This window comes from Mya arenaria, chromosome 9 (genome assembly GCF_026914265.1).
Source record: "Mya arenaria isolate MELC-2E11 chromosome 9, ASM2691426v1".
Lineage (NCBI taxonomy): Eukaryota > Metazoa > Mollusca > Bivalvia > Myida > Myidae > Mya > Mya arenaria.
The window spans coordinates 40,289,851-40,361,939 of record NC_069130.1 but is presented as its reverse complement, the minus strand read 5'-3'; the positions used below and the strand labels follow the sequence as shown (position 1 = coordinate 40,361,939).

Sequence of the window (72,089 nt, the reverse complement as noted above, 5' to 3'; positions counted from 1 at the left end):
CTGTCAACGTATCATATTGGTATATTTCCCTAATATAGAATATAAAAACAGCTGAGCAAGAATGACATTGTAAATAAAGAACTAGCTATATCTTCCTCATTAATCAATAATACCTTCGTTCGATACGGAAGCGAAGAAAGTACTTAACATTTATCAATGGCATCACATTTAAATAGGAAATGAGTAGATTAATTAAGCGATTCTTTTTAAAGTCGATCAAGTTTAATATTGACTATTTGCACGCTGATAACGGACTGTTGTGTTATTATAAATAAAGTTTCCATCCAAAGTATATTTAATAACACCTGCCACAACGACATTGCTGTGTAAAGTTAAATCTATTTTAGGATGTATATTATTTCACAACGTATTAAATTAATTGTATACACATAGAAAGTGGTTGTTGATATTTAGTTCGTGTACAAGTAAAATATAACATATATCTCTAAATAGACTGACAATTTCATAAACTGTTTTACTGTTTTTCATCAAACATGAATTCCCAATATCCATGCTAACATTCAACTTATTGTTGACATTTTGGTGAATTCGAGATCAAGCTTTTCACTCGTATATTCAAATTTGAGAACCTTGAATGACGCCGAACTGTTCATGTGTTCTCAGATGTCTTTCATCTCACTGGCAGGATACACAGTGCAGTCGATCATGTCGCATCTAATGGTGTGTGGTATGTTCTTCATCGCCTCTATCAGACTCCGCACCGCCTCCACTGTCATTGTCACATCATCAAGTGTAATATCGGTGATGGAGACTGGAGGTAGGAGGTGGAGCTCACCTAGATTTGTATCATATATGAAAAGGCTTTGTAACTGAGGGAGACTTGGTAGTGTATCCACACGTAACTGGATATTCTTAGCGCTAGTTAACACAACACATTGTAGTTGACTCCACCTTTGATCATGTTTGAATAATCTAAATATGTACATTCGATGATACATTATCTAAGACACATGTTGTAATATTTGTTGGATCAACCTGCACACGTGTTGTATTGTTTCCGTATATATGCAGAGATTCCAGCCTGTGACACTGGGACAGATCATACTGCCCATCACGGTTCCGCAGTATCACTGCTTTGAGGGAGTCGGAGGAGGATGTGATAACCTTCTGCAGCTCTTCCCCATTAATTTGATCATTGCATCCCCAGATGAGTAGTGATTGAATACGTTCCTTGTTTATCCTCATCAGCTTTTTTAACACTACGACATCCTCGTTACTTACAACCTCGAACTGTGAGAAATAGAGCGGTATGTTACCATAGTTGTTCGCCTGGGCTTCAAGGTACCCGGAGAAAATCAGGGCCTGAAGTAGTTCAGCCTCTCTATTGTCGATTGGTGGTTTTAATATAGAACTATTGATCCATGAAGACATTTGTACACCGAGCTCGGGCTTCATTCCACATATGAAAATAAATGTCTGAGAAACATCTCCTAAGATATTTTGATTATTATCTTGTTTGTATTTGTTTGATAACTGACTGTAGTCGTTTTCATTGAAACATAAATGAAGAGCCGCTAAAAACTATTGAAGTGTTTTATGAAAGCATGAAAAGAGAGATGATCTCTTGATTAATGAGTTGGATTTCTTCTCCGTGAGTAAGCCTGACTTCAATGCAAATTCAACCTGCTCCCTGCTTAACGAAGCGTTGACTGTTTTGTTGCTGAAAACAACAGACGAATCTCTGCACTCTGAAAACAAAGTTGTGTATGCTAATTTTGCCAGTGCAAAGTAAACCATGAGATTTTGCATAAAGCATTCATGTTCTACAAATACTGGTGGCATTTAAATTTTCGGAATTTTATCATTCCTGTGCATATAACTAAGTCTACATGATAGCATGTTTATCACGCCTTGTAGAAGATAGGCAGCAGCATTATCACAAGACGCTTGGCACAGGAGATAGGCAGCAGCATTATCACAAGACGCTTGGTAAGAAGATAGGCAGCAGCATTATCAATAGACGCTTGGTAAGCAGATAGGCAGCGGCATTACCAATAGACGCTTGGTAAGAAGATATGTATCATTATCACTAGACGCTTGGCATAGACGATAGATCACACTAGGCGCTTGGTAAGAAGATAGGCAGCAGCACTGTCACTAGACGCTTGGAAAGAAGATTGGCAGCAGTATTATCACTAGACGCTTGGCATAGAAGACAGGCAGCAGCATTATCACTAGACGCTTGGTAAAAAGATAGGCAGCAACATTATCACTAGAGGCTTGGAATAGAAGATATACAGCAGCATCATCACTAAACGCTTGGTAAGAAGATAGGCAGCAGCATTATCACTAGACGTTTGGCATAGAAGATAGGCAGCAGCATTATCACTAGACGCTTGGCATAGAAAATAGGCAGCAGCATTATCACTAGACGCTTGGTAAGAAGACAGGCAGCAGCATTATCACTAGACGCTTGGACAGAAGATAGGCAGCAACATTATCACTAGAGGCTTGGAATAGAAGATATACAGCAGCATCATCACTAGACGCTTGGTAAGAAGATAGGCAGCAGCATTATCACTAGACGTTTGGCATAGAAGATAGGCAGCAGCATTATCACTAGACGCTTGGCATAGAAAATAGGCAGCAGCATTATCACTAGACGCTTGGTAAGAAGATAGGCAGCAGCATTATCACAAGGCGGTTGGTAAGAAGATAGGCAGCAGCATTATCACTAGACGCTTGGCATAGAAGATAGGCAGCAGCATTATCACTAGACGCTTGGCATAGAAAATAGGCACCAGCATTATCACTAGACGCTTGGTAAGAAGATAGGCAGCAGCATTATCACAAGGCGGTTGGTAAGAAGATAGGCAGCAGCATTGTAACGGTTTATTGGGTTAGAAAAAAGCAGCATCATTTCTCCTTACTTTTATGAAAAAGAGACATTACTGAAAACTACTATAGTTAAGTATCTTATGAGTTAAGTTTCGCTAAACAAATCATACCAAGTTTCATGAGAATATACACTTTTTGCATATGACAATGGTAAAACCTTTTGCAAACTAATAGTACTAAATACCAATTAAACATGTAAATTTACGAACCAGATAGTTTGATATGATTATAAACATATATAATGTATTCATCGTTACAGTTATGCACATTATCAGCAGATATCTGGGCCGAACGTTTCCAATCAAACATTGAAACTCACCACTCAAGTGTAGCCATCTTTAGTAACGGATACCTTGATCTTGATTCCACCCCACCCCCACCACCTTGACTTTGACCTTGACTCCAATCCCCCTCTTAAGCAATCCCAAGCTTGCACTTTACATCAGCTTCCTTCACACCAAGAGTCATTACTATCCACCAATGGTAGCCTAATTTATGCGAAAAAAGCCCAATGTTTGACGCCCGCCCACCAAACGACGTCCTCATTCTGATAACCCGGTTTTCTCTGAAATCCTGTTTAGAAAGCCCGTTTTTGACGTTCATAAATTGAAGCATGGCGTTTCAGCGCTCGATACGTCATTGATGAAAAGCGTCTCTTACCTTCCTTCAATATCTCTAGTTCGTTCTCAGCACTGATCTTTAAATCGTCTGTTTGTAACTGTAAACAAAACAGATCAAGAAATTAAGCATCACATAATTCAAAGGATATTTTACAAAAATAATATAAAGACACAATTGTAACGAAAACCTATTTAACTATATTAGTGTTTTTGTGTACAATGTCATAGAGGTGACAAATATTTTTTATCACGTGATCATGAATTACTTACTTGTTCCAACGACTTGTATGTTGTGGCCACGACGTAATAAACTCGAAACCACCACTTCGTAATCACTTCGTACACAATAGACGCGGGAGGGCTTAGACCGGTTTAGTTTGTGTCATGGGTGGAGTCCCAATGGTACGCAACCTTGGTTTGACCTCGCATCTAATAAGGTTACCACACAGAAATAAGCACACCAAAATCCCAGCATATACACATAAAGAGACCCCCATCTAAACTAAAACCGGTGATCTAATATAATGCGAGGTTAAACCAAGGTTGCGTTCCATGTTGTACCTTTGTGTCGGTTAGCTATTTGAGGTGTACCGGCTATCATGTGAAGTCATACCTGTTTAATGTGTTCCACGGCGTGTTGTGTCTCGGTTCGGTATGTTTGTTCAGTTGTGTCTTCTATCATGGAAAGCCATACCTGTTTTATCTGTTCCACGGCGAGTCGTGCCTAGGGCCGGTATGCTAGTTCAGTTGTGTCCGCTATCATGTGAAGTCGTACCTGCTAAATGTGTTCCACGGCTTGTTGTGCCTCGGGTCGGAATGCTAGCTCAATTGTGTCCGCTTTCATGTAAGGTCATACCTGTTTTTTCAGTTCCACGGCGTGCCGTGGCTTCGGGCGATATGCTACTTTAGTTGTGTCCGCTATCATGTAAAGTAATTCCTGTTTAATATGTTATACGGCGTGTTGTGCCTTGAGTCGGTATGCTAGTACAGTTGTATCTGCTATAATGCAAAGTCATACCAGTTGTATCTGTTCCACGGCGTGTTATGCCTCGGGTCTAGATGCATGTTCATCTGTTTCATCTATCATGTAAAGTCATATATGTGTAATCTGTGCCACGGCGTGCTGTGCCTTTAGTCATTATGCTAGTTCAGCTGTGTCCGTTATCATATAAAGTCATACTCTGCATGTAAATTCGTACCTTTTTAAGCTGTTCCACGGCGTGTTGTGCCTCGGGTCGGTTTGCTAGTTCATTCTTGTCCTCCAGCAGCGTCCGGAGCTTGTCTAGGAAGTCCACCAGTTCCGTGTCCTTGACCTTATTGTCATGGGAGTGGCGTAAACGTCGACCAATGTCCCGAACCTTAAATGTAATTTTTGAAATAAGTATTGACTAACATAGCTTGTAGTTTTGGTGAATATGGCCCAAATTTAAATACACGCAATATGTAGAAACGTATGCATGCACGTTAAGACTCATTGGTTAATGTTATAAGAGTCTTGCGAATGTACAGTTATCAATTTGCAATGGTCGCCATGGTTTTAAAGGAGTATCTAGAGGAACCTCAAATGAATACTGAAAAATTCTGCATTATCTATAAACATTCTTTAAAGCGGCACTCTCCCAAATTGACCGTTTAGGCCACGTTTTTATGTTTTGTCTGGGAAGAGCCAATGTTTGCGTTTATGTCTGGAAATCAGTGATATAAGACTGCTGTCAAATGATCAGATCGCAGTTTCTTCATATTAACGTTCGAAAAAGATGTTTTAAGACTAACGCTTTTCGAAAAATGAGTTTTCGGCAGTTCTTTAGTTATCTTATTTGACTATATGAATTGAATATATTGACGTCCAAATCAGCTGATTCTGAGATAAAAATATAATAAAAGTCAAAACTGTTAATCTGTGAGAGTGCAGCGTTAAAAAATCATCGAATTCGTATAATATGATTATAGTGTGATTAATGTGTTTACTCCTGTTAATAAATTTGGCTTAGTCGCAACGTTAAACGACAGCTTGTTCTGGAAATCCTTGCAATTTATCATGACGCTGATCACGCCGTTGAAGTCATTGTCTGTGATGGAGGACACGGTCTTGTAGCCATCAGGCGGCAGGAAACACTTGGCTATCTCCCAGGGAAGGGTACACCATTTGTCGGCATTCGTATTCTTCCATGATGGTCCAGAAAACCTGTGATGTTTGACTATTTCATCACGGACGCCTTCACAAATCCCAACTGGACAAGGAACATACTGTTTGGAAGGGCCGTTCTGAAATTTGCAATTTTTAGTACTGGTGCATATCCCACGAGTGGTGCACTTCAACACGTTCTCGGTGAAACATTGTGCACATGCTGCCCCGCCTTGAAGACCCTTGGATGTTCTAACGGTGCTATAGATGTCCTGGTGTACGCAATTCACCACGTCCTCTACAAGACCCTGTAGACCCTCCTTGGTGATGTTGAGGGCGAGGGCGGCCTTGATCCAGTTCTGGGCTTCTTTCTCCCCTAGTAATTTGCGATAAGAGGTAATAGTGTAGCCATGAGATCTTAGTCAACACCTGGTAAAAGAAACAAGTCACTGAGTATTGCTAGCTAACTAACTGTATACAATAGTCATTTTTCGGTTTTAATACAAGTTAAGGACAATCTGAAATTATTCGCATAAATAAAACAAGAGCTGTCACAGAGACAGCGCGCTCGACTATTACGCCGCTTTTCAGTGCAAGGATTGAAATGTTTTGGCGAAACATGGATCACTGTAAAATTAGATTAGATTTCAATGCAATACATGATGTATTTGCTGAGATATTAACATAAATATGGTTACATGCAAAATTTTAACCAGAATTTCTAAGTCCAATAATAAAGGGCAATCATTTGCAAAATACAGTTATCTAACTTGGTTATTCAAGTAGGTTGGGTGGTTGAGTACCATTGTCTAAAGTCTCAATGCAATACATCAATTAGTTGCTTACCCATAATTTCTAAGTCAAATAATAAAGGCCCATTATTTAAATTCAAATAAGTGTTATCTACCTTCATTAATTTAGTAGGTTAGATAGTTGGGAATACATATCTAAAGTTTCAATGCAATACATGATGCATTTGCTGAGATATTGACTTAAATGTGATTACATACAAAACCTTAACCAGAATTTTCAAGTCGAATAATAAAGGGTAATTATTTGCATTAAATGCAAACTAGAGTTATCTAACTTTGTTAATTAGGAAGGTTAGATGGTTGTGTACCATTGTATAAAGTCTTAATGCAATACATCAAGTAGTTGCTGAGGTATTGACCTATGTGTGCTTACATGCAAACCCTTAACCAGAATTTCTTAGTCAAATAATAAAGGCCCATTATTTGCATTAAATTCAAATAAGTGTTATCTAACTTCATTAATTTAGTAGGTTAGATAGTTGGGAATACATATCTAAAGTTTCAATGCAATACATGATGTTTTTGATGAGATAATGACTTAAAGGTGCTTACATGCAAAACCTTAACCAAGGTGTGACGCCGACGCCGACGCTTGGGTGAGTAGTATAGCTCTCCATATTCTTCGAATAGTCGAGCTTAAAACAGTGTTGAAATAGCAGCCAATTGTGTGTACGGTGTAAAAATGGAATTGACGTGCATAGTCTCCCTATGACCCTTTAGCCGCATACAAAATGGCATGATCCAAGTTTTGATTCTTCATTAATTATTGGGCAAAACTTAAGAGTGGTATATTCAATGCTATAGCAGCCACATGCATCCCAGGTGCTATATAAAGAGCTTTTATAATCTTCGGATAACATTCCTGTTGTCAACAGGATCCAAGTGTAATAAAATAACCTTTTTTCAGGTAAACGCAAAAATATGAGAGACGTCTCAAAATTGACGTCAGTGGCATATTTTGAGGAGTCATAGTTTCAGAACTGTTCCGAATATTGAAAATGTAATAACAGTCCCTAATTGGGCATATGCTCTTCTATTCGTATACCAATTTTCAGACAGTAACTCGAAAAAAAATTCATAGTCGCGTTCATAAAATTGCAACGTTAATGTTAATTTAAAAGCAAGCCTAAAAATCTTTAAAAAACCCATTTTAGTGAGGAACAGAGTAGAATAGATAATTACAAATAATAACGCAGAAAATTGAAATGTGTTGACTAAAAGATCCTGAAATACAATTAGTCAAAGCGTTACAAAGGGTCATAATTCTAAAGTTTTAAGTTGGAATTCTATAACTTGTCACAAGAGAGCACATTGATACTGTGAAAAAGTTTGAAGTTGATAACTTAAATGATTGTTAAAATAATCAAATAAATGTTGATAGAATAATATGAAGAGAAGATTTTCAAAGATTTCCGTAGAGATCTGGGAGTAGGATTATTTGTTATTTGTCACAGATTCAGACTCAATATTAAAGTGAAGATTATCCCCGCCCAGATTGCCATGCATTTTATGGATATTAAGCATAGGATGAAGGGTTTTTATATCGAACATGTGATAGATAAGAAAGATTTATGTGATTTTTTTTTAAAAATCGGGCTAGAGGATTTTAAAGTTTTCAGTATATTATTATACATATTGTGAAAAGTAGCCCCGTCCCCTGGTGGCCATTTTTTAACAAATCAACATGGTGGGAATACGTTTGATACAGGGTCACCTAAGAAACATATTTGTGAAATTATATTGAAATCGGGCAAGCGGTTTCTTAGAAGAATATTTTCAAACAATTCATTTCGGTTGGCATGGCAACAAGAGTTGTGCATGAAACCACTTTCATTGAAGGAATCTGGAAGAGGTCGGAAAACGGACCGAAGACGGACAATCACCTATACCAATAGCTAACGCTTGACATATATGATATTTGTCAATATGTAATGAGTCCAGTATGCGATATCATCAAAGAGTATTTTGCTACTTCTATGCAGTATACCCTAATTATTAAACTATTATTTTCCCCTCTTTAATCAGTATGTTTATTTATATGCTACTGTTTATTTAGAGGTCATTATGGAAAAAAGACATTCAAGCCTTGAGCAATAATGTATACACGTCAAGCGAAAGCAGTAAACAGTTAACGGGGTCATAAAAATTACGTAAAATGAAACATGATTTTCAACAAAAGAAATAAATATATATTGTAGTTTTGCATTTCCTTATGTCCCTGCTAACAACTATCATGTGATGCTAATTTAGAAAGAGTGGAATTATATTAAAAAGCTTCATAACTCACATTTACGGCCGCTATCCAGTAAACAATTAAGTGACACATGGATGTCAATCGTAACATTTCGGCAATCTCCGGCAAGCTTCGGGATAGACCTTTTGGAACTGGCCGAGATGTTCCGAATGAATTGAGCTTATCTAGCCGTAGGCACTGTAGGTTAGAGACCTCTAAATAAAATCACATATATTCTAAAGTCAATTGACCAATTTGCATGCAAAATAACACGATTTTTTAGTGTTTCCCCAAACAGCATACAGGTCATAAGTGTTTCTTGGTATGAGCCAAATGAGTGTACTATCGGTGTTAAAACATTTTGTTTTCATACTTATTTATTTTTGAAATACAGTTAAAAGTACACCTAAGCGCATCCTGTTATATATCTTGTCAGGTTAAATTGATGTTCCATAATACTGTCAAGCTATATTAATGTCAGATGTTTCCCAACGAAAATAAAAACATGAATGTGTGATAATTGGGAGACGATGACCTTTACAACACATTACTTGGGGATATGCATCATGCAAGTCTACGCTAATGTAGAATACGTTCTATTGACTTTTCTGTACAATATGATAATCCTTAAGTTCATGACAATGGTGTTTCTTTCCGATCATAGCATAGAAAAACAGTATAAAAATGGAGGGTGCTGAGTTAGAATCGATGTTGTGTTAATTTTCATATATTTTGAGTCAAACTCTGTTTATAAAAGAAATAATAAGGACTCTAATTCAAACGTCTCGAAAATAGATTTATGTAGAAAGGAATTCGTCATGTGTCATTACTGACAGTATGAAGATTGATTAATGTGTTGAAAATGTCTGTGAACAATGACGTAAGTTTTTTTATTAAGTGCAAACATGACGTCATTTACGGCTACATTCAGGAATATACCTGTTATGAAAAGAACAGACTTGAAAGGGTTACACCTACTTTTCTATTTGTGTTGCCATGACACTAGTAGCTAGATAATGGGGGGGGGGGCAAAAGCCAGGAGCCAAAAGCCAGGAGCCAAAAGCCAGGAGCAAAAGCCAGGAGCCAAAAGCCAGGAGCCGTAAACCTGGAGCCATAAACCAGGATTTTTTTAAAGCAAATTTCCATCATGATACATGTATGACGTAGTCGAGCTAACCCTTACTCGAGTCCTTAGCCTCGACCTTAACCCTAGAGGTGGGGATGTTTATTGCATACTTGACGAGCGTAATACCAGGAGAGGTAACTGCGTACTCCGATTTCGCTTTACGCGCGATAGAGTCGCTTATCTTAGATCATATAGCTTATGAACTCGGTTAAATGTATTAACGCAGTATAAACTTAAAATGTTTATAACTAAGTGTACTTAACCCATGAGTGTATGTTCACTGTTATTTCTAAAACACGTTCTCACAGACAACTATTTTTCCAATTCGTTTAGATAAACAAAAGTTAAGGTTTATAATTATATTTTATTTAGAAAAAAAACAATATCAAAGGCATTCCTTGATTTTACAATGTCATCGTGTCACAAAGGGCATACAAAGATGCGTCATTTTTAAAACTGTTACCATGTATACAATGGCAGTGAATATATGAGTCGAAATAATATGATCTATGACCGCGTTCTAGTTTACACCCACATAAATGAACTAGTTTAAAAAGTATTTGAAATGAAAACGCTTTTCTATATCCTGTCCTTTGTGACTTGGAATGTAGGACCATCCATCGGTGAGCAGTTAGATATAGATATTTTGTCGGTGTTTAACCTAGCCGAGCAGAATGATGACGTTCGATATCTGCTGTGTGCAATTGACATACTATCGAGAAGGCTTTGGGTGTAACCGCTAAAAAGGAAGACTGCAAAAGAGGTTTTAAGCGCTATGAAGAAACTATTTTAAGGGGCAACGAGGGCGATGATGCGATACTTTTTTCGTACGAAGTCATACAATAGCAAAGGGTTTAAGAATATCGGGTTTATGTATAATAAAGGAACATAATTATACGGCTGTTTAAAACGTATCTTAGACTAAAGTTAATACTAATAATACATTAATCAGACGTCTCATTTTAAATCGAGTATTTGATATTTCAGAATGATATTCGCGTGATAAGCTTTCATGAGTCAACGATACTTATGATTTCGTTTTCGCGCGTATACTCATTTGTTTTCAATTATTCTTATTTAATAATTTAGTAATGATATTCTCGGTTTCCTTTTTTGAATGTTATAACACGATGGAATGACCCAACTTGCGTATGCCACTGAAGTGAATATCAGAGTACAATCATGCTGAGGCTTGAAGAAGAGGCGATAATTTCATTTTTATTCTAATGTAAACTTTAAAACTGCGACTCTTTTAAAGTTATGATTACTCATAAATTTCAAGAGACATTCCTTGATTTCGCGATATTAATCGTGTCACAAAGGGCATACAAAGATGAATTAGTTTTAAAACAGTAACGATATCTGATGTTATGTTGCCTCCTCATCCCTCCTCATTGCCTCCTCATCCCTCCACATTGCCTTCTCATACCTCCTCAGTGCCTCCTCATTGCCGCCTCATTGTTTCATCACTACCCCATCATACCTCCTCATTGCCTCCTCATCCCTCCTCATTGCCTCCTCATACCTCCTCATTTCCTCCTCATACCTACTAATTTCCTCCTCATTGCCTCCTCATACCTCCTCATTGCCTCCTCATTGTTTCATCACTACCTCATCATACCTCCTCATACCTCCTCATTTCCTCCTCATTGCCTCCTCATTCCTCCTCATTTCCTCCTCATACCTCCTCATTGCCTCATCATCCCTCCTCATTGTCTCCTCATTGTTTCATCATAACAATAAGATGGACTTTTGAGGGATAGAAAACGTCCGCAAAAATGGAACGAAATGCGGAAGAAAATAGCATATTTCAATGTCTCAAATGCGCCTACGTGTTCTTCCTTTGGAGAAATCTTTTTCATCATTTAAGAATATGGCATACTAGCGCGTATTATTCTAATTAATGCGTATGCTGCGATAAAACGTTTAAAGATAGGAGAACATTTTTTGATCATTTGAAACTTAGACTGGAAACTAAAATCTCGTGACACAGTACTGGCTGATGTCGAGAGGTAAAGACGTGTATTTAAAAATGGATTTGTTCGATAAAAATAACAAGACGGCGAACAGGAAGTTTAAAGGGTGTTCGCAAAACAAATCAGGTGCCTTATTCCAAAATGGTAATAAGAATGGTTTTACCAGCTGAGCAGACGACGGCTATCGCCAAGAGTATGCTAGAACGTCAGTCAAAGCCTACCCGGACATTGGTAGATCTGGAGTTACAGCGAATGGCGGAAGCCAGTAAAAGACGAAATCGCAAAAGTCCCGGGGCCAAGTCGGAAAGCCTTCGTAAGAAGAACAACAAACGATCTAGAAAAGAGGCGTCCTCTAAGGAAGGAAAGCCCAGGCAAACTTCCGGCAAGCTCGAGTCCATCACGACCATTGGAGAAATATTAAGCTGAATGCTGTCCCGACTCCTCCTCAGTATCGTTCGAGACGTTGAGGACAATGCACCAGTGCGATATTTGTTTAAAGTATTTTGGAAGGCAAGATAATATGTTACGACACAAAAAGTCTGCTCATTCCGACGTGGACTCTGAAGAAGACGCGATGTCGGATATTAGTGTTCAAGAGGATATTTTTGGACCTGTCCCCGAAACCGTTTCCGATAGCAGCGACGACGAAGACGATGACGTATCTGTTGCCTCTGAGGACTCTGTCGATATTGATCCGTGGCAAGACATTGTTGAGGAAGCGTTTGATAAGTGTCAGTCACAATACGAGGCTGATGTAAATGGACTAATGGAGGAGGATGCAAATATGAGTGAGCGTGAAGCTAAGGAACATGTCTTTGTAGACATGAAAAACACTTTTCGAAAAGCTATGATGAACGTTTTTGGTAGCAAACTAGGCTGGTTCACCGTTATAAAAAAGATCCGGTGTATAAAGCTGTGAAAAATACAGCGAATAAGCTCATAGCGGAAGAAAACTATGAACCGGAGGAAGCTTTAAAGTACGCCATTCTGAAGCGGAGATTCCTCTTTGACAAAGTCTTGGATAATTACGATATTCCTCAGTTAGAAAACGACGAAGACACGGAACAAGAATAAAAGTCCAGAGTGACTTTGATACGACTCATGTTATGCTGCCCTCTGAACATTTGCGAGTACTTACTCTCGCAAAAGCGCCAAGAGGACTATAATTATATATTTATACTCGATTAAAGTTGTGACTTTAATCTGAGACGACTATGTGTTCTATTACAAAATGTGGATGCTGCGTAAACGTTTTGATCATGTTGCATATATTTGGTTTACGTTGCATATATCGCATTATAACAAATACACATGAAATAGCATGTACATTTTGCTGCCAATGATATAACATGTTATGTCAGCAGCTATTATTATAATACTTATACTTGCGCGGTATCATTGGACTTATAATATCGAGAACAGAGCTATATTTTCTAAGTCTCACCTGTGCAGAATTGCTTTCATGCTAACAAACTGACGTTTATAGACAAATGCATTTGATATAAACGGTTAAAAGAAAAGAATAAATAGTGAACAAAATACGGTGTTTGCCTTTGTTTTTTTTTTATTCAGCATATACAATTAGGATGGATTGCCAAAAAAACGACGCTAGCAAACGCATAACCGAACACAGTATGAATCGAATTGAACCGAAATAATTTTAAAAAGTCAACTGAGAAATTGTTTAAAATTTCGTAACATATTATTGATTCAAACCAAGTACTAACGAGTTGAATGAATCCCTTATCAAATAAAGTCTATACCTGAAAGTCGAGTCAGGAAACCTTTTCACATGAGTGACATTCTGAAATACGACACTCGATTCGAAATGAGATGTCTGATTTGGTAAATACGTTATTAGTATTAGCTTTACCCTTAGATACGTTTTAAACAGTTGTATATATTCCATAATTATACATAAACTCGCAACAAATACATGGTCTACCCTTACATTAGTTTAAAGCGGTGATTTATATTCCACATTTATATATAAGCTAGCCAGACTGTACAATAACTCATTTCAATGTCCTTTTGTTAATCGGGAAAGTAATCGCTCGTATTTTAAACGGGCTGTCTCACGTATTGGCACCAAGAATAAATAATTTCCTTAACGAATCTCAGGACAATTATCTAATAGAATGTGAACGCTTTGATATCATAATTATAAAAAAAGAGTCCCAAAATGTAAAAATAAAAATTGTGTCGGAGACCGGGTTCGAACCCGTGTCGCCAAAATGCAGTCCAGCGCCGTACTTACAAAGCTACGGAGGCTTGTTCTAATCGGGTGCCAGGTCTTTCCGGAAAATACAGTGTGGATGGGGCTTAACCTAATGTCCCTTGGGTGCGGGGCATTTGGTGGGGACTTTACCATCAGATTATCTCCGCAGGTCGGGGACTTTAGCTGGGTTTGGCTGGACCGAAAGTAAAGGTCCCTGCTATACCGGGAGCGGGGGCGGGGGCATGGTTACAATTGACTGATGCATTAGCTTGTGTATTCAGATAAAGTTATTAATAATTATTTATTTATATAACTTATACTTTGTAATCTAATTCAAAGATTTGAAAAAGGTATCCTTTATCAATAAATGCAAATATACATAAATGACTGTGCAAATCTTTTTGTATCATCCAAATATGAGTACCTTGCAGGGTGAATGTTATTTGTAAAAAATTATACTAGGTGAGCTTTCAAGATTACCTTTCCAATCGCATACACAATGCAGTTTGAAACCTGAATAATTAAAACAAATCTTGGTTGTAGACCATTACTATTAAATATTTGATAAGTCACAGACATTATAAGGTACAGTTTAAAGGGGCTGTACTAAGTTAATAATGAAAAAGCAAAAATTTAAAGAAAATTGTAGAAAATTGACATAACCTTGGTATCAATGTGTACAATTAATGCATTGAAACTTACTACTGATGATCCCCATAGTTTACAAATGATTTATTAATAGCAGTTATTTCGTGTTTTTCCATTAAAAAAGATTACTAGGTATTGTCGTTCCAAGACAAAAATTTAAAAAGTTGTCAAAATCAGAGAGCAGCTTTAAACTCATAATAAAATGTCAATGCACTTCAGTTGACATACTTTTAAACAGATGAAAAAATGTTATTTTTAAAAAGCACAATTTATCTTTTATGTGACCTTACATTATAATGAATTTATTCAGATCAGTGACTTTTCTTGCACTTAAATGTAAACAAGAAAGCTTGGGATTGAACACTAAATGAAACAGGAATGAAATTAAATGAATCACAAAATATCATCAAATTTATACACACAAATGTTCTTTGATATACCAAAAAATGAAACTTTTTAGACATACAAAAATTTAACATTTACTAAATACGGTTATAAAAAATGATGAATACATTTGTAGGATTTGATATCCTACTAGATGTAACTCGGCTTCGTTCATTTTTCTAAACTTTGTCTCAGTGATGAGGAATAAATTTTATTCACTGCAGTTGTGTTTTCTAAGTTTATGAAAATAAGAACAATAGAAACAATTCATTAACTACTGTTGATCAGTGCAGATTGTGGGAGGTCATGGTTGATTTCAATGAACCACCAATAAGCCCTGCCAAAATTGGATACTGATTGGTCAGTCAGGTGCTTTTGGTAGGAATGATTAGCATGAATGTTATTTGACCATCATTTATGAATGTTTACACAATCATTGAATATTGAAATAACATGCGAAATGTTAGTTTGAATGATGAAAGCCATGAAATATGTGAAGTATTCAAAAAGAGACCATTTTTTCAGCTTTTGTAAAAAATGAGAAAATTTTTAAATTAAATTATTTATTATTTATCAGGAAAATGTTGAAATCTCATGTTTAGGCCTATAGTGATCATACTTGATTGCTATGTTATTGGCACTTATTGCAATATGTTTTATTCATTGCAATATTTATGTAAAACATCAATTATTATGTTGACTTAAGTTTGTAGATAAGAACTAATGGTATAGGTGATGTGAGAATGATCTCATAAGTCTTTTAAACCCCTTTTGGTATTTATTTATTGAGTTTTTTGCTCAAGTCTTGTTCAGTTTAGCTTTTGAAGATTTTCAAAGTAACTGCAAAACAAGTCCAGCTGTCTAGAAAGACTATGTCAAACCCTGACCAGATATAATTTCTTGTCTTTTCAAATTACCAACTTGGCAATGGTTTTATCATAACATAGGATATTGGTTTGAACATGTTAGTGTTTTTGTATGTGGAATGAAATATCATAAGTGACACTAAATTGAACATAATTTATAGTTCTCATTGATATTACACATAGCACCAAGTACATGTTGATCTAAGATTTAAGGCTTGGATGGAGTCAGGGCAAGAAAAATGCATGTTAATACATTGTTCTTTCCAACACAAGAACTGTTTGTTTATTCAAGTAAATAAAGCAATCCCAACACCAAGGAACTGCAGTATTGCATAACCAGCTTAATTGACATTATGAGTTAGAGTTCAAATTGCTTCAATTAAAGGCACATCTAGTTTTCAGAATTATTCATACTCTGATTTAGCAACCTTAATTTAGTTATATGAACTTCTTTTGCGAAATGAAAGCTTTTTTAGATTTACAAGGACGGCTGAAAAGAATTTTCCAAATGTACTGCAACACCTGATACCTGTTGCCTAGGAATCCAACAAATTCTTGGCACTCCAAATGTTACAGTACTATTCAATTTGGAGTGCCTGAAAAGAAAGCTTCTTGATTCTACATTCAACTTCTTCTTTCTGTATGACATATTGGACCAGGGAATCATGAACCTACAACCTTTTGAATCTATTGAGATAGGGAGCTATCAGGACAGTGACAGAGGACAATATAAGAATGGCCAACAGCTGCATCTATTGAGTTATCTAATGCATACAAATTAAGACGGAGAAAATAATTCTAAATTTTTCCAAACTACTTCCTTAAGCATCTTGTACATGTATGTAGTTGTCTTTTACAATGATTGTTCAAAGTTACAATGGCCTTGTGGGTTAAAGATGCTCTGTCTACGGGGTAACAGGTTTTGTACATAATAGGGTTATAAGTACTGCGTTTTGATCCAGTAGGTTGTATTCGACTCAAGTAGATTTTTGCAGATTCGGACACAACAAGGCACAAGCCGAGTAAAATCAAATTCTACAAAAAACTACCAGAATCAAATATGACATTCCGCCATATCCGGATCAAAACGCAGTTACCACATTTTAGCCTAAAATGTTATAATTATGGGAACTACTTTTATGCGCAGTCACCCATAGTCGCTTAGGTGTTAATCCGATCTGGTCATTGTTTAGTTTAATATCGCCCCGTCCAGACATCCAGTATTTGACTTAAAAAAATGGCGGCATCAGAAAATGGTGCTCGACCGAAGACAAAGGCTTCGCGAAAAGTTCAAGAGGCCATTGAGTCTCTAGTGGAGGAGAACAAGGAAATACAAGAGGAGCTTGTGAATTTGACTCCGAAGAAGAAGACCTCTTACGACTCTCTGGATGCTTTACGTCGTGAACGCTCGGTTCTACAACAGCAGATAGAAGAGCGGCGTACCGACGTCACAAGAGTGGTATATGGCCGTATTGCACTGGAGCGGAATATGGGTTAAAGTATTTTGTGATATGTATTGCATGTGGATTGATGATGGGTATAAAATAAAGAATACAATTATGTTTGGTATTCCATTCTCACTAGCAGTGTGATGAACTGCTGATACCATGTTATGAAATTTGATGGTCAAAGTATTTAAAAGACATTTCAATATTTCATACTTTAAAAACGATATTCATCTCATCTTAGTCTACTCAACTTGCTTTGCTATGTACAAAAGTCTGCAGCAGTTATATGAATAGCATTAGACAGAAGGCAGTGCCTAATATTTATCAACAGCACAAAGTTATCATGGTAACATGTTAATATATGAATTGAATACCAAGCACAAATTAAGAGGGAGAAAATAATTATTCACTTTTTAAATAAAAACTACTACCTAATAGCATTGTGTATGCAGTATGACATGAGGTGTACAATGTAGATGTATTTTACAAAGATTGTTTAAAGTATGGCTCTGTGGTTTAAAGTTCCCCTGAAAAAGAGGCGACAGGTTTTCTATATAATTACATCATTGAAAATCTTCTCTGAAACTGCAAATAACAGTCCTTTGATTAAAAGGAATTGATCAAATTAAAGAAGTATGTGTGCCAACCACGTAAATTAATTTGTACAAGTCTGATTTAACGACTTTGGGAAATTTAAAAGAACTATGACTTTATCTGATTTAAGTCTTTAGCCCCCCCCACCCCCCTCACTCTACACACACTTAACTAGATTTTTCAAATTTCCTTTGCAGCTTGCAAGCAGTTTTAGTCTAAAGTTTAAGCTAGCCCATTAAACAGTGACCCCTTGTGATATGAGCCGATTTTTTCAATGCTTAGAACATGGTTGTCAACATTCCCCTGAATGAGGCCCTAGTCCATCAGTGCTTTCAGCACTTTGATTGCATCTGTTGTAACTTCCTTTTACTGGGAAATACCGCAGATTATCATTTTATTGAAGAAATTATAGAAATCTGACATCTTACAACCGAAAAGGTGCACAGGGGACATTTTGGGGTAATGCATCTGAGTTCCAAAAAATAATGTATAAAATATAAAACTATGTTATTTATATAAAGCTGGCAGGTTAAAGTTATTAAAATAACATAGTAATTTAATATAAATAGTGCTTAAATGGAATGGTAGTGTTCATAATGTGAATTGAATATTCTATCTTCTTTTTTCAATGAGTGGGGGTCCGTCATATGACATTAACATTTGGTTAAAATAATACATAATTTTTTATTTGAAGTATGTTTTTTCAAAATTAGAAAGGGTTAAACTACATAAAAAACAATAACAAAATACTATATAATTCAGTTTCAAAAAAATAAAACACATTTGAATAAAGGTCTTCATGTAAAATGTCATGCTTTTTTTGGGTGCACAGGGGACAGATTTAGCAACACATTCTTACATGACTGTTTTTGAGCCATCCATTTGAAACTCAACAATTTTTTAACAAGATTGATTGGCTCGTAATGTGCCTGCAAAAACTTTCCAAAGTGAAAGGAATAAAAGTTAGGAGAGATAAAAGAAAAAGCCTCATTATTTGAAAAGCACCCATATCAGTAAAAAGACTTTAAAATTCATTAAGTCACCTGTCGACTGGCAAATGCGGGCAGTTTCTCTCTTCTGAACTTCTGCATGTCCTGGTAAGCACGAGTCTGTTGTTTCTTGGCAAAGTCCTCCGATATACTGGGGTTCTGCCACTGTTTCTGTCATATGCCTCGCTCACTATCTCTGCTACAAAATTTAAATAAAGGAAATTAAATGAGTGGTCATTTGATAAACATTTTCTATTTTAACAAGACATATGTTACTTCAACACTGGCTGACAGGTTGATAAAAAATAATAGGTAGCATTAAATAAGAATGGGATACCAGTCAACGCAAAATGTCAAAGCATAAGTACACTTAAACTTATATTTGTACATAATAATAATAGAAAACGAGACACCCAGGCTTTCCCTTGCTATATAGCACATGTCATGATGGCAGAACACATCTTCATTATATTGTTGTTTTAGTCATAAAAAGTGATGAAGCTCAACACTTATTAAAGCAAGAGTTATGGGCCGTGCTGTATATGTGCATATTGTCTCTTGAAACATATGTACCATTTATCAGTTGAATATTTTAAATGTTCCTTAAATAAAGACCCTGGTTTAAATTTTAAGCACAACAATGGTAACAATGACAACAAGGCTGTCACAATACCCAAAATTTCCTTTTTCGAAAAACATTTAAAATTAGAAAACACAAAGATTTTCCTCTTCCTGTAGAACAAGATCCTCCTCCTCGTTGTACTGCAGGACCTCGGTAACCATAGGAACAATGGCCCCATCTTCACCATCTTCACCATCACTGCTTATACCTGGAAAAATAAATAAATGTACATGTATTTAGGGTTATTTACACTCATTATTTGCAAACTTCTTTGGAATAACAAACTGCAATGCTGAACAACTTTCCAAGATAACTAAACATAGTAAATTTGCATGGTTAAACAACAGCATTGTCAATGACGTCACTTATTTCATCTAACAATCACATACCATACCGGGTATACTGTTTTATATAGGTCAGCGATTGTGTTCATAAGAATTTAAATGCAATTGAAGGAATATCTGTTTATAGTGCATAGGAATGTGAATATTAATGGATGTCCAAACATTACCTCTTGCTTCGTATGCTGTTGACGAAAATGCTTCCATATCTTCTGCAGAAGTTTCCCTGAAGAAAACAGAATCAAAATACAAACATCAAGTGCGTATTGGGATAAAAAAGATGTATAGAAAGCTGGAAATCATCTTCCACTGTATTCTCCCAAAATAAGCTTAAAATTTATATATAAAATAAGCTTTTAAAAAAGGACAGGGTGCTGCAAAACTGGGCCCAAATGTGAAGGGTGAAAAGGGCAAATTATATCTGGTTGTTGTCCTCCCCCAGTTAGGGTTAAGGGGGCAACTCCCCTTGTGGCATGAATTTAAGCCTTTTTTAATTTCTAGTGTTCTGGTGCATGTTTATTTTGTAACAGGGATTCTTAACATAAATGTACTTGAATATGAACAAGAGCTGTCACAGAGACAGCGCGCTCGACTATTCCGCCGCTTTTCAAAGTAAGGATTGAAAAGTTTTGGCGAAACATGCATGGATCACTGTTAGATAAGATTTCAATGCAATTTATGGTGTGCTGAGATATTAACATAAATGAGATTCCATGCAAAATTTTAACGAGAATTTCTAAGTCTAATAATAAATTGCAATTATTTTCAAAATACAGTTATCTAACTTGGTTATTCAATTAAGTTGGGTGGTTGAATACCAATGTATAACGTCTCAATGCAATACATCAAATAGTTGCTGAGATATTATCCTATGTGTGCTAACATGCAAGACCTTAAACAGAAAGTCGTATAATAAAGGGGCAACAATTATATATCATAAAAGATAGAGTTATCTTACTTGATTAAATAAGAAGGTTAAATAGATGGGAGCCTGTGTGTAAAGTTTCAATGCAGTACATGATGTATTCGCTGAGGTACTGAGTGGTTACATGCAAAACCTTAACCAGAATTTCTATGTCGAATAAAAAAGGGGCCATTATTTGAATTTAATGCAAACTGGAGTTATCTTACTTAGTTGTTTAAGTAGATTGGATGGTTGAGTACCATTGTATAAAGTCTCAATGCAATCCATCAAGTAATTGCTGAGATATCAACCTATGTGTGCTTACATGCAAAACCTTAACCAGAATTTCTCAGTCAAATAATAAAGGCCCATAATTTGCATTATATTCCAAAAAGTGTTATCTGGAAATACATATCTAATGTTTCAATGCAATACATGATATATTTGCTGAGATATTGACTTAAAAGTTGGTTACATGCAAAACCTTAACCAGAATTTCTAAGTCGAATAATAAAGGGCAATTATTTTGCATTAAATGCAAACTAGAGTTATCTAACTTTGTTAATTAGGTAGGTTGGATGGTTGACTACCATTGTATAAAGTCTCAATGCAATACCTCAAGTAGTTGCTGTGATATTACCTATGTGTGCTTACACGCAAAACCTTAACCAGAATTTCTAAGTCGAATAATAAAGGGCAATTATTTGCATTAAATGCAAACTAGCGTTATCTAACTTGGTTAATTTAGTAGGTTGGATGGATGAGTACCATTGTATCAAGTATCAATGCAATACCTCAAGTAGTTGCTGAGATATTAACCTATGTGTGCTTACATGCAAAACCTTAAGCAGAATTTCTCAGTCAAATAATAAAGGCCCATAATTTGCATTATATTCCAAAAAGTGTTATCTGGGAATACATATCTAATATTTCAATGCAATACATGATATATTTGCTGAGATATTGACTTAAAAGTTGGTAACATGCAAAACCTTAACCAGAATTTCTAAGTCGAATAATAAAGGGCAATTATTTTGCATTAAATGCAAACTAGAGTTATCTAACTTTGTTAATTAGGTAGGTTGGATGGTTGACTACCATTGTATAAAGTCTCAATGCAATACCTCAAGTAGTTGCTGTGATATTACCTATGTGTGCTTACACGCAAAACCTTAACCAGAATTTCTAAGTCGAATAATAAAGGGCAATTATTTGCATTAAATGCAAACTAGCGTTATCTAACTTGGTTAATTTAGTAGGTTGGATGGATGAGTACCATTGTATCAAGTATCAATGCAATACCTCAAGTAGTTGCTGAGATATTAACCTATGTGTGCTTACATGCAAAACCTTAAGCAGAATTTCTCAGTCAAATAATAAAGGCCCATAATTTGCATTATATTCCAAAAAGTGTTATCTGGGAATACATATCTAATATTTCAATGCAATACATGATATATTTGCTGAGATATTGACTTAAAAGTTGGTAACATGCAAAACCTTAACCAGAATTTCTAAGTCGAATAATAAAGGCCTATTATTTGCATTATATTCAAATAATTTTTATCTAACTTCATAAATTTAGTATATGTAAGATAGTCGGGAATACATATCCAAAGTTTCAATGCAATAACTGATGTATTTACTGAGATAATGACTTAAAGGTGCTTGCATGCAAAACCTTAACCAAGGTGTGACGCAAACGCCGACGCCGCCGCCGACGCCAGGGTGAGTAGTATAGCTCTCCTTATTCTTCGAATAGTCGAGCTAAAAATTATGATACTGAATCTGGGTACCCCCCTCCCCACCCTCCCCCCACCAGTGAGGGCTAACTAATAAACCAAATTACTGTCAAATTCAGATTCAGGATAATATTATAACATCCCAGACCACATGCCTTGCTATTTGCTACCAAATCCCCCCTAATGGTATATGTAATTTCTTCACTACCAATTATATACTTTCAGCCACTGAATCACTCTGATCATCTGAAAGTTAAACATCTGGCTTCATTTTCTGTGGTTCTAGATATTTCACCTGCAGCTAACTTATTCCGTTTTAACAACCAAAAGAAATATCTGTACACTTTGTGACATTTAAAGCGTACAAAATTTTACCAAAGGTACATGTAAAATTCATCAAAATAATGGATCATTTTTAGCAGTGACATCACCGCAAGCTTGTTTCATTTTCGCTCATGTTGCAAACTTCATACGCTTTTTGGTGTACAGTATGGACAACTTTTTTCACCCTCCATTGCTTCACAAATCAACTTCAATTTCAAAACATCCCCAGAGGGGGATGCGACTAATGAGGTCATGTATCGAGCTAGTGCTGTATCGTACTATGAATGCTCGGAAACCAAAATAAACAATACCAACAATCGGGGTTTTAAACGGATGTTAACATAAAAACATGACAAAAAAATAACATATTTTATTTTTGTTGATGGAAAATAGCCGGGTGAAGATGCTAAAGTAGCCAGGTTATTTTACCGGCTTCCGGCCCATTTTTACACCCCTGGTGTTCATGAGGGCTTGGGGGTGCTACCCAAAACAGACAGGGTGCAGCACCCTCCTACAACATTTTAGCTAAAACCCTACAATAAAAGTACACATTCTTATAACACAAAAAAATGTCTGAACAAGAACACTGCAAGCTGATGCCAAACATTATGCATGTCTGTTTTAGTTGTTGTTGTTTTTAATATAAAAAAAGGAATAACTCAACAATTCTTAAAGCCAGAGTTTTGGGTCCTACTACACATGTGCATATTGTCTCTAGCAACATATTTATTCCATTTCAATTTATTATCTTGAAGGGCTTGGCAAAGGTCAAAGCTTTCACAAGTTGGTGATGCCATCAATGTAAATGCCCTTATGAAATTAGTCTGTGCTATGGAATAAACTGATTACAGTGTGTGTGTGTGTGTGTGTTTTCTCGCTGTTCTGATTGGGGAAAAAATGATCTAAAATTTGAACTTGTTATTTTGCCACACAAGAATGTTTTAAAAAAAGACAGAAATGATAAGATAATGTAAAAAAAATTGTTCCTTTAAGAATACAACAAATCTATCATATAAAAATAGTTCAGAGGGTCCAACTTCTTTCTTAAAGCTGCACTCTCAAAGATTGATATTTTTGATTTTTTTGTCTTTGGGTAAGTCAATATTTGCGTAAATGTCTGGAAACCTGTTATTAAAGCTCAGATCATACTTTATCATATTGAAGTTCGAAAATTGAAATTTTATGGCTAAAAGTGTTACTTTAATAACTTACAGTTTAAGTAAAAGCAACTTTTTGGCATTTTTACCAAACATTTTAAATCTAATATGACTGAAATATGACCCAAATCAGCCGATTCCGAGAAATTTCTTTTTAAAAAGACTTCCAGTTTCAAATTCTTCATGGAAGCCCTTCTGAGCAAAGCTATCTTCAAGATACTTCTAACCAACATTTTTTTTCGTGTGAAATAGAGGCTATATAAGGTATTTGAGCTTACTTGTTTAAAGGGTTTAAATTGGTTATATTTCAGATTGTATTGAGAAAGTTTCACTACCTAGCATGTTCATTGTATCTGTCGGGCTGTGGGGGCAGTCACGACTTGAGTGTATATCGTCCAATAGTCTTGTGATGGAGCGTCTCTGGTCTCCTTCAAAGGTGACTTCGGCCCTCTGTTAGAACAGATATCACCTAAACATGGAATAAATGGATCATATATCACATAAGCATGGAAAACATGTATCAGACAACACATACACAAGGAAAAGATATCACATAAACATGGAATACATGGAACAGATTTCACATACACATCTAATGTATGGACAAGAAATCACATAAAATATAAGAAACATTTATCACAAACATGTAATATATTGAACAGCTATCATATTCACATGGAATAAATGAAACATATATCACATACAAATGAAATATATGGAGCAAATATCAAATATACATGGAATAAATTGAACGGATATCACATAAAAATGGAATAAATTGAACAGATATCACATAAACAAGGAATATATTGAACAGATATCACATAAACATGGAATATATTGAACAGATATCACGTATACATGTAATATATTGAACATATATCACATTCACATGGAATATATTGAACATATATCACATATACATGGAATATATTGAACAGATATCACATATACATATGTATGTTAGTTTTAGTAATCAGCAAGCAATACCCTATCAATTGATACCCAAATGATTCAGACTCATAAGACATCGAAAATGAAAAAGTGTGCAACGGATGCAATATCAGCTTAAAATGGCCAATTCATTCCCCTCTTTTTGTTGCATAAATGGTGCCATAAATTCCATTTTATAACGGCATACACAGATATGCACACATACTTTGTAAATATCCATGCCACTGTTTGATAATAATATTTTGATTTCCCGATACTGTTGATCACAAATTTAAAATACATGGATCCTATGAGATAAGCGCAGCAGTCAACCTTAGTACAAAAATTAGAAGTAAAAGCAAAACAGAACCGGAATTTCAGGCCTCGCTGGACATTTTTTTCTCTGGCAATATGTGCCTAGTCTTTGAAAATACTTTGGCATATTTTCATCTTTAGACGAATTAGTTAAAAACAGAAGAGTAACAAGAAAATAACCTCTAACCTAACAGCTTGTCACCAAAAACCTATATGTCGAGTTTGAGGGCCATGGATGCAGGCATTGTCAAGTTATCACACAGACAACCTTTTATCGTTCAAGGTCACTGTGACCTTGACCTTTGACCTGATGACCCCTAAAACCATCAGGGGTCATCTACAGGTAAGACCAAACCTCAAGTCAAGTTTGATGGCTATGGGTGCAGGCATTGTCGAGTTATCACTCGAACAACATTTTCAGATTCAAGGTCACTGTGACCTAGACCTTTGACCCGATGACTTCTAAAATCAATTAGGGTCATCTACTGGTCAGGACAAACCTCCATGTCAAGTTTGATGATCATAGGTTCAGGCATTTTTGAGATATCATCTTTTTGTGTTAAAGGTTACTGTGACCTTGACCTTTGGCCCAATGACCCCCAAAGTCAATAAGGGTCATGTACTGGTCAGAACCAACATCCAAGTCAAGTATGATGACCATATGTTCAGGTATTGTCGAGTTAGCTTTCAAGGCCACTGTGACCTTGACCTTTGACCCCTTAAATCAATAGGGGTCATCTACTGGTCAGGCCCAACCTCCAAGTCAAGTTTGAGGGACACGGGTGCAGGCATTGTGGAGTTATCACTTGGACAACCTTTTACCATTCATGGTCAATGTGACCTTGATGATTGGCCTGATGACCCCCAAACCAATGGAGGTCATGTACTTGTCAGGCCCAACTTCCATATCAAGTTTGATGACCATAGGTCTAGGCATTGTTGAGTTATCACTCGGACAAGTTTAAAATTCTTTTACCATTATAGGTCACTGTGACCTTGACCTTTGACCCAATGAGCCTTTAATTCAAGGGGTCATCTACTTGTCAGGTCCAACCTTCATGTCAAGTTTGATGACCATATGTCCAGGAATTGTTGAGATATCGCTCAGACAAGCTTTGGTCTACCGACCAACCGACATGTTCAAAGCAGTATGTTCTTCAAAGGGGGCATAAAAATGTACCTGTTCCTTTATCATTTGTTCTTTTTTCGCCCTAGATTTCTGGGCATAAAACATCCCGATGTCCTTTGCCCTCAGTCCAGGGGGTCTTCCGTCATGCCCTGAGGATCCCCTGCACCGTCCTCTACCACGGGACGGAGTGTCCCACTCCCCTTGGTATGATGCGCCATCAGATTCTGCAATATCTGCTCCTTCTCTGTAGTGTGAAAGATTCAGGACATTAAAAAGTTAAAAGACGTTAGCCTGCATTATTATTTATAGAATTGTCCCATTAGCCACTTGACTGAGGACTTAACATCTTAAAGTTGTAAACTTATTATACTTAATAAAAAAAAAGTAAACAAGAGCGCAGCAAAGCGAACGTCAATGCTCGTCTCTTGTTTTTCAGTCGAAAATGGGGCATGTACATTGAACTCAACAATAATTAAAGCTAGAGTTATGGACCTTATTGGACCCGTATATATTGTCTCTGGCAACATGTGTAAAAAGCTGAATTTCAATATCTTGAATGGCTTTGGCCGAAGTTTTTGCACTTATTCTTTTACACACTATTAGCACAAACTGAATGCCAAACACTGAAAATGACCACTGAGTGTGATCTTTGACCTACAGACATCTTTTGCACACGCCATGCTTATCCTTATGTCAGTAAACCCTATAATCCCTTGATGTTGGTGCCAAAATTGGATAGATAAACGCAAGCAGCTTGAAAAATCCCAGATAAATTAGAGATTGTCTACCTCTCCTGACCATCCCAATTTCCGCGTTTTCCCCTGTGGATGCCTCTGTTTCCATGGTAACCTTTCCTGCCCCGACGACCACTGTTGCCACGCCAACGATCCTCACCCCTTCTGTCTCTCCAGTCTGAGCCTGAACCCCAACCTCCGGCTGACATTCCTAAAACTATACATACATATGATAATTATAAATATACAAAACTGTTTGCATAAGGCCAAAAGAAAATGGTTTGTTTAGGGTTATATCCTTTTCAAATACAGGTAGGGTAGGTAGGTTTTTTATTATTTATTAGGCTTTATAAATTACATAAGAATGTTATTGTCAACATTGAAAATGGTGTTAAAGTTATCTTCCATATAAAGCTTTCCATATAAAGATTTTTAACTACTGTACATATATAAAAACACACAACAAAAAAAACAACATTATTTTTATTTTTTAATAAAAGCGGTATAAGATATTCTATTCTACATGCATATAATATGGTTTTGAGATTATGTAACACTAGATATTTGAGTTGTTTCCAGTGCGAATCTGGCAATTCATTATAAAATTATTGAATATAATGGAAATTGTTAAAAATGTCTGTAACTAAATCCCTGACTCCTGAACCACTGTATTGTACACATGTCCATTTTAAAATTTTAACAGTTATAAGTTTAAAAATAAAATTGTTCTATGTATTTATTTGATAATCATTTTTGCAACAAACTTTATTTTAAGTTTTCAAGGGTTTACCACTGCATAGTCTGATGTTCAGCTGCCATACACATACATAGAATGTGTGAAATGGATTAAACTTCATAAGAATACAACCTGCATTTACAGCCAATGAAAGTGCAGATATGCAATTCATAAGTTCTAGGCTAAATCATAAAGAATTTCTCTTTTCGCCGGTATTTAAAGGTCCGCCCACTGCCACTCATCCGATTCGCAATCACTGCATCCGATTTTGAGTTTATAATGTGTCAGCCAATAAGGTTGTATATAAGTCAGTTAGATTACCCGAATACAAGAATTAAAATCTAGTCTGAGTCAGTTAAATGGCCTGAATTAAATCTTAATGATTAGGAGGGCTCAAACGCTACGCTTACTCTGCATATAAAAACCTTAGTCTAAAATAATAGACGTGTTATACGGGAATCTTCCAATCCCTAACGCAGTGACGTCGGAGATATCCGCCATTTTGGATTTGCCTTCTGACCGTATGTAAACACAGCTGAAACGATGCTTAATTTTATGGCAAAAATACATGAAATAATACTAAATTAGTCATCAATTTGTAAAATAATGTATTGGTTATCAATTTGTAAAATAATATTTTTATTTTATGTTTAAAAGCTTAGAATGGTCACTTTGTCTCCGCATCGTCCACTGTGACTGTTTAAACTTCTTGACTTCCGGTTTTTTTTTTGGGTCATAGGCGCCGCCATCTTGAAAGTCACATGATAGTGGCATGACTTTAATGTGCACTACGTCAACATTTTTTGATGAAAATTGTAAACGCACGCATCAAATTAAAGCTAAACCCCCCTCTTCCGGAATCTGGTTTGAAATTATTTTATTTTTTGGCAGACTTTAAAATAGGCTAAAATTGGTTTGGCTATTTAAATGCAAAATACTGAACACGAAAGCTGGCGAAAGTTACTGCAATTACAGTATTCCATAAACTATGAAATAACGTTTTGATTGTGTTTTTTCTCCATGGGCACACCGGGGCAAGTTCTTGGAAGTGGTCCGGTCTAAACCGGAAGTTCCATTTTCTCATTTTGTCATACAATTTCCCGATGTAAACAATTTTTGGTCACTGTTTAAATGTACATTATTTGTTGTTTATTTTGCATTTAGGAAGGAAAAGTGATTAAAATGATTATGATAATTGGCATTTATATTAATTAATTATGACAGATACTGAGATAAGAGTACATAAATACTGAAATAGGCTTCTGAGACACATGTCGGACAGGAATAGCGTGTTTGATTGCAGCCAGGACTTATTTGCATCCTCAGCCATGTGAAAACAAAGAAAACAAAGTTAAATTAGACAGTAGTGTTAAAAAATCAAGTGAGTGTAATAAATATTAAAGAGAACAACTGCACGTGAACAGTACAATAATAAGTTTTCGAAAAGTATAATGATAATAAAATAAGAAAACTTGAAACATTGTTAAATGGTCAGTGTTGTGCAGATAGCCAACAGAATTGTTAAAAAAATCAATTGAAAGAAAAGGAAAGAGAAATAGCTGAATTACAAGATAGAGTGCAGTTTCTTGAAGACTCTATCAATGATAAATCATTGATGATACAATAAATGACGTGTGTGTGTGTTTGATGACAAAAGTAGGATATATTCAAATAAACTTAAACAATGTGTATATGAATTGCTGCAAAATCAAGCCAGTGCTTCCAAGGTACTTTCTGTCATAGAAGCTGTCTTGAATCTAGTTGATATGAAGGCAAATAAATTACCGAGTAGAACGTCAGTTTTAGATATGAATTTACAAAGGCTATATATAACTCATGAACAGATAAGATATTTTTTTCCATAATGAGCCTAACACTGTTTTAATGACTGATGAAACGTCGAAATTCGGATCAAAGTACATGGGTTATGAAGCCGCAGACTCACAGGAACTCTTTGGGTATTAGGTTTGAGAGAGATTGAAACTAAAACAGCTTCTGATACTTTCTAAAAGTTTTTTAACAAATACTACAAGATTTAGATGATACTAGTGCTGATAACAACAACGAAACATCAAAAAACATTATTAAACATATTGTGGCTACTATGTCTGACAGGGCAGCTACAAAGGTCAAGTTCAATACTCTCCTACACGATTTTCGGAAAGAAGTTTTACCTCTTGCAATTGAGAATTATGATGCGTTTAGTGCGCCGGAAAAAGAAGGCATAGAAAACCTGTGTATTTTTTTTGTGGACTTCACTCTTTAGTAAGTGTTACTGATATGGAGAACAAAATGACCAGATTCCATGTAATGATAAAGTTTATAAGGACAGAGATCCAGGAACGTGTCACCGTGTAAGGACTGCATCAAAAGCTTTTGGCATAGGTTCAGGTGACGATGAAAAATGCGGCTGTCAAGGACAATTTAAATTTTTGTGACATATTTTTTGAGGGAAAACAACATGAAAAGTGTACCTTTGCGCACTTTTAGGGGTTTACATTTTAACATTCCTTTTCATAACTCTGCATGTGTTTTCTTTCTTCATAAAAAGATGAGAGTTTTTAAAAACCACTGATAATGGAAATAGGCTGTTACAATCATTGTTGCATGACTTGAAAACGCCAGAATTCATTTCTGGATTTAAAGCTCTTGGCTTATTGTGTAAACTGGTAACTAGTCCACTTGGAGTTTACTTGAAGACAATACTATATCCATTCTTGATATGAATGACAAGTACCTTCAGTCAGTTACATTTTTGGCAGATGCATCAAAAAATGTTCAGTCATTTATGGCAGGTGAAATGCTTGCGTTTGGTGAGGACACCCACATTGACAGAGACGCGATATTTAATGCTTTGTTGACACCTGATGGATATGATAACTGTACAGAAGTTCTGCTAGCAACTTTGTGTGAATGTAGCAAAAAAACTGATTAAAGATCATTTACCAGGTTGAGTTTTAACTAAGTTGACACAAGATATGTCTGATAAAGTGAAAAGTGCTCCAAAATCATCTTCATATGCTGAGAGTGTATTTGGTCAGCTGGATTATTTATAGGTACCAAACCCAATATGACAACATTAGCCGCAGAAGCCTGTATGTCTTTGAATAATAAAACAACAACATGGCTCAACACAAAGTCAGATAGAGAGAAAAAGGAGATTAAGAAAATGGCATCAAAATCGGGTTCAGTTACTGGTTTTTTTCCAGCGGTATGATGGAAATTTGAGCTTTTAAACTGCATTGCTTTTCCATTACAAACTGTATTTGATTGATTTAAATGTATCCTATCTGTATTTTCTGTAGTTTTCATGTGACATAAACCTCAAACATTCTCAATAAAACTATGTTTAACTTCAACACAAGGGTTGTATCATTTACCAGAATATGTAGCAGAAAAAAATGAAAATTCCGAAACTTGAAAATTGAATTACTTTTTACTGGATAAAGATACAAGGTTGAAATAAACACTTCATTTTTCAAGACCTTTAATTTGATACCATATAACATATATTTACAGAAAATTTTCAAAAGTGTCCGACATCCCTACCTAACGTAGCAATAACAACGTAAAAAATAATTTAATGCGGTATATTAAAGTGATATATCATTTTAAAGGTTACGTCATTACAAACTCAAATATGCACATTTTTTCAAAATCCAAATTTTTTACAGAATTATGGCCCTTTTAATTTTACATTTTTATCAATTTTTCTGCCAAAATAGGTCAAATTCAAAACTTCGGAATTTAAATTAAATAAATATTGTCAAACAACACATTTTGTTTATTTTCTATAAATTTAATACACATTTCTAAATATCAGAACCTAAACAATGTTTTGAGCAAATTATTTCACTTTAAAAACAATGATGAAAAAACGTCCATTTTTAAGAAATTTTAAAAATGCTTTATATTTTGAAGAATGAGCTTGAAAAAGGTAGAAGACAAAGAACATTTACATTCTTCCATTCACTGCTTGACTGTTGCATTTTTACAATTAATAGTAATATAAATAGGAAGATTAATGGTAAACAAAAAAAATAGTTGCCATGGTAACCATTCAATAAAAATACAAAAAATGCTTTAAACATCGCTTTTTGTTAAAAAGGAGAATTATGTATATCTTGCCATGATTTGCCTGACAATTGTAATAAAGGTGAATTTCAACCCATCTAGCAATTCTGAATATTTCAATATAAGTATGAGATTGTCAGCAATTTTCAAAGTTAAATTATAAATATAATTGTATACAAAGTATGACCAAATGAATAACAAATAACAGAAATATTTCATTGACTGAAGCGGACATGCTAAAAAAGTATCACATTGAAAATACAAAGGTTTTTAGACAACAATTACAGTTTCTTAAAAAAACTAGACTCTATTGTTACCATGGCAACTGTTTAAAGTGACACTCTTATTCAGTATCAATGCATACACATGTATAACAAACATATACATTGACTGTTAACCCTTTAACAACTTACTTAATAATTCATTTTTGGAAATTATTAAGTATTGATAAAAATATTGTAACCGTGTATTTAAGCTGAAAACGCAAACATATTAAATGATTGGTGAATGCATAAAGATTTACTGTGATCTACTATGACCTCAAATGGTAGAAATACTGTCTTTTATGCACATTTCCTTCAAGTAGAAGTAGGCATCCTTCATTAGAACCATTGTTTTCAACATTTATTCATCCTTTTTGGAATAGTAAAACAAAAGTATTAATTGTGGTAAATCTTATGTGGGAGTAAGAGTGCATCTTTAAAAGAACTGACTTTTTTTAAATTGACACGGAAACTATAAACACGAATAATACCAGATAATGTTTAGAAACAAACATAAGGACAATATTTCTGTTTCAAACCAAATTTAAAATACTTTTGTGGTTAATTATTGGAATCAAAATGTGCATAGATTTGGAATCATAATGTCCATGCATGTATTTGTAACCATTCATAACAAGTTTTACACATAAAAAGAAAACATTTTGTGTGGAAACATTTTCACTTTATAATCACTCAAAAAATGAAGAAACTGTTCATGCTGTACAGGGGTATTTGGAAGTGCAGATACTTCTTATTGCAAGAAAATTAATCCTCTTTGCACTACACTGTAATATTGGATATTGCAGGAATTGAGAAAGAATCTGTGAGATACTTCATGGTATGACTGTTGCATGATAGAACCACTGTCAAATACTGAAAAATACTGTCAAAATTACACCAAACTGTTTTTTTCTCAGAAACCATCATGAGCCTGAAAATATAACAAAGGAAAGTGTTGTTTTCAATACACATGTTCACAAAAGAAACTACATGCATTCAGTTTATATGGCAACATACATATACAGATGTATACATACAGTGTAAAAAGGTTTTATCACAATTAATCAAGGGAATACATTATATTACCAGATATTGTCTTAATAAAGTTGACATACATACAGAGAGAAATAAGGATTTTCTAATTTAAAACTTAATACTGTTCAACATTTTTGTCCACTTTTTGTACATAACAAATTACCTTTACTCTATAATAATTTATTTTTCCTTTCAAAATTATTCCTCAAAAAGGTCAACATTATATTTTTAATAGAGCAAATAAATACAATTTGACAAAACAGTACATACAATTAGGTTACTGAATCTGCATCAGTCAGGTGAGAGTGAAACTGAAAGTAAACAGAATATAGATAACATAGATAATTATGTATTATTCAGAGAGGGACAACTATGTATATATATGTAATGAGGTTTGATGTCTATACACAGTTTGGTATTCACCAGAATCAATTTAAGAATTAATTCAACTTTACAACTCAAAAAATGTCAAAAGCATTTATTTTACAAATAATAAAATATGTCATCATACAAAATGTCACAGTTTATAAAGAGTTCTCAATAACTTCAGGTATAATTTCAAAGAAATTTAAGCAAATGGCATGTTCATGAGATATTCTCTGGTAAATATGCATCATAGTTCTAAGTTACCTCAGTTCTGCAATCCTTCCCATCATTCTGACTGGCTGAATTTGAGTGGTATGAATGTATTCTATGGCTTTATTTCTCACTGAAAGGAAGAAAAGATTAAATAAAAAAGGGAAAAAAGACTAATAAATGACAAAACTGACCATCCATGAATTGGCAGACTTACTAATGTGTAAAAATACTCACAATATTTAGTCAAAAAGGAAGAACAGCCATTTATGGAATGTGAAGTTTAAAATAATTTCAAATGAATAATCAAAACATTGAGTTGAAAATTAATGACAGCATTTGAAATCCTATCATAACAGGAATTCCAATTAATCTGAAGACTAATAATGTTTGAAAAATTGAATAATTTTTACAGAGAGTGATTCATATTAGCTAATATGAATTTGTCGGGCAATGCCCGTGGCAGAAACATGCGCATAAACAATAACAAACTTCAGCTTGACAGATTCTTAATTAATAATATAGAATGGCTTAATAAAAAAATAACTGCCAATTCTCCAATAGTTTATTTACATTTTTTAAAACCGAAAGTGACCAGATCCTTAAAGAACCCGGTCTGTTTATTTCATTAAAACCAATCACAATATCCAAAATAAAAACAATTGCAAATGTCTTATTTATTCAAATTATAAAACATTTGACCAATGTTCATGCAAAAGAATTGGCAACCCCTTATAAATAGCATTCTAAATATAATAAAACAATGATATGCATAAACCTACCTCAATGTTTACTCAAAATAAATTACTATAAACAGAGGTTGGCATTTTAAAAGTAAACAAAAATTACTTCCTGGTTAATTCGGACCGATTTATTCCCCGGAAATAACCCGGAAAACCCGGAAAAAACGGAAATAAATCGATCGTATTGAAGATGCAATTAAATGGTCATTTGGCGTTAGATATCAAAACAAAATGTTTAAAATGAAATAATAGTATTTCATTTTATACTAATTCAGTTATTTGATGATTGTAATTCATTTATTAGTATAGTTTCTATGTTTAAAATCGCCTTAAATCGGCATTACTTGACATCGTTAGAAAACACGGACTGGTGACGTATTGTATATGCATTTAATTGCTAGGTTGTTGCAGTTGTATTTTAAATGAATACATGCTTTTATAATGTAGAATATTGCTTCATCATGAAAAGAATTGCTTGGTTATACGTATGTCTTCACTGCCAGTGCCAATTTGTTTCAATAACTCGGAGGTAAATTATAACTAAAAAAATACAATTAGAACATAAGAGCTTAACAATTTATCTTTAAACATAATATTTAATAACATGTAACAATAACATCACCATTAATATTACAAACGTAGTATATATAATAAAAACAACAAGCTATAACAAAACAACAACAAAAACAACAACAACAACTCAACTCTCATCGATGACAGTTATAATCTCAAAACAACAGTCACAACACCAATAACTACAACAACATCATCAATATAAAGAAAAACAAAGCACAACAAAGCACATATATATATAGAGAGAGAGAGACCGAATAAACTAATTAACCTGAGAGAAACAACCTACCATGCACAATTTTGACAAAACCACTTCTTCCCCATGCATTCATTCGTGTATTTAATACATTTTTTGTGGTACCAACTATTTTTACATTTGGAATTATCACATTTGACCATGTCGTCCACATATCCTGGCAGTCTACACGTGCAATACGGACGAACTGTTTCATTTATGTCACCTTTACAAGGTATCTTTGGCATTTTTAAGATTTTTGGAAAGGGAGAAATTTTATTGTCCTTTAAACAAGTTAACAAGTGGTCTCTCATTTTCACAACGTCATACCTCACATTTCTGAAATCGACATCCCCCTCGCTATATAAAAGTTCCGTCGCGTTTGCTATAGCAAATACACCGCAGTCGCTACCGTTGCTTTGTCGTTGAACGTCAGGAATAGATATGCGTAAATTTTGGCCATTTTCATACATTTGGGAGAATTAAATGCTTAAACTTATATTCAATGAACGGGCATTTCTTAAACTGTCCACAAGATTAATAGTTCCGTTATAATCTTTTTGGTAAGATAAAACCCAATGTTGTGTGCGATTATATTGAATTTGTACTGATGGAGTCGGAATTTGACGAAGTCTCGGATTAATGTCCCATGTTCCTGTTTTTTCGTTGTATATTGGGATATTTAGAGTATCTTGAAAACCATTGAAATGTGGGAAATCTCTATGCAGAAGATATTGCGCATTATTTATAATTTGATCAGTCAACCAACCTTCTTCGTCGATTATTAATTTAAAGTCTTCGTCTGTCAATTAGTAAGGTTTCGGATTAGTATCAAAGTTGTCATTATTTTCACTTCGTAAACTAATGTCACATTCTTTATCTAGTATTTCTTCGGCTACGGAATAAATCGTTGGCATATGTTCATGTTCAAACTTTATTTTCTTGCAAGTGAAAGATTTGTGGGATATTTCTATTTTTCGCTTTTGTGATGTATTTGGCGTTTTTAAGATTGATTTAGGCGTTGAAGTTTTTAATGATTTTGGAGTTTTGGGTGTTTAGATGTGTCAAGGGGAAGTGTTTCCAAAAACGTTGATTCAAGTTGTTTACCAGGTGTCATTAGAATGGAATCGGTGCGGGGACTACTTCAAAATCTGCTTTTTTGGGTTTCTTTTGTCCCGTTTGTTTTCGCAATCCGTGGTTTACTGTTTCTTCTCAAAACGGACAGATTCTTTATGTTAGACTTTTCTTGTATTCCTTCAGCATCGGAAGTATAAAATGACAGTCAAAACGTCCCAAAACCGGCAGAAAAACGACGTATTACAAAAAATGCTTGTGAAACTTTTTGCTCGTTTTATTTTGTTTCACATAATTAGATAAAACCCGTACTACAGTTGATAGATAATTTATTCATGATTATTTTGGTACCATTTTCGGCAGTAAGTATAAATGTTTGCAGGAGTAATATCCATTGGAGTGAGGAATGGTATTAGCATTGTGCAGAATAGGGAAGTGTAAAAAAAGACGTTACGTTGTTATTGCTACCTAACGTCGTGAAGGATTTGCCATATCAAAAAACGTAAAAAAAATCCGTAAACGTACAATTATTTGGACTATTAAAAACCTTTAAATTTGTTTCTATTTACTATGAGAAAAGCGTAATCCGTGTACGATGTATGCATTCTCAGAAATAACCCTTTTTGTTACGAAAAGTCCTGTCAGACTTGCTAGACGCATTCTATGATGGCACTCAACAATTTTCCAATATCCACACAGCGATTACTTCCCTTTGTCGTACCATTGTGCTTCACGCACGCATATAAGATGATACTTACCAATCACGTTTCTAACTTCAAAAACAATGTTATTGAATAGACATTTGCCAACATCTTTGCATTAAAATGTGTAATAAGGCAATTTGCAAAAAATAGTATTATACAGTATAAAATTATAAAAGAAATCCAGGTATTTCCGTACCCTAGTACGTGGTTGGCAGAGACCGTATCTGCCCTTCAAGAGATATCAATGCGTAGGAGATTTAACTATTCCGTAACAATTCACAATCAGGGGGATTTTCATTGCAGGTATCTTTGACTTCTAGATAGAGTCTGTGGTTTTTTTTACAAAACAGAACTTAAAATATGATTAAACTTAAAAGGTACAGGTTATTATGTATCGTGGTTATGATTGCCGTGTCACCAGATATCAGTCTTATAAAAAAATACAAAAAAGTGCATATGTATTTATCTGTACGTGTAAATCTTTTTTGTTCGATCATCAAAAACAAATGAATTAATCATAAATAGGTATTTTTTGCATTAATATATATTGTGCTCCTTTATCAACCTATAGTGTGCCCATTTATCAATATATAGTATGCCTCTTTATCAACCTTAAGTTTGTCCCTGTATCATCCTAAAGTGTGCCCCTTTATAAACTTATAGTTTGCTCCTTTATCAACATATAGTATGCCCTTTACCAACTTATAGTGTGCCCCTATATCATCCTATAGTGTGCCCCTTTATCAAAATATAATATGCCTCGCTATCAACCTAAATTGTGCCCCTTTATCAACCTATAGTGTGCCCCTTTATCAACCTATAGTGTGCCCCTTTATTAGCGTAAAGTGTGCCCCTTTATTAACCTATACAGTCCCCCTTTATCAACCTTAATGGTGCTATGCATAAACCTAAAGTGTGCCCCTTTATTTACCTATAGTGTTCCCCTCTATTAACCTATAGTGTTCCCCTCTATTAACCTATAGTGTTCCCCTCTATTAACCTATAGTGTGCCGTTAATCATCTTATATTGAGCCCCTGTATCAACCTATAGTGTGCCCCTCTATTAACGTATATTGTGCCCATCTATTAACCTATAGTGCGCGTTTATCTACCTATATTGAGCCCCTGTATCAACTTAAATTGAGCCCATTATCAAACTGTAGTGTGCCCCTTTATCAACATATAGTGTGCCCTTTATCAGCTTATAATGTGCCCCTTAATCAACATATACTGTGCCCTTTATCAACCTATAGTATGCCTTTTATGAACCTATAGTATGCCCCTTCATCAACATCTAGTGTGCCCTTTTATCTACCTAAATTGTGCCACTTTATGAACCTATAGTGTGCCCTATATAATCCTATAGTGTGCCCCTTTTTCACCCTAAAGTGTGCCCCTTTATAGACTTATAGTGTGCCCCTTTATCAACATATAGGGTGCCCATATCTACCTATAGTGTGCCCCTTTATCAACCTATAGCGTGATCCTTTATTATCCTAAAGTGTGCCCCTTTATAAACTTATAGTGTGCCCCTTTATCAACATATAGTGGGCCCCTTTATCAACCTATAGCGTGCCCCTTTATAAACATATAGTGTGCCCCTATAATTGTCAGCCTCACTTGACTCTACTCTAGCTCGGGTCAAACGGAGATGCGGTCCGTATCCAGCCAGACGGAAGGAACTGTGACTATTTTCACCGTCGGCAACCCAGCCTACCCAAGTAATATCGTCGGTGTGAGACAGCCACAGCAGCAGCAGCAGCAGCAGCAACGACAACACGTCCCATACAGCGACCGATCCAGCCAGATTAGTCACACACCATCATTCTATTGTCACCTTTCTTTGTGTATGCGGACATATAACTTTGAAAATTAACTTATTTAGATAAATCCATGTATTCTTGTATTTTTTATCGTTTAGAAACATTACCACAAATGCCCAATCGGGTAGGTCATTGGGCCTCGCACCATTGAACCGCTATGAGTTAATTAAATAATGATGTTTACGTTCACACTTTACCATTCCGGAGTCATTTAGCTAGTCCTTGTTCAATTACAGCCATGGGTTTGTATTCGCTTACTTCTTGAGTTTTAGACTCAGGCTCAGCAAACTGAATTCTTAAATGTTTCGAAATATCTATAATATTACAATTTTGACGAAATATGTGTGCCTGAGCAGATTTTTTGTAACAGCAAAAATAATATAAAAAAGTTGATTCGCAGTAATTCAATAAAAGTTCTTATCTGAGTATGAGTCTGGACTTGGACTTGAGACTGTTTGATCAACATGGGCCCTGGACAGGTGTCTTTTCTGAGTATGGGTCTGGAGTTGGACCTGAGACTGTTTGATTAACATGGGCCCTGGACAGGTGTCTTTTCTGAGCATGCAAATATTGGTGTTGGTGGATTTTGTCAGCCAATGTAAAAATGTGTGGGGAGATATTTTCTGCCTATGCAATTACTGGTGGGTGATTTTGTCCGCCTATGCAAATGTTAGTGTTGGTCTTGGTGGGATTTAGTCTGGATATTTGTGGTGGGGGATTTCGTTAGCCTATGCAAATTTTGATGGTGGGGGATTTCGTTAGCCTATGAAAATATTGTTGGTGGGGGATTTCGTAATCCTATGCAAATATTGGTGGTGGGGAGTATTTTGTCTATCTATGCAAATATTGGTGGTGGGGGATTTGACCGTCTGTGTAAATATTGGTGGGGTAATTTAGTTCGCCTAAGCAGATATTGGTGGGGGGGGGGATTTGACCGTATATGCAAATATGGTGATGGGGGATTTGACCGTTTATGCAAATATTGGTGGGGCAATTTTGTTCGCCTAAGCAGATATTGGTGGTGGAGTATTTTGTGTATCTATGCAAATATTGGTGGTGGGGCTATTTTGTCTATCTATGCAAATATTGGTTGGGGATTTCATCTGCCTATGCAAATATTGGTGGTGGGGGATTTTGACCGTCTAGGAAGATAATAGAATAGAAATTAAAAAAATGTTTTTGTAGGTTTTCATTAGTTGCAGTTCTCCCATCATTATTAATAAGTCTGGGTTTTTAAAAATAATGAGGGGGGGGGGAGGGGCGTGGTCAAAGGGTTGTGTCAAAACAACGCACCCTGCCCCTGTGTTAACGACAATTTATATTTCTCAGTTTAAAGGGCCTTGTCACCAGATGGTCCCTAATTCGGCAGATGCAGTATTTCCTCAAAACAAGCCTAGAATTGTCAATACGAGCCAATATGAGGCCGATTTTACGACACCTTCAAGATTAAAGGAATATGATATCGCAGTCAGCTGAGTTAACCCGTTTGTAAATAGCTCATATGGTTTCCCAGTTTTTAGTGTGTATATTTAGCATGTACGTCGTGTGATAAATACATACATATATATATATACCTACACGATTTTTAAATTTATTGTTATTAACGTGGACGACCAACCCAGTAAATTTTAGATTGGAAAAAATCGCAAACACTGCGAAAGCTACATTTGTCGCAGGCGATGGGATATCAGTAAGTAAGATTCAATGTGTTGTACTCAACGATATCAATATTAAGATTTTAACAATAATCTTCTTTCTTGTAAATGTATTGTATAGTGTCTTCATTCATATCTGATCGCGGATTTTTATTTATTTGTTTATCTCTAAAAGCGAGCATAGCTCAAGAAAAGGCAATAGTTATAGGTCTTAGGTATGTTTATTTGAGTATCTTGAACGATGTTCAGTTACGGTCCAAAGGTTAAACAATACGCAACAACGCCGATTCCGTCCGCATCAGCGCTATGGCATTACTAGAAGTTACTCCTCCAAAAGCAGACTTGCTACATCTCTCCCATTCGGAGCACCTCGGTCATTTTTATCAAAACAACCTCGGATGTATTTGACAATTTAAATCGTCAAAAAGCGGTACTACTTCAACTGATGAACCGGCATACATCCGAGGTTGTTTTCGATAAAAACGGCTTAGGAGCTCCGAATGACATTAGGCCGTTAAAAATATACAGTAGTATTTAACCTCAAGGTTCTTGCAAAGGATCCTTATGCGGCCATCTTTGAGATAAACATCATCATCATCATCATCATCATCATCATCATCATCATCATCATCATCGAACACCATCACCAACACAATCATCATCACAGCCACCACCACCAACATCATCATCATCGTCATCATCGTCACCACCACCACCACCACCACAACCCACCACCATCATCATCATCATCATCATTATAATTATCCTCAACATTATCGACGTCGTTGCCATCGCCACCACAGTCATCATCATCATCATCATCATCATCATCATCATCATCATCATCAACGACGTCGTCGTTGTAGTCGTCATCGCCATCACCACTACCATCACCATCACCATCATCGTCGTTACCACTATCACGAACACCACCATCATTATACTTATCATCATTCTAACATATTCGTATTCTCATCGTATTAAATACAAATCAGTCAATATTTCCAAGAATCATATCTTCTTCAATTATAATCATTTTGTGTGATATGTTAAATAATAGGTCGTTGTATATATTCTATAATTTAGGTAACTGAATGTACTTATTGTTTGGGTATTTCTTTTTGTCGATACATGATACAATATAATTATTTTGTAGATTTCATAATAATGTGAAATTTATGTAATGGATCATTAACATAAACTGTCAATGTGTTATTGTTTTTTTCTCTAATATAGAATATAAAAACAGCTGAGCAAGGATGCCATTGTAAATAAAGAACTAGCTGAATCTTCCTCATTAATCAATAATCCTATCGCGAAGTAAGACTAACATTTATCAATAACATCATATTGAAATAGGAAATGAGTTGATAGATTATTAAAGCGACTCTTCTTCGAAGTCGATCAAGTTTAACCTACAATTTGCACGTTTATAGTGGACTGTTTTGATATGAGAACGTTTCCATCTAAGATTAATAACATCTGCCACAACGACATTGTTGTGTAAAGTTAAATCTATTTTATTTATTTTAGGATGCATGTAAATACACAACGTGAATTAAAGTAGTTGAATACACATAGAAAGTGGTTGATGATAATTAGTTCGTTGAAAAGTAACATATAACATATTTCTATAAATAGAATGACACTTTCATTGATTGTTTCACTGTTTTTCATCAAACATGATTTCTCAATATCGATGCTAACATTTAACTTATTATTCACGTTTTGGTAAATATGAAATCAAAGCATTCACGCGTATTGTCAAATCTGAGAACCTTGAATGACGCCGAACTGTCCATATGTTCTCGGATGTCTTTCATCTCACTAGCAGGTTCCACCGTGCAGTACTCCATCTTGCATGTAATGGTGTGTGGTATGTTCTTCATCGTCTCTATCAGACTCCGCACCGCCTCCGCTGTCATTGTCATAATACAAAGTGTAATATGGGTGATGGTGGCTGGAGGGAGCAGGTGGAGCTCACCTAGATCTGTATTATATATGTCAAGGTGTTGTAACTGAGGGAGACTTGGTAGTATATCCACAAGTAACTGGACATTCTTAACGATAGTTAACCTAAAATAGTGTAGTTTACTCCACCTTTGAGGGTTTTTAAATAATTCAAATATGTACATTTCAACATTTGATGATACTATCTCTAAGTAAAATGTTGTAATATTTGTTGGATCAACCTGCACACGTGTGGTATTGTTTCCTCGTATCTTCAGATATTCCAGCCTGTGACACTGGGACAGGTCATACTGCCCATGGCGGTCCCACAGTCTCACTCCTTTGAGTGAGTCGGAGGAGGATGTGATCACCTCCTGCAGCTCTTCCCCATTAATTTGGTCATCGCATTCCCGGATGAACAGTAACTGAATACGTTTCTTGTTTATCATCATCAGCTTTTTTAACACTACAACATCCTCGTAACAATCAATCCGGAAGTATGCGAGATAGAACGGTATGTCACCATAGTTGTTCGCCTGTGCTTCATGGTACCCGGAGACAATCAGGTCCTGAAGTAGTGTATCCACTATATAGTAGATTGATGGTTGGTATGGTGGTATAGAACTATTGATCCATGAAGACATTTGTACACCGAGCTCGGGCTTCATTCCACATATGAAAATAAATGTCTGAGATACATCTCCCAAGATATTTTCCTTATTATCTTGTTCGTAATGGTTTGATAGCTGACTGAAGTCGTTTTCATTCAAACATAAATGAAGAGCCGCTAAAACCTCTTGAAGTGTTTTATGAAAGAATGAAAAGTGAGATGATCTCTCGATCAATGAGTTGGATTTCTTCTCCGTGAGTAAGCCTGACTTCAGTGCAAATTCAACATGTTCCTTGCTTAACAAAGCGTTGACTGTTTTGTTGCTGAAAACAACAGACGAACCTCTGCACTCTGAATACAAAGTTGTGCATGCTAACTTTGCCAGCGCAAGGTAAACCATGGGATTTTGCATGAAGCATTCATGTTTCTTTAATACAGGTGGCAGTTCAATTTTCGGAATTTTATGCTTCCGTTGCATATAACTACATCTACATGATAGCATGTTTATCACGCCAGCATAAATGTCACACTTTGAATCGGTTAACGACTTGCCCTCGAACCACAGGCACACGAGCTGGGTGGTACTGATAGGTGCTGACAATAATCCTTGAAGATTCTTCGCTGACACCATTTCCATGAAAGCCTCTGGTGTCCGTTCATCCTTATTTCCCCCATTAAGAATGTTGATGATATTTTCCACAAGTTGCTTTGTATCTGCAGCTCCTTCTATTTCAAGATATTTGTCGATCTTTGAATCCTGCACTCTAAACTGTGACAGTCGCCAGGGACGCGTTGTCGTGAGGAGCGTGGCCTTGTTGGCCGAATTTCGGAAAGGGATAACTTTTTCCTCAGTTTTGCACGTACAGTTTACGTTTCCCGGATGAGTCCATTCGTCAAGGCCGTCAGCTATGATTAAACATGTTTCACTTTCCAGAACCGTCTGCAATAGCCGGTAACCATCATCGGCATCCTTCTCGTGGTAGATTTTACCTATAAGTTGATCCTTGATCATTTCTGCTAGATCACACGTCTTACCCGAATCTCGTAGGGTGATATGAAACAAAAATGCAAACTCTTTGAAGAATTCTGGATCGGCATAGCTTGTTCTAATACCGACATGTTCCACCTCTGGTAAATACTGGTGAGTCCATTCCAGGGCACACATTACGGAGAATGTGGATTTCCCGTTGCCCGGTTCACCAACAAGGAAAACATTTCTGAGCAGCTGACCGTTTTTTAAGAAAACATCTGAAAATTTGGCAACCTCTTGACCACTTTCTCCCTTGTCAATTTTGCCGATTTGTCTATGATCTTTCTCCACAATTTTCGGTGCCACGTAGAATTTCCTGAGTTTTGCATTCTTTTCTTCAAGAATGGGAGATATCGGCATGTCGGCCAAAGTGGTTTGGTAATGGTTTGCCAAACGTAGTCGTAATCCTGAAGTAAATGTAAAAATATAACATTTAAAACATAAAAGTTAAGAACAGATACGTACGCATTATCACAAAACGCAGTACAGGAGATAAGTAGCAGTATTATCACAAGACGCTTGTTGCGGAAGATAAGTAGCAGCAATATCACAAGACGCTTGTTGCAGACAATAAGAAGCACATGTCACAAGACGCTTGGTACAAAAGATAAGAAGCAGCAATACCACAAGACGCTTGTTGAAGAAGTTAAGAAGCAGCAATATCACAGGATGCTTGGTACAGAAGATAAGAAGCTGGCCCCAATTTCTCGAAACTTCTTAAAGCTGCACTCTCACAGACTTACCAATTTACAACTTTTTTGTGTTGTCTTGGAATGAGCAAACTTTTGCGTAAATATCTGCGAATCAATAATAAAAGATTGCTGACAAAAGATCATATCGCAGAGTTTAATATTTCCGTTCGAAGATCAATTATTGGCTTAAACCGTTACTAACGGTTTAAGAAAAATGGATAAAACATCAATTTTTGAACTAAAATATAAAAATCTGAAACCTATTTTTTGTCAGCAGTCTTATATACCTGGTTTCAATTGATTTTCGCAAAACTTAGCTTCTTCCAAGACAAAAAATAAAAAAGTTGTCAAAACGTTCAATCTGTGAGAGTGCAGCTTTAAGCTTAACAGGCTTAAGTAGCTTATTTCAATTAGCCGAAATACATACTTAAATTGAATTCTGATAAATGAAAAATGGTTTATTGTGATTATCATAAAGAGAATTCATATTTTAAGTATATAAACTCTTAAAGAAGTAAATATTACACAAATTATTGAAAAACAAAAATAGTGAGCTTAGCTTAATCCTGTTATAAGGGGCTTAAGAACAGGCGCGTAGGAGCTGGGCCATATTCTGGCCAGTAACGGCAATGGGGCCGCGAATATTTGATACCGATTTTCTTAAAAATCGTATTTTAAATAAATAAGATTAATACCAGTCTGACACGATATTGAATATACAGGTCACCATGTCATGATAACACCATCTAGCTAATTGGCGTGATTAAAGACGGGTAAGTGGAAGAAAACGAGGCAAAAATACAATAATTATTTGTATCGTTTTTGATGTTTCAACAACTTTAGGTAATAATTGTATTTACTAGTTAAATCAGAATCAGAATTGTCATTAAACAGCCAGCAATATGTAACATTTCAAAAACGTCACATTACATTAAGTTTGACATTAAAATGGACGTTCCAAATTTAAATTTCCAAAGAGCTTTTTTGGCACTAAAAAGCTGAACACAGAGCATTCAACTCACAATGGTTCCAAAGTCACTCGTGGCTTCACTATAAATAGGTTAACTGCGCCAATTAACTAATTAACATCAATGCGAGACTGCGCGCTAACGATTATTTAAAAGTAGATAAATACTGATGGATTTATAATTGCAATGCCAAAACGTCACGAAACGCCGACTATGAGTATCCGACTTCACCAAAGGACACCTATCGCCAGAGGTGTTGGACATGGCGATTAACTGTATCCAACATCGGCTCGACCAACAAGGATTCCGGTTATATAAAATGAATAAATGTTACTAAACGATATTAGTTTTATATCTATCAGCTTTTTTAACCGAAAAAGGTTTAGAAGAAAACATGAAAATAAGAACCTAAAATCACTGGAAATTGAGTCTTTCAATGCTTAAAATTGAAAAAAAAATCTTGACCGAGAGGTTTCGAGAAATTGTGGCCAGTATTGTCAAAAGACGCTGAGTACAGAAGATAAGTAGTAGTATTTTCAGAAGACTCTTGGTATAAAAGATAGGCAACAACATTATCACTAGACGCTTAGTACAGTAGATAGGTAGCAGTATTGTAATGGTTGTAATGAGTTAGAAAATAGCAGCTTCCGTTCTCTTTACTTCTATGAAGAAGAGACACCACTGAAAACTCTAGTTAATATTTTGTGAGGTTAGTTTCGTTCAAAAACCATGCCAAGTTACATGTCAATATACAATTTTATATGACAATGGTTAAAGTTTTTGCAAGCCGATAGCACTAAATACTAATTAAACACTTTAATTTACAACCAGAAAGTTTAATCTGATTATAAAAACTTTTACATGATGTATTCATTGATACAGTTATGCACATAACAGCAGATTTCAGGGCCGAACTTCGTGAACGTTTCCAATCAGAGTATAAAACTTACCACTCAAATGTAGCCATTTTTAGTAACGGAAACATTGATTTGAATCCATCCAAACCCCCACCCCCTTGACCTTGACTTTGCCTTCAATCCCCCTCTAAAGCAATCCCAAGCCAGCCCTTTACATCAGCTACCTTCATACCAAGATTCATTACTATCCGCCAATTGTAGCCTAATTTATTGGGCACAAACCAATGTTTGACGTCCGCCCACCAAACGACGTCCTCATTCAGATAACCCGGTTTTCTATGAAAGCCTGTTTAAAAAGGCCCGTTATTGACGTTCATAAATTTATGCATGGGTTTCAGCGCTCGATACGTCATTTCTAAAAAGCGTCTCTTACCTTCCTTCAACACCTCCCCTTCGTTCTCAGCACTGATCTTGAAATCGTCTGTTTGCAGCTGTAAACAAAACAGATCAAGACATTAAAAGGCTATTTTACAAAGATAGACACAAAGAAGTAAAAAGACACAACGGAAAACAATTTTACTACACTTGTGTTTTTATGTACAATGTCTTAGAGGTGACCTGCATTAATATCAATTTTGTCTCGTGATCACGAATTACTTACTTGTTCCAACGACTTGTATGTTGTGGCCACGACTAAATAAACTCGATGCCACCACTTCGTGTACGCAATAAACGCGGAAAGGCTAAGACCGGTTTAGTTTGTGTCATGGATGGAGACCAAATGGTACGCATCCTTGGTTTCACATCACATCTGTTAAGTTCACCACACAGAAATAAGCCCACCAACATCCAAGCATAAAATCATAAAGAGACCCCCATCTACACCAAAACCGGTGATCTTATTGGATGCGAGATTAAACCAAGGTTGCGTACCATGTTGTGCATTTGAGTGGGTAAGCTAGTTCAGTAGTGTCGGCTATCATGCAAAGTCCTACTTGTCTAATCTGTGTCACGGCGTGCCGTGCCTGTTGTCGGTACGCTAGCTCAGTGCTGTCCTCCATCATGAAAAGTCCTACCTGTTCAATCTGTGCGACGGCGTGTTGTGCCTGTTGTCGGTACGCTAGCTCAGTGCTGTCCTCTCTATCATGTAAAGTCTTACCTGTTCAATCTTAGCCACGGCGTGCTGTGCCTGTTGTTGGTACGCTAGCTCAATGCTGTCCTCCCTATCATCATGTAAAGTCATACCTATTCAATCTGTGCCATGGCGTGCTGTGCCTGTTGTCAGTACGCTAGCTCAGTGCTGTCCTCTCTATCATGTAAAGGCATACCTGTTCAATCTTAGCCACGGCGTGCTGTGCCTGTTGTTGGTACGCTAGCTCAATGTTGTCCTACCTATCATGTTAAGTCGTACCTGTTCAATCTGTGCCACGGCGTGCTGTGCATGTTGTCGGTACGCTAGCTCAGTGTTGTCCTCTCTAGCATGTAAAGGCATACCTGTTCAATCTGTTCCACGGCGTGCTGTGTCTGTTGTTGGTACGCTAGCTCAGTGCTGTCCTCTCTATCATCTAAAGGCATACCTGTTCAATCTGTGCCACGGCATGCTGCGCCTGTTGTCGGTACGCTAGCTCAGTGTTGTCCTCTCGTTCTTGTAAAGTCATACCTGTTCAATCTGTGCAACGGCGTGCTGTGCCTGTTGTTGGTACGCTAGTTCCGTGCTGTCCACACTATCATGTAAAGGCATACCTGTTCAATCTATACCACGGCATGTTGTGTCTGTTGTCGGTACGCTAGCTCAGTGATGTCCTCTCTATTATGTAAAGTCTTAACTGTTCAATATGTACCACGGCGTGCTGTGTCTGTTGTCGGTACGCTAGCTAAGTGCTGTTCTCTCTATCATGTTAAGTCGTACCTGTTCAATCTTAGCCACGGCGTGCTGTGCCTGCTGTTGGTACGCTAGCTCAATGCTGTCCTCCCTATCATCATGTAAAGGCATACCTGTCCAATCTTAGCCAAGGCGTGCTGTGCCTGTTGTTGGTACGCTAGATCAATGCTGTCCTACCTATCATCATGTAAAGACATACCTGTTCAATCTGTGCCACGGCGTGATGTGCCTGTTGTCTGTACGCTAGCTCAATGCTGTCCTCCGTATCATCATGTAAAGGCATACCTGTTCGATCTGTACCGAACGTGTTGCGCCTTCCATTGGTAACTAGTTCAGTTGTGCCCGCTAACATGTAAAGCCATACCTTCTTAAACTGTTCCACGGCGTGCTGTGCCTTGTGTCGGTTTACTATCTCAGTTTATTCTTAAAGCATGTCAGTTCGTACCTCCTAAGCTGTTCCACGGCCTGTTGTGCCTCGGGTCGGGTTGCTACCTCATTGTAATCTTAAAGCATGTACGTTCGTACCTTTTTTAAGCTGTTTTACGGCGTGTTGTGCCTCGGGTCGGTTTGCTACTTCAGTTTAGTCATAAAGCATGTGAGTTCGTACCTTCTTAAACTCTCCTACGGCGTCTTGTCCCTCGGGTCGGGTTACTACTTCAGTTTTGTCATAAAGCATGTAAGTTTGTACCTTCTTGAGCTGTTCTACGGCGTCTTGTGCCTCGGGTCAGGTTGCTACCTCATTTTATTCTTAAAGAATATCAGTTCTTACCCTCTGAAGCTGTTCCACGGCGTCTAGTGCCTCGGGTCAGGTTGCTACCTCAGTTTAGTCTTAAAGAATGTCAGTTTGTACCATCTGAAGCTGTCCCACGGCGTGTTGTGCCTCGGGTCGGGTTGCTACCTCATTATAGTTTTAAAGCATGTACGTTCGTACCTTCTTAAGCTGTTCCACGGTGTGTTGTCCCTCGGGTCGGTTTGCTACTTCAGTTTAGTCATAAAGCATGTAAGTTCGTACCTTCTTAAGCTGTTCCACGGCGTGTTGTGCCTCGGGTCGGTTTGCTAGTTCAGTCTTGTCCTCCAGCAGGGTGCGGAGCTTGAACAGGAAGTCTACTAGTTCCGTGTCCTTGACCTTCTGGTCATTAGAGTGGCGTACGCGTCGACCAATGTCTCGAACCTTAAAAGTAATGTTTCAAATAAGTTTTGACTAACATAGCTTGTAGTTGTTTTGAACATCGCCCAAATTTAAATAAATGCATGTAGAAACGTATAAATGTACTTTAAGACTCCCTAGTTGACTGGCTAAGAGTACATGCACTTTAGGACTCCTTGGTTGATTGGCTAAGAGTACATGCACTTTAGGACTCCTTGGTTGATTGGCTAAGAGTACATGCACTTTAGGACTCCTTGGTTGATTGCCAAAGAGTACATGTACTTTAAGACTCCTTGGTTGATTGGCTAAGAGTACATGCACGTTAGGATTCCTTAGTTGATTGGCTAAGAGTACATGCATTTAAGGACTCACTAGTTGATTGTCTAAGAGTACATGCTCTTTAGGACTCCTTGTTTGATTGGCTAAGAGTACATGCACTTTAGGACTTCTTGGTTGATTGGCTAAGAGTACATGCACTTTAGGAATCCTTAGTTGATTGACTATGAGTACATGCACTTTAGGACTCCTTAGGAGTAACGAATGTACAAACTAATTAATAAGGTAGTGAACATGTACTGGTTGCCATCATATTAAATGAGTACAAAGAGGAACTTCAAATGTCAGCTGAACAGTTGTGCATTAATTATGAACATTCTTTAAAAAATCATCAAAATCGATTAATGTGATTATATTTACCTCTGTCAATAAATTTGGCTGTATCGCAACGTTAAACGACAGCTTATATTGGAAATCCTTGCAATTCATCATGACGCTGATCACGCCGTTGAAATCGCTGTCTTTGATGGAGGACACGGTCTTGTAGCCATCAGGAGGCAGGAAACACTTGCCTATCTCCCAGGGAATGGTACACCATTTGTCGGCGTTCGTGTTCTTCCATGATGGTCCCGAAAACCTGTGATGTTTGACTATTTCGTCACGGACGCCTTCACAAATCCCGTTTGGACATGGAGCATACAGTTTTTGAGGGGAGTTATGAAATCTACAGTTTCTAGTACTAGTGCATATCCCTCGAGTAGGGCAATTCAACACGTTCTCGGTGAAACAAAATGCACATGCTGCCCCGGGTGGAAGACCCTTGGATGTTCTAACGGTGCTATAGATGTCCTGATGTACACATGTCAGCACGTCCTCTACTATGTCTTGAAGACCCTCCTTGGTGATGTTGAGGGCGATGGCGGCCTTGATCCAGTTTTGGGCTTCTTTCTCCCGCAGTATATCTTTGTAGGAGGTCATAGTGTAGCCATGAGATCTTAGTAAACACCTAGTAATAGAAACAAGTTACTGAAGATTGCTTACATTACAAAAGTCCCCTTCGGGACTTGTACATAGAAACCTGGGAGTAGGAATATAAGTATCTATCATGTGTTTCCGGTACGGATAGAAAAATCCGACCCGAAGGCACGCGCGTAAGCTGGTAACGAGGCTTGCCGAGTTACCGGCTACGCAGCGTGCCCGAGGGTCAGATTTTTCTATCCGTACCGGAAACACATGATTGATATTTTTTCTTGCATATCTAAAATTATCAATTTGTGGAAAAAATGACGTATAAAACGAGCTTTTGTACATTTCACCAAAATGCGCGTGCGACATTGTTTACTGATGTCATAAAGCGCAGTAATTTTAAATAACTCAAAATCGCGTTTTTTTACGATTATTCATTTTCAATTTTAATTAAAAGTCTTGCATGGATATATATTTGATTTCGCTTTATTGAAATAGCATAATATTTTTTTCATCAACCAGGCAATATTTGTTATTGGTCCCAGATTCAGACTTAATATTTATGCACCAGTCAATTGTAACCACGGCCCCCCAGGTCCAGGGAATAGCGGGGACTTTGACTTTCGGTCCAGCCAACCCCGGCTAAAATCCCCGCCCTGCGGGGACGAACAGGTAAAATCCCCGCCAAATGCTCCGCACCCCAGGGACCCTAGGTAATGCCTATTCCCTGCTATATTCAAAGCGAAGACAAAACCACCGCATTCACCCGGCACTGCGGGGCAAAGGTAAAAACACGGCCCATTTCCCCGATATCCCCGGACCTGGGGGGGGGGGGGGCGTGGTTACAATTGACTGGTGCATAATATAGTGAAAAGCAGCCTAACTCAGGCTGTCATGTTTTATTTTGAACCAGTATGGGGTGATGACGTTTGATAGCAGATCAGCTAAGCAACATTAACTCGAAATTATTTTAAAATCGGGGAGGCATATTTTCATAATTTTCCATAATTTTATTCAAACAGTTAGAAGAAGCCCAGCCCCCTTCATGTCATTTTTAGGAATCAACATGGAGTGAAAAAATCTTATACAGGGTCACCTAAGAAACATTTCTGTAAACTTATTTTGAAATCGGGCCAGCGGTTTCTAAAAAGAAGATTTTCATTCATTTTCCGTTTGTTTGCCATGGCAACTAGAGTTCTGCATGGAGCGACTTTTATTGGTGAAAACTCGAAAAGGACGGGAAATCACCCTATCACAATAGCTCATGCGGTTGTGATCTTAAAAAGTCAAATCACGCTTGTCATACATATGTAGCCTTCAGGGGCCTATAGTACTAGGGCCTTAACAACTTGTAGGCCCGATGATTCGATGTGAGTTTGGGGACTTTTGTATGCACATTATACACACTTAAATATACTTGCAATGAGCATAATAAAATCATGGAGTACACCCTGCATTTTGTTTAAATAAACACCAAACTAGCTTTGGTTAAAATAATATAAACTTTTGAGTTGGTCAAAGAGTTGGAGTAGCTATAAGTTTTTATTACATGCAAAATCTTTCTGGGTTATTTAAATATAATCACTTTTCCAAAAAGTTGTAGCACAAGGCCTTTATGTAGCTACGCCACTGGCATTTTAGCTCTTAGATTCAGTGTTTTATATCGTAATAATCATTCATCATGATTATGCGTAACTATGATTCACAGCCTATAAATAGGTATGCGCTGGGATACCAATATGGGTCTTAAAAATAAAAAAGGCTGGATTCCGATTTAACCGAAATACGATACCTTTTTTCATTAAGGAGAATATTCGTAATATATATATGTGTAACTACATAATTGATCAACAAGTATAATTTCATCTATTCATGATATTGTTGCAACCGTTATTAGCATGAACCATTGATTTTTTAAATATTGCAATATTTTAATGAAATTTTGCACACCTATTATTCAATTTAAGAGAAGTTCAGAACAGTTTAAATTTGACCAAAAATGAGTTTTTAATGTTTTTTTTGAAAATCGTTACCAACACACTAATAAAAAAAGCCTTATTTTTCAACCAGAAAACTGGTAAATTGGCCTAAACATCTGTAAGATGTTGTTTACCAGCTGTAAAACTGTTTGTAACTCTTTTATGCAATCATGGTAGTATAAATTCTATTTAACCATCTTTGGAAAAAACAATTGGAAAATATTTGTCTATGAAAAGCATTAAATGATACATTTTATATATGGAATATTGATGAATTGTCAACTTGGAAATGAAAGTTACATGTAATTGCAGCTTGCATGGACTTTGCACTTTTCAATTTTGATCTTAAATGTTACTATATCTTTAACAAGAGAGAAACAAAAACAAAAAAGTATTTGAATCACATAATTATTTAATTTTCTGCTTGTAGTATGAATATAAAATGATATATGTCATTTTGAAATCTTAGCCACAATATTACATTTAGTATTACTTTACTAACCAAACACTTCCTTTAAATACATTAAATGTTGATACCAGAATGATGCAATGAATAACACTTGTTGTAAGTTAAAGCATTAATGTTTAAGTTCCATTAATCTTAAATATTACCATATTTAATTTTATTTTACTGAATTAGAATACCGGTTCTTTTACAAAAAAATCATGATCCATACACTAAAACGTCATACATAATTATAGTTTTAATATAAAGCTTTTCATTATTTTCATTAGATAAATTGAAACACATCCCTTTAAGCAAATATATATATTGACCAGTTTCTACAGAAACTTTACAATTATTGAGTCGCACTTTTATGTCAAAATAATGCATTGTCAGAATGTATCAATTTCTGTGCAACAAACTCCAGGAATAGTATTTCATTTAATCCTTTTTCATGATTGAAAAAAGTTATAAATGCAACATCAAAGTCCCTTCATGGACAAATACAAAATTAACCTTGATTTTTCATGAGGATTTCATTGTCAAACAATCACATTCCTGCCTAGTTCTACTGGTTTGGCAAGGTTTGGTCAGGGGGAAAATGTCACAAAATAACCAGAAACGCATCAATTGAGAAAAAAGTGCTGCATTTTTTAATTCATCAAGTAAATCGGCAAAATTTTGTTAGAAATCAGCCTTCATGCGAACTATTCCTTTGCAATCAAAGTGTATAATGTTCAACCAATGCACTTGAAAAACCTCTGTTTATCTATGAATATGACATCATATCCGAAAATGACACCACACCCCCATCCACAACATTGAAACAAAGGTATGTCACGAAGGCAATCAAGTGACAGCAAACTGGGCGGCTAGTCCCCTCCCCCCCCCCCCCGGCCTCCACAAAGTTGAAGCAAAGGCAAGGAATTCAATCACCTGATAGCTAAATGCGCGGATAGCCGCCCCATCTCCCCCTTCACATCCTCGGAATTTAGGCATGAAAGGCAACCAACTGATAGCTAAGTGGGAGGCTAGCCTCCCCCACTTCCCTGCACAACCTTGATACAAAGGCATGAAAGGCAATCAACTGATAGCTAAGTTGGAGGCTAGCCTCCTCCCCCCTCCACAACCTTTAGATTGATACAAAGGCTTGAAAGACAATCAACTGATGGGAAACTGGGTGGCTAGCACCCCTCCCCCCTCCTCCACAACCTTGATACAATGGCACGAAAGGTAATCCACTGATGGGAAACTGGGTGGCCAGCCTCCTCCCCCTGCACAACCTTGATACAAAGGTATGAAAGGCAATCAACTGATAGCTAAGTTGGAGGCTAGCCTCCTCCCCCCTCCACAACCTTGATAAAAAGGCATGAAAGACAATCAACTGATAGCTAACTGGGCGGCTAGCCTCTCCTCCCCCCTCGACAACCTTGATAAAAAGGCATGAAAGACAATCAACTGATAGCTAACTTGGCGGCTAGCCGGCTCCTCTCCACAACCTTGATAAAAAGGCATGAAAGGCAATCAACTGATAGCTAACTGGGCGGCTAGCCTCTCCCCCCAGCCCCTCCACAACCTTGATACAAAGGCATCAAAGGCTATCAACTGATAGCTAACTTGGCGGCTAGCCGGCTCCTCTCCACAACCTTGATACAAAGGCACGAAAGGCTATTAACATATAGCTAACTTGGCGGCTAGCCGGCTCCTCTTCACAACCTTGATACAAAGGCACGAAAGGCAATCAACTGATAGCTTACTGGGCGGCTAGCCTCTTCCCCCCCCCCCCTTCCACAACCTTGATACAAAGGCACGAAAGGCTATCAACTGATAGCTAACTTGGCGGCTAGCCGGCTCCTCTCCACAACCTTGATACAAAGGCATGAAAGGCAATCGACTGATAGCTTACTGGGCGGCTAGCCTCTTCCCCCCCCCTTCCACAACCTTGATACAAAGGCACGAAAGGCTATCAACTGATAGCTAACTTGGCGGCTAGCCGGCTCCTCTCCACAACCTTGATACAAAGGCATGAACGGCAATCAAATGATAAATAACTGGGCGGCTAGCTCACCAGCACCCTTGTCCCCGGCCACAATCCACAAAGTTCTATACAGTACAAGCAATAGTTTTTACAGGTTGAATTGTCATGTTGTTTTAATGGAAACAAAGCTGAAATAAATAAGCAAAGTATGATATAAAACTCATATTCCGTAGGTTGAGAAAATGCTGATATTTTTGCACACATGAATTAAATAAGATGTATTATTTTTGTATGAACTATATTCATTTCGATTAGCTTTTTACTGCCGTGCTCTACAGAGTGCTCCCGATGTTATTGGCAACAGTGTGCTTCACGTATAGAAGAAGATCTAAATATTTAAATGCAAAAATATTTTAGTATTTCAATCACTATATTTTCTGAAAAAGTACATGTAAAGTGAAATTGTGTATGGCACATGAAAACTATACATTTTTTTTAAAAATAATTTGAAAAATTGGACTTATTCCAAATTTTTGAAACATCATACCTCATAAGCCTTTGTTTGCTCAGTTATTGTTTTACATGTTGTATATTGAGATGTATTTATTTGTTTAATTTTGAAATTACATTGTATAGGTAAATTAGCGTATTTATGTGTAGATTTTAATTTGATTATTTGTACATATAATGTAGATTAAAAAGTTTTAACACGAGAATATAATACATGATTAAAATATGCAAGTATGGTAATTATTTATTTTCTTCTAAGCAGTTCACATTTCATGTTGAAACAAGTTCAAGAAGGAAGAATAATTTAGATGAGCGAAAAATCACCCACGTCTATTTTCTATTGCAACGTACCCTGACATTATTTCAATTCAGTAAAAAAATATATATAAGTAGCGGTGCAAAAGTTATTGGCGAGGGTGTGTATTGACAATACTAGCTTAAGTAGAAAAGACGCAACAGATCCTTTCAGGGATAAACACTTGCACTATTTGTTTAGGTTTATTTGGGTTTATCAGAACCCATGTTCGTTTGAAAGAGGCATGCAACATTAATTTCAACTATTAACACCTTCTCAGTTATTTGGATTTACCGATTTGTTCCCTAGCTGCCCAAGACTAGAACGTATTTTCATTAATACCTCCATCTAACCAATAGCCTTTACTTAGATTTAAAAAGGGGTCTCGTGTCTGACCCTATAAACTGTGAACGAGCCCCTTTTTTCTGTATATAAAATTAACTGTTTATTTTGGCGTCTTTATGGAAAGTAAAAGTTCAATATTTGCAATTTACATGAAAACAGTAGATAGCGAAATAAGCAGGTCTAACAGGTACGTGGAAATAAACTTTGAAAAAATTGATACATGATTTCAAATAAATAAATAACACATATATTCCGTATTCGTTGGTGTCGCCATTAACATCTATAATGTAATGTTGTTTAAATTAAAGTTAAATTATATTAAAAATCATAAGCCAAAATTAAATACAGTTTCGGCCGGTGTATCCAAGTAAACAAATATGACAAACATTCACAAAGCGCATGCGCTAATACACACCCAATCGTTTAAAGATAATATCAAATTTCTTGCCTGCCTTTCAAATATCACAATAGCAGTTGTAAGGTCGAATACGCTATCATCTACCATAATTATGTGATACTATAGACAAAAATGTCTTACATCAAACCGTATGCATGGAAGAAGATATGGGCAAGATTGTTCATTGAATTTTAAAATTGCAAGTAATAAAGCAGCATTACTGACTAAATATCTGTATTTTATGATGGCTTACATGATACATCTGCCGAAAGATCACCTGTTAAGATTCGCGAACTGTTTCGTGTAAACCACATAATGATCACAGTACTTATCAAGATTTCGGATTGAATTCGCGAAATGTCTTCGGTAAGATAAATGCACAGAGCTGCCACCTGTGAACTTTTTTAGCTGTACAAAACTCACAGGTTGACTAAAATACCAGGTGCGTAGCTAGAATTGGTATTAGGCAGATCGATGCCTTAGGGGTAGGTATGGGGATGCATTTCAAAATCGGGGGTTTTGGTATGACATAAGCTTCGACCTGTCAAAATTTCATTACGCAACTGCGTATTTGCGTACAGCTACGTGCCATAATTCCCTCGGAATGACTCCAAATATATGGCATGAGGGAGTTCAAATGTACAACGGAAGGAAGATAAAAATGCAATTTTAAGTTTTCACCACAGTACCCATGATTTTTTTTCGTACGATCCAACTCATCAGCTAAAGGCGATGTTGTCTGATGAACATTACAATGGACACTCTATATCAAGAGTTTGATATAGCAGAAAGTGTACGTCTAAAGAATTGCCTTTAAATCCAATATGTATTTCATTGTTCTTAGAATAGTTACATACATAAACTGCATTATCCAAATCGTGCACGTGCATACACAATCATAAGAAAACATGAATGCATTTTTGTACAATCTTTGGTAAGTGTTTTCTACGTATGTATAATCAATTTATAAACAACAGTGCCACTTTATGAGATTGAACCGTAACAAGTAGATATTCTGATCCTAAATTCATCAGACCAATGCGCTGAACTATTTAAAATGACACTGTCGTTTGACCATGATTGACAGATTAATAATCAGACGTGTAAAATAATCAAATTCCCGCTACGCTAATCTAATCTTTTTTTTTCTTTCTGATGCCATATACTATGAATATGTAGTCAGTGGTAGTGTATTTTATATTATTTGAGTCTGCTTCATTGTCATGCTTCGTTACACACTAGTGTGCGAAACATGTTTGAAACTAAGTATTATGTATAGGGAATCGTAGAAGGCTTAATTGCATGCCTTATTATATGTTTTTGCTTTGACGCAGATGGAAATCTCGAATTTCGTTTTTGTCTGGTTTTCAAACAGTGATATAGAAATATTCTGTTAGTTCTGCTCTTCATGTATTTGAGGAAAATATACTTCGGTTCACTATTTCCTTTATTCTTTGACCTCGTATCGATTTTGATCTATAGTTAAATAATTTGTATGAGCAATTACTTAAGTGTAATTAAACTCGCTTTAATGGGGTTTTATCAGACAAAATCTTAATTGGAGCCCGTATCTTAACAAAATGTTTTTTGTTAGTTTTAGATTTCAAGACCGCATATGTTTATCGACAAAAAGACAAATGTATGGGAATTTGTCCTGATAATCAACATAAATATAGAGCCCGATTAGTTAAAAAACGGTTCGATGTTAACAATGAACATGGAAAGCCTAATATCGAAATAAGCCCCCCCCCCCCCCCCCGTCCACAATGAAAAATATTCAGTATCCAAATTAGACGAACATGTTAAGCCTCATACAAAAAGTGTCCTTCGTCCAAAATGTAAAGCATCCAAATAATACAAATACATATATATCGCCTTATACAGATACTAGCTCATTGTTCAGTATGAAAATTATCTGAATTATAGAAACAGCCTCATATAGAAATTATTATCTCGTCCACAATGAAAATTATCCGAATGGTATGAACATTGATAGCCTCATATAATAATTAGACCATCGACCACAACTGAAATTATCCAAATCACTATCACATCACTATCCTCAAATAGAAAGAAGACACTCGCCCAGAATTAAAAGTATTCACAATCTATGATATTAACATGGATAGCCTCACGTTAAAAACGTTTTAAAAAAATATAGAACAGGTGTCTCGCCTGTGGTTTTCTGAGTTTCAAGACATTTGACTTTGGGAAATCGAACAAAAAAATATGGCACAATGAAGAACGCTTGAAACAGAAAGAGCGGGAAGTTATGCGCACTGCACATGGTCTCAATTTGATAAAAATTTGTGGCGAGAAATTTTAAATGGGTTCAAGACAAGCCAACAAACAAACAAACAAAAAACGACAATAATACCAAAGCGCATTTCAATGTTAAAATCTAGACATGCTTAAATGACGAAGCAAACATACAAGTAATCGTATTGCTTCAGATACTAACGCGTAGGGGCGAAAGCATTTTCGCTTAAAATGGGCGTGTCCAATCAGTAAACAAAAACAATAACAACCATTAACACGATCTCATTTATTGGGAAGTATTTTTTCGCCTAGCTGCGCTTTGACTCTATTTTTCATAAATACTTCAAAATAAACAATAGAATATATACCTAAACCTTCAAGTGAGCTATTGTACTTTTTTATGAACAAAGACCAAGCAGCAACGGGCAGATACTCATTTGAACAGAAATCAGGGGCGGGTCCAGCATTCGACATAAGAAGGGGTTGTAATTTATGGGCGTAACCTTTAGACTCGCGCCCCTCCATAAGAACTGATATTTATTTTGTTTCAAGTGTTGCCATTTTTTTAAAGAAATTTCTGGTCTGAAATGGTGCGTATTTAATTACTTTTGTCTCCTTTATTCAAATAAAAAGTCAACTTAGACGATTTAAGCGCGGGGGTGGGGCGTGCGCCGGTTGCGCTCCCTTCTGTATCCGCTAATGGAAAATATAGTTATATCAGACCTGAAATTATAGACTTTGCGGTACTAATGCTTTTCGGCAATATAGAGCACCTTTTGTCACATACTAATTATTAACAACATAACTTAATAGAAAAGTTTAATATGTGTTTCACTGTTACAAACATTTTGTTAACATTTCACACGAAATATAAAAGTGTCATGTCTGACCCTATACAATGTGAACGAGCCTCTAAGAAACATAATGTGATGTACAGTATGAGATATGATCCGGTTTTAGTTTTATAAATTCAAAGCCTTAAACTAGATCTTTTCCATTCATTCTGTCAGTATCTATATTTTATTGCTAATTTGGAGGTCTTTATGGAAAATAAACGTTCAAGTCTTGAGCAGTATTCATACACGAAAGCAGAAAACAGCGTATTAAACAGGTCTTACGGGATGGTGAAAATGATCCTAAAACGAAACCTAAATTCATGAATAAAAAAAAATGGTTTTGCATTTATTTATGTCGCTGATTACATATATATTAGGTGATGATGTAAACATTACAGTTGAATTATGTTAAAGTTTATAAGCCAAAATCAAATGCTTACGTTTACAGCCAATGGTATCCAAGTAAACAAATATGACAAACATTCACAAAGCGCATGCGCTAATCCACAACTATCCTATTAAATTGCCTGTAACAAGTTGGTAATGAAGGCGATGAAAGGCTGCGGCACGCGAAGATTTTACTGTTTTAACAATTCGGTTTACATGCAACAGCAATCGAATGAAAACATATTTTGAGTGGCACAAACATATTACCGATAAATGTTTGTGATTAATAAAGAATATGTTATGTTAATTGATTACTTATTACTACAATTAACTAGTTTTTTTTAAACTGTACCAAGATAAGGTGAAATTCTTTGGTTTAGGTAGAATTCTTTAGATTTGCGTTTAATCTTATAAACGTATTCAAATAAAGCATTTTATTAATTGTACATTTTTAAACAGCATAACACCATGCGTCCCAATTTGAAACACCAGCGCATTAATTATTTTAACATGTAATATTCTACAGTAGATCTGGCGAGAACTGATTTCGATTTCGACTAAAGTCACATTATTTTGACAGACAGATAGAAAGACAGACAGATAACCGATGGACAGACAGACAGGCAGGCAGGCAGGAATGCAGATATATAAGTAGATAGATGAATTGATAAATTGATAGGATCGATCACCGAGCACTGTACGATCACATGTTCTACAAAGGAGTTTTATATAATCTAAAGAAAATGTTTATATACATACAAACGTACTGATAAAATGGGCATTTCAATAACATGATCTGTTTTTATCAGAATATGGTAGCTTGGTGCATCATAATTTGAACAAAAAAGGGTTTAAGGAATTCGTTCACAGATATTGAATGATTAAAGTCAGAGGGCGTGCCTATAGCTAATTAATTATTATTGCTATCATAATTGTTAATTATACGAACGTACACGTGAGCGAGCTGTCGATATTTGTAGGACTGTCATTAGCTGAATATCAATATTTTATACGAGGTGGGAGCGTGTTGTCGATATTTTAAGGACTGTCATTAGTTTAGTATCAATATGTTATACGAGGTGGGAGCGAGCTGTCCACATTTGAAGGACTGTCATTAGTTTAGTATCAATATGTTATACGAGGTGGGAGCGAGCTGTCCACATTTGAAGGACTGTCATTAGTTCAGTATCAATATGTTATACGAGGTGGGAGCGAGCTGTCGATATTTGAAGGACTGTCATTAGTTTAGTATCAATATGTTATACGAGGTGGGAGCGAGCTGTCCACATTTGAAGGACTGTCATTAGTTTAGTATCAATATGTTATACGAGGTGGGAGCGAGCTGTCCACATTTGAAGGACTGTCATTAGTTTAGTATCAATATGTTATACGAGGTGGGAGCGAGCTGTCCACATTTGAAGGACTGTCATTAGTTTAGTATCAATATGTTATACGAGGTGGGAGCGAGCTGTCCACATTTGAAGGACTGTCATTAGTTTAGTATCAATATGTTATACGAGGTGGGAGCGAGCTGTCCACATTTGAAGGACTGTCATTAGTTTAGTATCAATATGCTATACGAGGTGGGAGCGAGCTGTCGATATTTGAAGGACTGTCATTAGTTTAGTATCAATATGTTATACGAGGTGGGAGCGAGCTGTCGATATTTGAAGGACTGTCATTAGTTTAGTATCAATATGTTATACGAGGTGGGAGCGAGCTGTCCACATTTGAAGGACTGTCATTAGTTTAGTATCAATATGTTATACGAGGTGGGAGCGAGCTGTCCACATTTGAAGGACTGTCATTAGTTTAGTATCAATATGTTATACGAGGTGGGAGCCTGGGTGTTGCCTCCTTTAAATAATATTTTGGAGAATTCACACATAGACGAACTATTTCGCCAAAACTGAGTGGAAATGCAACGAGCGTTTATCAGTATGAATACACCACTAAGCCTTATTTTCTGCTTTTTGCTAATCTCGCAATTGTAGCATTTGTCATTACGGCGAATCTTAGATCGATCTGTAGACCCGGGCGTACTGGAGAATGCTTAGGTACGTCACTAGTAGTATATAAAATGTTTAAATAATGGTTTAATCATTTGAATTTTAAATAATATGTTTATCGAAGTTTGACGCGCAATCGGTTGAATCTTTAGTTTTTGCCGTTCACATAAAATTTCAAACGAAATAGTTTGTCTCCTTAATTTTGACCTAAGCTTCGTACTTCTATCAGATAACACAATATTTAAAACTGTTCTGAAACTGTCTTTTAATGTTAAGCGTTCATCACCTACGCATCATACAACAATAAAAATTGCAGTGCTTGTTTTTAAAATTATTCTGAAGTTATGGAAGTAGTCTTTGACTGTTTTAAAGTGACTCGCTCATGTTTTTGGACAAACAATAAGTAATACTTACGCTAATGAAAATTGTGCTCTTCAAAGACGATATTTGAGCAAATATCAGCATTTGATGAAGGGTTCCAGTTTTTGGTATATTTTTTTTAACACTCCTTCTAATTTGCCACACTTTATTTCGTAATTAAAAAATCTTACAAACCATGAGCGGGATACTTTAACTAATGTTCAACAACTTTCTGTGTCGACAGCATCGCCATCTTGGCTGTCATAAATGCACGAAAGACAGGCCAACAAACAAACAAACAATCAATCAAACAAACAAACAAACAAATAGCACAATCTTAAACTGAAAAATTTATCTAAATCGCATTTCAATCTCAAAATCTAAACTTGTTTAAATGACGAGGTATTCCTACAATTAATTATATTGCTTCATGTTCAATGTTCGTTTGAAAGAGGCTTGCAACATTAATTCTAACTATAAACACGTTCTCGTTTATTTGGATTTACCGATTTATTTCCTTATGCTCAAGACTGGAACGTATTTTCATTAATACCTAAGCAATAGCCTATACTTAGATTTAAAAAGGGGTCTCGTGTCTGACCCTATAAAATGTGAACGAGCCCCTTTTTCTGTATATAAAATTAACTGTATATTTTGAGGTCTTTATGGAAAGTAAACGCTCAATATTTGCACTTTACATGAAAACAGTAGATAGCGAAATAAGCAGGTCTAACAGGTACGTGGAAATAAACTTTGAAAAAATTGATACATGATTTAAAATAAATAAATACATATATTCCGTATTCGTTGGTGTCGCCATTAACATCTATAATGTAATGTTGTTTAAATTAATGTTGAATTATATTAAAAACCATAAGCCAGAATCAAATACTCACAGTTTCGGCCACTGTATCCAAGTTAACAAATATGACAAACATTCACAAAGCGCATGCGCTAATACACATCCAATCGTTTCAAGATAATATCAAATTTCTTGCCTGCTTTGCAAATAGCACGATAGCAGTTGTAAGGTCGAATACGCTATCCTTTATAATATGTGATAATATAGACAAAAATGTTGAAACAATAGTTTTACATCAAATCATATGCATGGAAAAAGATATAGCCAAGATTGTTCATTGAACTTTAAGTTTGCAAGTAATGAAGCAGCATTAATGACTAAATATCTGTATTTTTTGATGGCATACATGATACAACTGCCGTAAGATAACCGTTAAAGGTTCGCGAATTGTTTCGTGTTAACCACGTAATGTTCCCGATAATTATCAAAATGTCTGATTGAATTTGCGAAACGTTTTCGGTAAGATAAATGCACAGAACTGCCACCCGTGACCTTTTTAAGCTATACAAAACTCACAGATTGACTTAAATTCCAGGTGCGTAGCTAGGGCCAAATTGGGATTACGCAGATCGATTCCTTAGGGGTATGTTTGGAGGTGCATTTCAAATTCGGAGTTTTTGGTATGACATAAACTTCGACCTGTCGAAATTTCCTGACGCAATTGCGTATTTGCGTACAGCTACGTGCCATAATTCCCACGGAATGACTTCAAAAATTCGGCATGAATGAGTTCAAATGTACAACGGAAGTAAGATAAAAATGCAATAAGTTTTCACCACAGTACCATTGATTTATTTTGGTACGATTGTATTTGGTTCGAACTCTTCAGCTAAAGGCGATGTTGTCTATATTTTGGTAACTGTCTGATGACAACATTACAATGGACAGTTTATATACAGATTTTGAAATGAACAATAAGTGCACGTGTAAGGAATTGCCATTAATCCAATATGTATTGCATTGTTCTTAAGAATAGTTACACATATAAACTGCATACTCCAAATCGTGCACGTGCATACAAAACCGTAAGGAAACATGAATACATTTTTGCACATTCTTTGGTAAGTGTTTTAGATATATGTATAATAAATTTATAAACAACAGTGCCACTTTATGAGATTGATTCGTAACAAGTTTATATTCTGATCCTCAATTCATCAGACCGATGCGTAGAACTATTTACAATGACACTGTCGTTTGGCCATGATTGTCAGATTAACAGATCAGACTTTTTAAAATAATCAGATACCCGCTACGCTAATCTAATCGTTTTGTTTCTGAAGCCATAGAATATGAATATGTAGTCAGTGGTAGTGTATTTTATATTATTTGATTCTTCTTCTTTGTCATTCTCTCGATACACATTGTGCGAAACATGTTTGAAATCAAGTATGCCTTTGTATAGGTAATCGTATACGGTTCAATTGTCTATGTTTAATTGCATGCCTTATTTTATGATGTTGCTTTGACGCAGATAGAAATCTCGAATTTCATTTTGACTGGTTTTCAAACAGTGATATAGAAATATTCTGTTTGTTCTCCTCTTGATGTACCTGAGGTCCACTATTTCCTTTATTCTTTAACCTCGTATTAATTTTGATCTATAGTTAAATAATTTGTATGGGCAATTACTTAAGTGTTATTGAACTGGCTTTTGACAGATAATTCAAAAACTTAATAGGAGCCCGTATGTTAACAAAATATTTTTTGTTAGTTTGAGATTGCTGTGTTACTACTGTTTTTATTACAAGACCTCATATGTTTATCGCCAGGAAAGACAAATATATGGGTGTGTGTGTGGGGGTGGGTCCTGGTAAAAAGCATAAATAAAGAGCCCTATTAGTTAAAAGAAGTTTGAAGGTAACTATGAACATGGAAAGCCTAAAATCGTAACTAGCCCCCCGTCCACAATGAAAAAAATTCAGTATCCGGGCCAAATTATACGAACATGTATAGCCTCATACAGAAAATAGTCCTTCGTCCAAAATAAAAAGCATCCAAATAATATGAACATGGATAGCCTCATACAGAAAAAAGTCCTTCGTCCAGAATGAAAAGCATCCAAATAGTATTAACAAGGAAAGCCTCTAACAAAAATAGTCCTTATTCCAGAATGAAAAACATCCAAATAATATGAACATGGATAGCCTTACATAGAGATAAGCCCCTCGCCAAAAATGAAAAAGCATCCAAATTATATGAATATATATTTAGCATTATATAGAAACGAGCTCCTTGTCCAGAATGGAAATTATTTGAATAATATAAACAGCCTCATATAGAAATTAGCCTCTTGTCCACAAAGAAAATTATCCGAATAATATGAACATTGATGGCCTCATATAGTATTAAATTAGACCATCGACCTCAACTGAAATTATCCAAAATATATGAACATCAGTATCCTCAAATAGAAAGAAGACAAATCGTCAAGAATGAAAAGTATTCAATTTTTCATTTATTAACAAGAATAGCCTCATCTAAAATCTGTACGGTTGTGTGTGTGCGTTTTTAAATAAAGAACAGAGAGCGCGTGTTTGAAGACATTTGACTTTTGGAAATAGAACAGACATCTATGGCACAGTAAACGCTTGAAACAGAAATAGCGTGAAGCTATGGCAAATAATGTAAATCAGCTTGGAGTCATGTTATAGTCACATGACCTTTGACCTATAAATCGATAACTAAAACAGAGCTAAATGTAACATGCGCACTGGACATGGTCTCAATATGGTAAACATTTGTGGCAAGAAATTTTAAAGTCCTTCAATGGGTTCAAGGGAAGCGATAATACAATCCAAAGCGTATTTCAAGGTCAAATTCAGGGCATGCTTAAATGAAGAAGCATACATACAAGTAATCATATTGCTTCAGATACTAACGCGAAGGGATGAACACATGTTCGTTTGAAAGGGGCGTGCCCAATCAGTTCACAAAATTAATTACAACTATTAACACGACCTCATTCATTGAGAAGTCATTATTCGCCCAGCTGCGCCTTGACTCTATTTTTCATAAATACCTCAAAATAAACCTCAAAATAAACAATAGCATATACCTAAGTTGCTTCCAATGAGCTATTGTACTTTCTTTAACCAACAAAGACCAAGCAGCAACTGGCAGGAACTCATTTGAACAGAAAACAGGGGCGGTTCCAGCATTCGACGTTAGAAGGGGTTGTCATTTAGGGGCGTAACCTTAAGAGTCGCACCCCTCCATAAGAACCGATATTTATTTTATTTTAAGTTTTGGCAGTTTTTTTAAAGAATTTCTAGTCTGAAATGGTGCGTATTTCATTACTTTTGTCTCCTTTATTCAAATAAAAAGTAAAAAGACGATTTAGGAGGGTGCGCCGGCTGCACCCGCCCTCCCCCTTGACCCGCTAATGGAAAATATAGTTATATCAGGCCTGAAATTATAGACTTTCCAATATGGTTACTATGCTTTTCGGCAAAATATAGCACCCTTTGTCACAAACTTATTATTAAAACATAATTTATTTGAACTGTTGAAGATGTGTTTCACTGTTACAAACATTTTGTTCACATTTCACACGAATTATAAAAGTGTCATGTCTGACCCTATACAATGTAAACGAGCCTCTTTAAATTAGAAACATAATGTGATGTACAGTATAAGCTTTGATTCGCTTTTATTTTTATAAATTCAACGCCTTAAACTAGATTTTTTCTTTCCATTCATTCTGTCAGTATCTATATGTTATTGCTAATTTGGAGATGGTCTTTATGGAAAATAAAAGTTCAAGCCTTGAGCAGTATTCATACACGTAAAACGAAAGAAGAAAACAGCGCATTAAACAGGTATTACGTAATGGTGAAAATATTCCTAAAACGAAACCAAAATTTCATAAAAAAAAATGGTTTCGCATTTATTTATGTCGCTGATTACATATATATTATGTGATGATGTAAACATTACAGTTGAATTATGTTAAAGTTTATAAACAAAATTCAAATGCTTATGTTTACAGCCGATGGTATCCAAGTAAACAAATATGACAAACATTTACCAAGCGCATGCGCTAATCCACAACTATCCTATTAAGTTGCCTGTAACAAGTTGGTAATGAAGGCGATGAAAGGCTGTTGGTGCGGCACGCGTAGATTTTACTGTTTTAACAATTCGGTTTACATGCAACAACAATCGAATGAAAACATATTTTGAGTGGCCCAAACATATTACCGATAAATGTTTGTGATTAGGCCAAAACAAAATGTTTGTTTAGGGTAACCTTCCCCAAATTTCTAGGTAGGGTAGGTAGTGATTTTTTTTTCAAAATCAGAGTTCAGAGTGTTTTCTTGCACATGGCAGTCTTTCCTACATTTCTGTCATTGCCTGACTTTGTTTTATCATATAAACAATAATTCTGACTAAAATCTGCATTTATCCGGACTTCATAACTCTCTATTCGCTAACGAATATTTCTTTTGCTCAGAAAACAAAAAAAAATAGTTAGGGTCGGCGCATTTTTACAGGTAGGGTCGGGTTACCCGAAACAAACATATTTTTTTAGGCCTTACTAAAGAATATTTTATGTAAATTGATTAATTATTACTACAATTAGCTAGCTTTTTTAAACAGTACCTGATACTATTTCCCTCGGTTCCTCATCAAGATAAGTTTAGATTCTTTGGTTTTTGGTAGAATTCTTTACATTTGCGTTTAATCTTATAAACGTATTCAAATTAAGCATTTTATTAATTGGCACTTTTTTAAACAGCATAACACCATGCGTCCCAATTTGAAACCCCAGCGCATTAATTATTTTAACATGAAATATTCTTCAGTAGATCTGGCGATAACTGATTTCGATTTCGACTAAAGTCACATTATTTTGACAGACAGACAGACAACGGACGGACAGACAGGCAGGCAGGCAGGCAGGAATGCAGATATAAAAGTAGTTAGACGAATTGATAAATTGATGTTTATTATTCTCCAACATTATATAAAACATTCTGATAACAAAATTGAAGGCAACAGACATCTACTGACCGATCGGTACATCTAAAAATAGTATCAATTTTCAAAAAACATCGTAACGTTCATATTCCGTGAGATTTCGATGTGTTGATTTTTTTTTGTAATTCCAGAAAACCCAGCACATTTCAAATGTCAATGAAATAAAAAATTTTTTTAGGTAGGATCTGAATTATAATAAAAACTGTCTGGTGTGACAAACCATCATTTATAAACGTTGTCGGAAAAAGTTTTGGAAAATGGCGTATATTCTTTCACTTTGTTTTATACCTAAAGTTATTTTATCAAGGTATACATGCCACTTTGATTGAATTTATACTGTAGATACACCCCTCTATCATAGCTGTGCGTTAATAAACGAAACAGAGATACGGTGGATCCAAGATTTGACCTGAGCGTACGTTGGGGGTGAAACTTACGGCGTGCGTCCCCTTCCCCAAACTTGTAACTGAAAGATGTTAGCTCTTAACGTGTTATGGGGTCCTCAAGATGAGGATGATGCTCTTTTGCTATTGTGTATGAATGAAAAGGTTGAAACTCATTGAAACGAACGTCCTGTGGCTATCACTTTACAGTTGGTGCTTAAGTTACACGTTTTGGTTTTTTAATGAAGCGGATGCGATACACTTCTTGTAAAGGTTCGTGTACGTGTGGGGTACTCTTTGTGCACTACGTCATCAATGTATGTGTACGTTGTACAAGCTTGGAATGCCATGTATGATGTATGATAGCACGAGGGAGTTGATTTATATGAGTGCCAGCGAACTTAAAGTACACATTCAAAATTAAATTACTTTTATTTTCAAATGCAACCTTTACATCTACGTGTACCCACACGTACAAGTACACGTGCACGAGTTTTCTGCAACCTCTCTATTGTAGGTACATTATCGGACAAATTTATGATTAATGAATTTTCGAAAATTATGGCTCGTGTTTCGGCTTTTTTCATGACAATAAAACGTAAGTGTACGTACTTATCAAACATGCACTGGGTTGAAATTGATTTGAATCCCGGCTCTGGTGTTGAGTTACCGGTAACCCGTATGTAAAGACGTAATCGTTTGACAGTACAACGTTACCAGTAGTGCACGTAATTATCAAACATGCACTGGTTTAAGTTTGATTTGAATCCCGGCTCGGGTGTTGTCAGTGACCAGTAACCCGTACGTAAAGCCGTAATCGTTTGACAGCACAACATTACCAGTAGTGCACGTAATTATCAAACATGCACTGGGTTGAGTTTGATATGAATCCCGGCTTGGGTGTTGGGTTACCGGCAACCCGTATGTAAAGCCGTAATCGTTTGACAGCACAACATTACCAGTAGTGCACGTAATTATCAAACATGCACTGGGTTGAGTTTGATATGAATCCCGGCTTGGGTGTTGGGTTACCGGCAACCCGTATGTAAAGCCGTAATCGTTTGACAGCACAACATTACCAGTAGTGCACGTAATTATCAAACATGCACTGGGTTGAGTTTGATTTAAATCCCGGCTTGGGTGTTGAGTTACCGGTAACCGGTACTTAAAGCCGTAATCGTTTGACAGCACAACATTACCAGTAGTGCACGTACTTATCAAACATGCACTGGGTTGAGTTTGATTTGAATCCCGGCTTGGGTGTTGAGGTACCGGTAACCGGTACGTAAAGCCGTAATCGTTTGACAGTACAACGTTACCAGTAGTGCACGTACTTATCAAACATGCACTGGGTTAAGTATGATTTGAATCCCGGCTCGGGTGTTCGGTTACTGGTAACCCGTACGTAAAGACGTATTCGTTTTTTACCTTCAAATATGTACGGACTAATCGCAAGTTAATTTTTCTGATGGCTGTTGACGTCAATTTCACACGTAGGTAAAGGTGTTAACGTCTACGTCTACATGTGGCATACTTCGCGCGTCCCCTCTAAAATCTTCCAAGATTACCTTTTCGTTTGAAATGGGAGAAAAAAAGTACGCTACAAACGCGTAAAAGTGTTTACATTTCCTTGAGGGAGTAACCCCAATTCCCCATTCAAACAGTTTATGCCATAAATATTCGGTTTTTTAGGAAAGGGGCGCATGCCAAAGAGTTGTGCCCCTACGTAAATCCTCCTCTTAAGTCAATTCACTGATCCCCCCACCCTGTGATGTGTTACAAATTTGGCTGAATAACATTTAGAAATAAAACAATTACGTAGTGTCACAGTTATAAGGTTAACAAGTTTCGTCGGGTGTACATCTGCAAAAGGGCATAGCTGATTGTTGTGCCAGACTGTTTTATGTTCCAACTTTAATATTGGGCTTGATGTCGGAAATCATGTTATTCTTTACACACAAAACCTGGCTTTATGGTCGGAAATGACGTCATACTTTACCCATAATAGTGGGCTCTATTGTCGGCAATTACGTCATTCTTTACCCACAAAGCTGGGCTTTATGGTCGGAAATGACGTCATACTTTACCCACAAGAGTGGGCTCTATTGTCGGATAAACGTCATACTTTATCCACAACAGTGGGCTCTATTTTCGGAAATGACGTCATTGCGTTTGTAAGTGTTCTGTATTCTGAGACATTTGCATCAAGACAAACTAGCGAAAATTACCATACCGTTACTCTCAAACCAACACTTCTCCGTTCTTAAAAAATATTAACAGAATTCCGATGGCGCCATTTTAGGTTTCGGAGCATGTTTGTTTATTTTAGGTAGTTGAAAAGATTTCTAATTAGAATCCCAAGATCATTGGGAATATTGGAGGGGTGGTGGTTAATGCAGATTTTAGAAGACAGGATTAATGTTGGGGTTGGAGAGGGGCTAGAGTGCCTGTAGATTTTCCTTATAAGATATTTATACACGCTAATGTCATCCGATACTCTTTTATAAACATATTTCTTTTAAATATTTGTTATTGCTGTCTTACGGGTAGTGATGAATGTAATCTTAACCTAGTAAACAATATCTCATTTAAACTGTATTTTGAAATAAAACTGGTGATATTGAGATAAGATTAGTTGTTCTAACGTTCGTAGAGACCATATTTTTCAAAATACATGCCATCCATTCATTTCCAGTTGCTAGAGGGCCACGTTGCAGCCTTCCATAACTACCTGCCCCTCGTGCCCCTCATTCTCGCCATGTTTGTTGAGAATGACAACTGCAAACCCCGCTGTGTTCATCGACTATAGGACCGCGCTGAATCTGCTCGCTGAACAGCAGCCAGTCTACATATACCAAGTCGTTCAGCTCGTGGGGATTGTAGGCACTGCCTCATTGGTAGGTGTAGTAGATTTTTACCAAGGCAACCGGTATAAAAATCTGTGTTTAATAGATGTCGGCCCTGGTTTATTGGTAGGTTTGGTTGTTACCATGGTAAATGGTAAAATGAACTTGTGTTTAAGAATGTGTCGACACTGTCTAATTGGAAGGTTTAGTTGTTACCATGGTAACTCATTGCATGGAAGGTTAAGTG

At 36.2% G+C, this 72,089-nt stretch overlaps 1 protein-coding gene and 1 long non-coding RNA gene across 5 annotated transcripts; both read right to left on the bottom strand.

The window, feature by feature from the left end:
• Positions 1 to 31,670: 31,670 nt before the first annotated feature.
• LOC128202945 (uncharacterized) lies at positions 31,671 to 34,629 on the bottom strand. Its single transcript, XR_008255827.1, has 4 exons — positions 34,566 to 34,629; positions 33,838 to 33,916; positions 33,478 to 33,518; positions 31,671 to 33,103 (listed from the first exon to the last, which is right to left on the bottom strand). It is a non-coding gene; the product is annotated as an uncharacterized LOC128202945 (long non-coding RNA).
• A 7,270-nt stretch (positions 34,630 to 41,899) lies between these two features.
• Positions 41,900 to 67,683, bottom strand: LOC128202944 (uncharacterized). 4 transcript variants are annotated; one of them, XM_052904143.1, is made up of 6 exons: positions 63,665 to 63,689; positions 50,423 to 51,008; positions 49,592 to 49,750; positions 47,131 to 47,188; positions 42,783 to 44,587; positions 42,348 to 42,508 (listed from the first exon to the last, which is right to left on the bottom strand). In XM_052904143.1, exons 2-6 carry the CDS (start codon positions 50,978 to 50,980, stop codon positions 42,488 to 42,490), a joined length of 2,601 nt encoding a protein of 866 aa, XP_052760103.1. In that variant the 5' UTR covers positions 50,981 to 51,008; positions 63,665 to 63,689; the 3' UTR covers positions 42,348 to 42,487. The 4 variants fall into 4 exon arrangements, with proteins under 4 accessions (XP_052760102.1, XP_052760101.1, XP_052760103.1 ...); XM_052904144.1 differs by having other exon boundaries at positions 42,480 to 42,580; XM_052904142.1 differs by lacking the exon at positions 63,665 to 63,689 and adding an exon at positions 67,661 to 67,683 and having other exon boundaries at positions 41,900 to 44,587.
• Between the last annotated feature and the right edge of the window lie 4,406 nt (positions 67,684 to 72,089).

What these genes read in the sequence shown, in the direction of transcription:
- LOC128202944 (XM_052904142.1), bottom strand. Translation starts at nt 50,980, where the DNA reads ATGACCTCCTACAAAGATATACTGCGGGAGAAAGAAGCCCAAAACTGG. An exon ending in AGCCAAATTTATTGACAGAG is followed by an intron (nt 49,751 to 50,422) that starts GTAAATATAATC and finishes ATTACTTTTAAG; the next exon opens with GTTCGAGACATTGGTCGACG. An exon ending in AGGGGAGGTGTTGAAGGAAG is followed by an intron (nt 44,588 to 47,130) that starts GTAAGAGACGCT and finishes CATTTACTTCAG; the next exon opens with GATTACGACTACGTTTGGCA.